Here is a 72,089-nt window from a genome sequence, read left to right as displayed (position 1 = left end):
CACAGAAATTAGCTTGTTTGCTTGTCTTTTTTGTGTGTATGGGGAAGGGGGGGTCGCGCATGTGCATTATGCTGCACGCTGTCTTTCATGGCAAGGCACATGGTGGTCATTGCACGAAAGCTATTACTGAAAACATTGGATTTTTAAGGTATTACTATTGTACTTAATTCTTGTCAGCGATAATATCTAATGTTATATTTTTTTTCGCAGCAGACCCGATTTCAGCTATAAACAGTTGACTAATAAAAAAACACGTCTTCTTAAAGGTAAGTTTTCGGGTGGTCCCCCAGTGCCCTATGACCCTATTTTTTTTGGTTGCTATTCCCTCTTCCCAAAACATTCTCCCAGCTGTAATTTTTTGAAAAAACTGTGTCCCCTAACCTGTAGCTTTACTCATCTGTTTTTCTTTTATTGGCGGTTTCTTTGTTGAAATAGGCAACAACTTATCAAATACAGAGCGTATTAATTCTGTTGATGACGTCATGATGTAATTATGTAATTTGTTTCTTTTATGTCATATATGATCTGTGCAATTCTTTTGGTTACTATACCCTCTTCCCAAGCCCTAAAGATTAAAAAAAAATGTTTTGTACCCTGACCTATAGACTTTAGTGTTATGTTTTTTCTTTTATTCATGGTTTCTTTGCCGGAATAGGCAACTGCCTATAAAATATAGGGTGTATTTTTGTTGCGAATATTAAATTCTGCTGACAATAAATATGAAGTCGCATTCAGTTTAGCGTGATTCTGTAAACTGCAAAAAAAAAAAAAAAATCGAATATATAATATTCTTTCATTTGCTCGTTTGAATGTGTCCACAATTTTTTTCTGCTATTCTATTACATCTTGAATAATAAACTGGCGTCGCCACATGCTCAATTGACAAAGATTCGCAGAATTCCTTAAATTCTTTCCCGTGAACTGGATTCCATTGTCGCTAACTAAAGTTTTCAGGATTCCAAAACAACTAAAAATATTGTTAAGTGCGTTTATCGTATCTGTTCCCGTCGGATGACTGCACTTTGTAAAACTGTCCACAATGACCAAGTAATACGATCCAGTTATAGGCCTTGCGTAGTCGATATGCAATTGAGTTCATGCGGCGTTGATTTTTAGTTATTGAATCTTTACCAGTGGATCCTTTGCTCAGTTTGCATCCTCTACATTGTTTCACTGAATTTTCTTCGTCTTGATCGAGCCTAGGCCAATTTGTGTAACTTCTCATTAACAATTTCATTCGTGAAATTCCTAGATGGCCAGATTTTTGAAATTCTTTGAGTACTCTCTTCTGGTCGCATAAAGAAAAGGATGACACATTATTTCTCTTTTTATTTTTCTCGTTCAGATTTGCTTTTTCATTTCCCTTATGAAATCATCCTTCTCCGTTGCTTTTTTTTCAATTTTGTGCCGTAACGAAAAGTTCTCTAATCATCGAATTTGTGGAGCAGTACAGCATCCAGTTCCAGTTAGCATCAGTTTCTACAATGATTTTCCTCTACGAGTCAAAATTTGCTCACGAGAGGTCAGCTAACAAACAGCATTTTATTTTTAAGCCTGTTCGCATTCGTCTGACCATATCAACTTTGTGCCCTTTTTTACCAAATTGTTCTCATATCATATACTTTTTGCAAGAAATCCTGGAGCTTTGCAATGTTATCTGTCAATCTATTTATCCATCTATTCAATGATACTCTTAAAATAGTTTATATTGGGAATTATTTATTGTTTATAGAATAAAGTGTAGCAATGGGTTTTAGCTGAGGATGTTTACATAAATTAGCTAGGTTAAATATAAACAGAATAACATTGAGCAGGCGTACGTGACGAGGAGGTCACGTTAAGGCTACGTGTCTTTTAATTAGTTACGTCACCGGAACTGAGGTCAAGAGGTCGGGAGTTTTAGTCAGTTGAAGAGTCGAAGAGTTGGAGTCTAGTCATGCAGGTAAATAGACGGACTTCAAGCCAGGAAGCGGGCTGTAAGAACAAGCATGTAGACACGTAAGCAGACTCTTTGTGAAGACCATATGAGACAACTGAAATAAATTTATATTTTAAAAATATAAAGTGTTGTTCTGTTGTTTCACAAACGAAGGAAGAACAGATGTCTCAATTGGTTGGTGTTGGTCATTTCATGGTTCGTCACAGAGTTCAGCAACAGATGGAAGAACTCTTCAAGAAAAAAAGGTATGAAGCATATATTATTCTTCTTATATATGAATTGTAAAATATACCCGTGTGATAACTCTCTGCTACGACATGACTCAGTTGACACATCGATATCATATCCTCCTGGCTAAACAACCATACAATTTTATGCGTTTATATCGAATCCTATTATAAGAACGATATCTTCCCACCTCACTATATAATATAACTGTTTTAATATCTCACCCAATATATAACATATGACACGTTTTATCACTGACTATACAACATTTCTTCCAGACTATTCAGTTTTAAATTTCCTTCGTGTGTATTTCGAACATTTTTCATTGACTTTCGCTAACCTGAAGATAAGCTTCAGATAAATCCAACTTTGAAAACATTCTACCATCGTTTAATTTAGTGAATGTATTTTCTAAATATGGTAAGCGGTATGCATGGTCTTTTCAACAGTCATTGAAACCCTTAAGAAATCAGCGCATACTCAATCTGAGTAAGCGACTTTTGAAATAATGCCATTTAATTTATTTTTAATTTCTCATTTATTGTGTCGAAAATTGTACTTTTCTCTTAGGTTTAAGAATGAGTTTAACATTTTCTTTTAATTCGAAATCAATTCTGTTTTGCGCACGGACAGAGTCCTTCTGAAAAAAAACAAACAAAAAAACAAAAAACAAAAGCAAAAACAAAGCAAAAAAAAAAAAAAAAACGCGAAGGAATTCGCTTTTCAAATCCGTAATGAATTTTTCCGTTTGCTTGGACTTAGTTTCTCTACCTTTGTTACAAAAAGAATTAGTTAGCAATCCCTATAAGTTAAACAGTACAATACAGTCTGGACTAAAACCATTTTCTGACCAAGAAATGTTACAAGTTAGGTCTCCTTTAAACTTTAATTTTGTACCTGATACATCTCTACCAATATTTTATGCATTTGTTAATTGTGGAAAACCTAGTTTTCCAAGTTTGTTCGTTTATTTATTTATTTTCACCTCGTGAATATAGTCTGCAAATTTATTTTTATAGTGAGATACTTTCTTCTTTGATCCTTCTTCATTTTGTTTTTAGACAAAACTATGTTCACTTTCAATTGCGATTTTATTTTTATTGTTTTGTCAGACAATGGGAACTTTTATGGCCTACACGTCCATAAATTAAATCATATTTTGTTCTTAAAGAAACGACCCTTTTTTATATGCTTTCCACCACACGCATTTCGACTTTTGTCTTACAGAATCTGTGATCTGTTTTTTCTTTCAATCCGATTATCTTTTTGAATATTTCTAAAACGCTGACATTATTCCGTTACCTTTTGCAGTGTAATCTTTGGATTTTGTCCCATAATACTAAGAATTCGTGATCTAATTTCTTTTTCCTTCGATGTTGTTAGACCTTGGACAAACATGAAACATTTGAACATGTCGCTCGATAATTATGTTAAATTGATTGTCACACACTGTGCGTTAAACATACTTGCATAGTGACAAAATCATCGCCCTCGTGAGTTAATAGATTTAAACGCTTATATCGTGTATAAACAGACTATCGTTTTTATCGAATATTTTCGACGAAATTTCTATTGTTTCCCTAAATAATATGGACTCTGTGTTTTGGATTATTTTCTTCTGTTGCCAACCTTTGTAGCAATAGCGTGATTCTTTTCTATATCAGACTATTGTTTGCATCTTGTCTTAAATATAGTTTCAAACTTACGAAAATGGAAACGTTGGACTAATATCCGAGTTGTATTTAAATTCATTGAGTGAATTTGAGATTCCTTCAGCTGAGAAAATCCAGAAACTTGATGATTGTGTGGTTTTAGACAATACGTTTTGCAAAAGTGATTTATTTTCTTTTTGTTTGAATCTTAAACGTCTCTTGTTGTTGTTGTTGTTGTTGTTGTTGTTGTTGTTTCAATTGCCGTTAGAATTAATTTATTTATTGCGGACCATTATCCTAATCTTTCTTAGATGTTATTTCACGACGTTTCGGCCAACTATTCCTCTGGCCTTCGTCAGGTGGTAACCGCGACGGGATAGGAACTCCGAATCTCCTAACTGCATTCTTAGCAATTACTGCCATTCATAGTTGTTGTCGTCTTACCATGTTTTGGCCAAGTAAGCCTCTGGCCAGCTTTAGGTAGGATTGAAATCGCTATCTTCAGACAATTCTCACCTGGAATCGTAGAGATTCAACGTCTCTATCCACTGCGCCACGGGCCCTGTTAGAATTGTCTTTCTTGTTCCAATTCTGTTGTTAGGATTGTTTTTGTAGTTTTTATTGTTGAAATTGACTGAATTATCGTTGTTATTCCAATTACTGTGGTTTGAATCGTTTTTTGTAGCGGAATTGGCAATAACCGAAATGGGGGGAAATAAAGAACTTACCTCGGATACGTCTGTTGTTTTGTTGCAGGCCGAGCGGAAGAGAGTTCCAAGATGGCGTCCATGGGTTTTTATTGGCTTTGACCCCATGCAATTCTCGCAGAATCTCGTGTGCTCTCGCGCGATTATGCAAATATATAATTCCCGGTCGCTATAAAGGCAGGACGCTTGGAAGCAGTCAGGGAGTGTTTTACAGATTGTGTGTAGGTGGTTCTGGCGGTTGGATTGTTTTTTGTGACGAACCACGAATCTTCGAGAAGCGAGTTTTCTTCTGCCTTTTTTTCTGTCTTCTTCTTCTTCTTCTTCTTCTTCTTCTTCTTCTTCTTCTTCTTCTTCTTCTTCTTCTTCTTCTTCTTCTTCTTCTTCTACGGCCATTACAGCCTAGAAATCCCTCTCTTCTAGACATGGGCGGTGCAGGGCGAAACTGACTATTTCCTATCTTTGTTCCTGATTTTTGCCTACTACATTTGTTGATCCATTTGTTGTTGTTGTTGTTGTTTTTGTTGTTGTTGTTGTTGTTGTTGTTGTTGTTGTTGTTGTTGTAAAGTGACTTAATTCCAAAATCTTTTCCATTTTTATCCGCAAGAAAAAAAGTATTTCTCCAATTTGGGCAGACAATCACTTTTCTAAGTACAACAAGAGGCAAGTTCTTACTTTCTGTAAGAATTGAATAAAAATCTTTTTATACGTTCATCGCTAAAAACAAAACTGGATAGACAACAAAAATCACTTTCTTTAAGTAATGATAAGTTTTCTAAAATTCTTTATTATTTTTTTTCAATTGATGTCTAATATATTTTGTTAAAATTTGAAAAAATTGGAAATATTTGAATTTTCACAAAGGGTTCCAGCAACTTTTGCTCCTTTTGCATAAGACTAAATAATATAACCCACATTTGGTTACCTTACGCCTATCAGCTGTATTCTAAATAATGATCGCTTAATTAGTTTAAGAATGAATCATGCAAATGCATAAACATATATAAATATACCTATCTTCATATAGAGATAATTTACCACCTTCTCTTTCTTTCAACATAAAATTCGGAAATCTAAAAAAACGTTTGCTTATGACAATGACATTTAAAGAAAAACATTTTTTAAATTATATGACGTCATAATGACGCCATAATGGCATTTTTTAATCGATCATTTTTATTGGCAAAACATAACAAAATGCAGCAAGTCATGTAAAAAGATGAACGATATTACATTTGTATACCTGTACAGGTAATACCTATTATGGGATTAGTCATGGGCGAACTATGCCGTTTTCTTCCAAAGGAGGAAGTTCACATGGAATATGAAATTCTCAGCCGCATATATATTCCGGTCATAGGAAGATGACATACATTTCCTAGCATTTCTATATGGTCACCCGTCTGGTACTGGCCACCCTCCATGTCGCTTACCTTTGGTAATCTAACGAGAACTGGTGTTTCAACATAAGTATGCCGTATATCATCTGAATGTTTGTTCAAGGCGATTTTAAGCGAGATAAGCATCATCACGACCTTCTCTGACAGGTTGTTCCAGGGAACACGGAGAGAGAATTGTTATATTTGTGACTTTTGATATCGGTTGTTTGTTGTAAACTTCTAGCACCAATTGTTATATTTGGTGTTATAAGGTATTGTATCTCAATACCCGATAATGACCGCCACAGTAACAACATTAGCGTATGGTAGCGAGAAAGTCAGACAAAATATGTAATTAAACATTTATTGAAGAAACGCAATGGATGAAATATCTGCGTGTTGATAAGAAGTTTCCGATAAGATGTAAAGTCCTGGTCACCAAGGTTAATTAGAGTGAAACTAATTAGAATTGTCTCTTGTTGATAAAAAATTTCCGAGAAGAAGAAATAACAAATAACATTAAGATGTTTTGTTGCCAACATTAAGCGAACGGCTTCTGCTGCTATGAGAAAGAAAGGGTAAAGACGTTCGTGTTAGTTATTACTGCCGCTATTAGATATAGAAAGGGCGAAGACGTTCCTTATCCTCGAGTGATCTCTGGCCTTGATAAGTGGTTATGCCTATGTAAAAAAGAAAACGTCCGTGTTAGTTGTTACTGCTGCTGTTAAAGAAAGAAAAGGGCGAAGACGTTCATGCTAGCTGCTGCTGTTGTCAGGAAAGAGAGAGTAATCCATGTGAGTCGTTTCGGACAACCTCCGCCGGTGACAGCTGATGACGCAAACCAGCTGTAGATCATATTGATTGCATCTGTCTCCTGAAGAACTACTTCAACATCTTTAGGAATCATGGCTGGTTAGCACAGAAAGAACACAGAAACTAACAAGGAAATCTCTCCCTCTCTCTCTGTCTGTCTCTCTCTCTCTCACACACACACACACACACACACACACACACACACACACATTATATATATATATATATATATATATATATATATATATATATATATATATATATAAGCGAGATAAGACACTGATAGAATTCAGATAAAAAATCCTGATAGATATTACTTGAAGTAATACTTTCAAGGTGATCCTAGCTAAAAAGGAAAAGCTCAATATTTAAGAATAGAGCAATATATAAGTTTCGTGGTTAAATTTTAAATTCTGAAAAAACAAGATTTAGAGACATATATTCGATTTAAGTTTACTGTTCATAAAGCGCTTAAGCGTCACCAGTTCTCGCAGGGGAAATAACCGCTGACAAACCTTAGACAACCCAAAGCACTTTTTACTTTACTTTCCTCACTCGAATATTGCCTAACTTCAATATCAAATGTGTTGATAACTTTATTTCGTTTTTGTTCTAAAAAATGGTTTCATTTTCCCTTTCATGCCATGATTTTAGCTACATTTTATTAATATATGAGAAGTGACACCTTATTTCTATGACGTCACAATCAATGTCAAGGGAAATGTGTGTGTTAAGCTTATATTCATTTTTTTTTTTTTTTTTTTTTTTACACAGTGATCACCACTTATCAAGGCCCGGAAGCCACTCAGAGATAAGGGTTATTGCAAGTACATTAAGTTAGTGAGGAGATTTGATGAAGTGTTTACTTAAGGGGGCGGTTCATTAGGAATTTGTTAACATTGGACTTGAAGACATCCAAGTTATAGTCCGGAGGGAAGCAGGCAGACGGAACAGAGTTCCACAGGCGTGCAGTTCTAAGAAAGAAGCTTTGTTCATGGAATCCGCGTTTTGATTTAGGCACAGATATAGAGTGGGGGAAATTTTTCACAGTGGATTCAGCTAGACGGGTGTTTTTCGTGAAAGATTGGCGAGGGGGGACCAGAGATTGGAGTTCAGACGAGCATCTGCCATGGAAATAACGATAAAGCAAGGACAGGCTCGCAACGTCTCTTCTGTGGGAGAGAGGTTGCAGGGTAGAGAAAAGGGCATCCCCCACTAAGCCACAAAGTCTATTTTGTACTTTGTCAAGGCAGGATAGGTTGTTTTTAGCAGCTCCTGCCCAGATATGGCAACAGTATTCCATCCTTGGACGTACTTGGCTTTTATATAGATAGAGAATTGCATCAGTAGTGAGATATCTTCTCGAGCGGTAGAAGGATCCCACCATCTTTCCAGCGACCTTGGCAACAGACTTGATGTACGTGTTCCATTTCAGATCAGGAGTAAAGGTCAAACCCAGAAGCTTGTCAAAACACGGAGCCTCACCCAGACAAGAGCCATCCATCACAATTGATGCCAGCTGGGGATCAGAGCGTTGATGATGTAAGGATAGGAGTTTGGTTTTGGATGCATTAAAGGTAACCAGCCACATCTTCCCCCACTGAACCACGCGCTCGAGATCAGAGGAGAGAGAATCAGAGAGAGCTTTGTCATTTACAGCCTTTGATGTGTTGCCGTAGATGGTTGTGTCATCAGCATAGATGTCAACAAATGATTTAAGTATGTGTTTAGGGAGATCATTGATGTAGATCAGGAAGAGAGTTGGGCCAAGGATTGACCCCTGGGGGACTCCAGCATTTATATTGCAGGCCTCCGATTTTTGTCCATCGACCACTACTCTTATGAGCCTATCGGAGAGAAATGATTTAATGATTGAGAAAACATTTCCCGTTATACCGTAGCTGGAAATCTTGTGAAGTAGACCCTTATGCCATACCTTGTCAAAGGCCTTTGATATGTCAAGAGCAATTGCCCTAGAAAGGAAGCCTTTGTCAAGAGATTCACTTATCCTGTGGGATATAACCGTCACCACATCTGCGGTAGATCTTGCAGAGCGGAAACCATATTGTGTGTCACTAAGAAGGTTATTCCTGCTGAGGTGGTTGACTATTTCTCTATTTAATATGGATTCCAGCAACTTACTCATAGCACACAGGAGACTTATAGGTCTGTACTGAGAGGGAGATGACTTATCACCTGAATTCTTAAATATAGGGCAAACTGAAGAGGTCTTCCAGGGAGTCGGAAAGCACTTCTCCTTAAGGCAGCGCTTAAATAGTTTCGTAAGTATGGGAGCAAGTTCTGGTTGAAGCTTTTTTAACACTATAATTGGGATGCCATCAGGGCCAGTTGCTTTACTGGAATCTAGGTTCTTTATTAGTTTGGCGACCTCCTGCACGGATATTTGTATGTTACCTAGCTTGTTCTGTGTTATAGGAGGAAATATGGGGAGTTGATGGCCTTCGTCGCATAGGGTAGAATTAGCTGCAAAGTTCTTTGCAAATAGTTTGGCCTTGTCTGACGCTGACGAGATGACCTCTGGTCCATTGATAATGGTTGGTATAGAACGCACACTTCTGTTCAGGATCCTATTTGTTATTTGCCAAAACTGGTGGGATCCAAGCCGCTGATCAGCTACCTTGGATTTAACAGACTGGGCATATAGTTCTCTTGCATTTTTAATGATGTCATGTTAACTTTTTGATTTTCGAAATGCATTGGCGATAACTCTGTTTGATTGACTAAATGTTAGGTCGATAATTATTTGATTAATGAAAAAACGTTTTCTATTTTGAAAGACGACATATTTGTTTTTAAAATGTATAGGCGATAACTCTATTCAATTTACGAAAAATCTAAGCGATAACAGTGATTGACGAAATGTACGAACGATAACTTTAATCGACAATAACTTTGATTAATGAAAATCATAATTTCAATTTTGAAAGATGACATATTTATTTTGAATGTATAGGCGATAACTCTATTAGATTTACGTAATATATGGGCGATAACTGTAATTAATGAAAAACGTATATTTACGACATTTATTTTTTAATTAAATTAGGGAAACGTTATTATTATTAGTAGTAGTATTAGTATTAGCAGTAGTAGTAGTAGTAGTAGTAGTAGTTTCTTCCCTCGAACAGCTAAACTTTGGAATTCCCTTCCTGCTACCTGATTTGAAAGTTTTATTTTTTTAATCATAGCAGCTATCAACCAGTGCCTGGAGGCAGAGTGGGGTTCGGTCCTATTTTGCCTTTGTTAAGTAAATGCCTACACTTCTTGGCCTACTGTGACTGGTATCATCATCATCATCATCATCATCATCATCATCATCATCATCACTTTCCAGCAGTCACTTCCTCTGGCCCTGTTAGGAGCGGGTGGAGGGTGAGGGAGGAAGGGCCTTTGCCTGTTTTTATCAGTTTTCGAGTTTTGCTGGTCTGTGAAGGATGTGCTGACCATAACTCCGACAAGAAAAAAGTTTTTGCCATTAACTATTATGCACTGTATTTTTTCCTTTGGGGGAAAACGTTTACAATTTTATTCGCAGTAATTAAAAAACAACAAGGTTTTATTAACTGGGAAATTATTAGCCTCAAAGAACTAACAGATAAACTGTTCGGTTTTTGAGATATTTTTCTGTAAGCAACAGAAATTTATTTTGTTGGCCAGTGAGATAAGACAGGCAGTTTATCAGCACATCATCTTGGAAGTTATTTCTACCGAAATTCCCTTCTAATCTGGACATTTTTATTTTAAAAGAAAATAAAACATTAGAACCAGAAAGTTCTAGAAGATTGTGAGAGTGCCTCTCAAGAAAAGGACTAAGAAAAAAGGGGAAAACATTTCTAAAGACTATTTTCGCATGCTTCTTTTCTTTCAGGTTTTACAAATCAAGTAAAACTATTTTTGTGTGATTATTTTAAAAGGGGCAAAGTATATTTTCTCGTTTTATTTGTCAGTATCGTTTGGACGATAAATTTAATTTTGTTCCATTGGATAGAATTAATTCTAGAATACTCTCTTCACTAGAGACCCCCTTTTTTATGTTCTATTTTCTTTTTAACCTTTATAATCGATACTTGAAGCTGGCTTTGGGAAGTAAAAGCAATTTAGCATTTTATTTCTTTTACTAAAACTTGACTAAATTAATGTACTTTTTGGGTCTGGTTTTCATTTGTTCCTTTTTTTATATTTTGCCTCCATTTTGTTTATTGACGCTTTGTCTTTATTTACAAGACTTTGCTTAAATCCTCCAGCATTTTGTTTTATTTATTTTTTCTTTCCACATTTTATTTTTTAATATTTGTTACACATAAAAAAAAACGTGTTTTGATAATGACAACGACAAAACACGTCACTGCTTCTCTGGCTGTCCTGATATGCAGAAGTTTAAATGTAACGTAAACTAACATCTTGTTAATTTTTCCTAGGCATGGTCCCAAATAGTATCCTCTTACGTCCAAGTGGCGATATGCTTTAGGGGTGAACGTGAGTAAAAAAAAATATTATTATTAGCTCCTTGAAAACAGCCTGTAGTGTTCCCTGGAAGCTGGGTGCCAACAAGTCTCCCCAAGTTTCCAGTACTCTCCACCTCTTCTGATAGCATATGCAAATTAATTTGCATTATCGCAACATCAGCTTACCATTGATTTCTCACTAGCAGCGGCCATTGGTCTCCATTGGAATTTGAGTGACAATAAGCTTCTTCAAGGTCCCAGTTCTCTTCACACTTGTCCGGCGGAGGTCTGGTTAGCGCTCTCTTCTTGGTCTTTCCATTCTCCTTGACCCTTCTCGGCTATTTGGCATCATTCTTTTGGAGGGGGGGTAATGGGAGGGGATACGAGACGGAATAGAGAACTTATAGATATGCAGCTTAAATGTGTAACGTTTTATGTTTTGTCTCTGCAGTAGCTCGTCTGGCCCATGTATGTAGTTCATGTATTCATCTCCGCGGTTCAGAGGTTTCCTTAATATTTCAGCTGTTTTCATTATTGTAATTCGTTGTATCTTTCAAGCCATTCCTTTGATTTCGATTTCTCCCATTCTCTTCTCAAAGTTTTTTGGGATTGTTCCTAGTGCTCCTACTATTATAAGTACTATCTTGATTTTTTCATAATCCATATCCCTTTCATCTCTCTGGCTTTGCTCTGTGTATTTGCTCCGTTTCTCCTTTTCTTTGATATTCACCTGTGGTCAACTGAAACAACAAAGTCTACGATTTGACAGGAGTTTTCTTTCTTGTTAATAATTACGACATCCGGTCTTCTTGCTTGGATGAGTTTATCCGTTTGTATGTCCATGTCCCATAGGTTTTGTGATTCTCGTTTTCAAGTACTTTTGCTGGCTTATGTTTGTATCATTTGTCTGTGCATTCGAGGTGCAGTTGTTTGCATAATCCAATGTGTACTGCCCTTCTCACTTGATTGTGCCTGTTCTTGTATTCTTTTTGAGCTAATTTCATCATCATCATCATTATTATTATTGTTATTAATATTATTATTATTATTATTATTATTATTATTATTATTATTATTAAATTAGGAAAGCAAGAACAACTTCTTTATCGGCTCCATGAGAAAAATTGTTATTTATGTAAATTAGATAAACAACTTTTTCATTGGTTATTGAGATTGTAAAGTTGTATGATAGATCTATTCTTGTTCATGTGTATGCACAATAATTTGACGAATTGCAGTTCAATTTGCATATTGATACACAGGTGATGAGCACATCATTCACAAGCGCACTGGAAGATAATTTCTGCTCACAGGAATGACTGAGGAACAGGAATAAATTTACGATCTGAAACTATATTGTATGCAGAAGAGACAGAAGGATTCCACGAGGACAGAATGAGAAATATGCTTGGTAATTAATGTGGAGAAAATCCATCTCCCAAAACAAGTATTCTGCATTGGGATAAAAATAAGAATTGCCTCAGTCTTTAAAGATTTTTTCGTTACCGACCGAGAACAGTAAAAACAATTGTAATATCAGAATAGATACTATATTTTGAATTATTTATTTGCAAAAAATATAAAAACGCAGTTTATATTTGAAACAAATTAGACACAAGGCCATCAAATGCAGATATCTATTTTAGGTTTAGCTAACTCATTATAATCACCACAATGCATCATAGCCAAACTGTGTGTTAAAATTGTTAATTTTATCTATAAACACAAACTTTCATTGGAAGTGAAAAGTTGGATGACAAAAGACAAATAAAAATTGTTTGTTAAACATCAGAAATAAACATATTGTGGGAGTGGAATTTAAGTGGGATGGTGTACTTCGACCCTAATCAAAGGCTCATGGAATAGCAGTTATGAACGTAGAGAACAAACAGTTAAATAAACAATTAACAAATTAAAAAACAAACAATAATAATGAAAAAAACTGTTTGAACTTGAAAACAACATAAGCAAAAGCATCAGTTTTTTTTTTTTTAATACAAAACAATTATTGGATCAAAGATTTTTTGACATTCTTTTATGCCCCCCAAACAAGGCGTAATGCCACTTGGATGTGAGGGGCTACTGATTAGGATCTTATTTACAGGGGATTATGTGGGGATTTGAGCAGCAAAATATCTATTCACATTACATTTCATTTAAACTTCAGCAGGTTAATACAGTCAGGGAAGCAGGAAACAGGAAGGTAATTCCAAAGTCTAGCATTCATAGGGAAGAAACTACTAGAGCAAAAGACTTTCCGGCATATAGGAGCATTCAGTTCATTCACCCTACAAGAACTGTGACACCAGCGTCGGAAAGTGGGATTAAGAAATCAGCACTCCCCAAGGAGGGGCATCCTGACCTGCAAAATGTGCCAGGGCGGCCTCATCGGCATTCTCTGATAAGGGTGCTTCAATAAACCAACCCCTTCTCAAAAAAAGAAGGCAAAGCCTGGGAGGGTGGACCTCCTAGAACTGCACAGAACCAGCATTACACCGCAATCAACAGGGACCAGGTTATTACAGGAATAATTTAATCTCTGTTGATTTTGGGGACCGAGGATAAAAATTCCTTGCCAGCATGGACCTCAACAATGAAGCGGTTGTATTTTACTGTTTGTTAAGTATGGATGTTGAGGGGCATAAGTGCTATGAGTTCATCAGAGCACATTGCAGTGATGGGAGCTTGGTCGACAATGCGGGACCTATTAGATTTGAAGCTTTTTTTTTTTTATCTTGTCTAAGAAAGAGTGACTAATGGTAGATGCACCAGCTCATATGTGGCAGCCATACTCCGTGCATGGGCGAAGAGATATAGAATACTCTCAGGTGTGAGTAATTTTATAAAAAATATCATATTCCGAAAATCATATAAAAAAATCATATTCCGAAAATCACATAAATTGATCAAATAGTTTCATTTTTATAAAGATCGTTATTTTCATGGAAAGTGTTCAACTGAGCTTCAATCTATGGTCCCCCCTCGCCAAACTTTCACAAGAAACACTCGTCTAGCTGTGAACACTATCAATAATTTCCCCCACTCTTTATCTGTGCCTAAACCTAAACGTAGATTCCATGAACAAAGCTTCTTTCTTAGAACTGCACGCCTGTGGAATTGTCTTCCGTTTTCCTGCTTTCCGGCTGACTACAATATGGTTGTGTTCAAGTCTCAAGTAAATAAGTTCTTGATGAGCCGTTCCATATAAGTTATTAAATTTACCAAATTTTCATTACTAATGATTACTATATTGACCAATTTCTACTGTACACTCTTTAACCCTTATCCTTGAGTGGCCTCTGGGCCTTGATAATGTGGTGATGCCTTTGTAAAAAAAAAAAAAAAAAAAAAAAAATCATTTTTAAGTGATTAATAGAAATTCGTAGGCATTACAACATAAATCTAATAAAAATTATTTTGAGTTATCTCCCTTGTTTTTAAACAGTCATTCATTGAATTCTCATAAAACTTGATTTTTTTAATTTTTAAATTAAAAAAATCAAGTTTTATGAGAATTAAAACTATATGATTTTTGGAATATGATATTTTTGTTTCATCACGGTCACGTACAATATACAGAATTTTCTTTATTTTTGTTTTTTTAATGTAGAAAGAATTCTGGACAAGAACCAAAACGAAACTATCAATCTTTCAGCTTATGTAAGTACTTTGTTATCGATGAAAATGATAATTTTCGATAAGTTATGTTATGATTTTATCCTTTTTGTCGATATTCTTTGATGGTAAAAATAAGCGATATTAAAATCAAAATTACAAAAATTCGTACCCAATCATTTGAACTCGTTTACGATACAATTTTTGGAGATCAAAAGTATTTAATGATTGACCAATTCTTTATAGGAGAGGAGTTATACTCTGTATCATTTTATAAAAAATAAAATAGTTTCTTTCAATTTGGATGTACATTTTGATGGGAGAGTTCTCAAGTCAACTAAAATAACAAAGATTAACTCATCTCCCTCAGTAAATCTACGAACAACTTTTCAAGTTTTCAGTTTACCATTTTTTCCGGTTGATTTTGGACATGCCAGCCATTAATTTGCTTTGTAATCTATTGCTTCTCCTATAACATTATAACCTCTGCATGATCTAACCTGAATTCTGAGATCACTGAAATTATTTTGATATAATTCATAATCCAACCCCCACTCTTTATCTGTGCCTAAACCTAAACGTAGATTCCATGAACAAAGCTTTTTTATTAGAACTGCACGCCTGTGGAATTGTCTTCCGTTTTCCTGCTTTCCGGCTGACTACAATATGGTTGTCTTCAAGTCTAACGTAAATAAGTTCTTGATGAGCCGTTCCATATAAGTTATCAAATTTAACAAATTTTCATTACTAATGATTATTATATTGTCCAATTTCTACTGTACACTCTTTAACCCTTATCCTTGAGTGGCCTCTTGGCCTTGATAATGTGTTGATACCTATGAAAAAAAAAAAAAAGAAAAAGTCCAATGTGAACAAGTTCTAATTGAATCGTCCCCCTAAGTAATCCAAGTTACAAAATTCCCACTGTTTACTATGCTAAAATCACAATGACTAATGTATACCTATTAACCCTTATCCTCGAGTGGCCTCTGGGCCTTGATAAGTGGTGACACCCATGTAAAAAACAAAAACAAAAAAAAAACTTTTATTTCGTGATGTTTGACATGAAAAACAACTGTGTTCATCCATTTCCTGCTTCTTCCGAATTGCACTGACTGTTCTTAAACTGAAATGAAAATGTTCATATTATTTGGATTATCCTGACTTCTGTTCTCATCTGTTATTTGCATACTTCGGTTGATGTAATCTCCAACCTTCTTCAGGTGTATCTTGTTGAACTCGGGAATCTGTAGAGAATTTTAAATGGGACTGATTTAATGGACAGGGGTAACGTTCTCGTTCCATCAGCCATGACTGGGTCAGAATCCATTTCATCTAACACTTATCATTGCTAAGTTTTTGACCTTGAAGTAGTATTTCTATTTTTAGTTCCTTACCTCAAGTGACTTCATGCCTTGTCTGGAGCGATTTCCATTTAAAAAAAATTAAAAAAAGGAATTCACAATTGTATTTTTGAGTGTCACTTAACTTCTAGAAGAGTGTAATTTGCAACTGAATTTTATTTACTACAACTATCTACTATGCAATGTGTCTTTGCAGACGTTAAGAACAGTAGTCCAAATCATACTAATACTCAATCCTCATCTAAAAAATTCAGAAGCTGAAACATTGATTTTATCTAGGAATAGAATGTAAGTTTCATTCAATATTTATTTAAAATCGAAAAACGTGTGTTGCCAATAAGCCAATAAGCCTTCAACATTTTAATTTATCAGATAAATCTGAAGTTTTAATTTTTTGTTGGTTAATTTATTAGTTCATTAATAACCTTTGAAAGTTAATTATGAATTAAATAAAAAACATACCTTGTTTGTTTCAAGTAAAAATCACATGGGAAGTCATATTGACAGCTGACAAAAAAATAAATTAACACGCAGCCATTTTAGTTTTAACACAGACACAGAGAGAACTGTCTGATGTATTTACATGATGAGACAAAGAGAGAAAAATGCATGTGAAACACCCGTTTATATACAAAGAGAAGATAACCCCAAGTTGCTCAAAAACTTAAATGACATGTCATCATAAACCCAGACAATGGGGAGGCAACCTTTCACATGGTTCAAGAGAGATAATTGTTGCAGTTTTCACAGCATCAACACCTGACATTGAAAAATTTCCAATATTTTTTACATTCTTAATTTAACAATACCAACTGAAGTGATAAAATTGTTAGTCCTTTTTTTCTTAGTAAGTTTAAACATTATCAATATAAGAGTTTTGTTTTCTGGAAAAGTTGAGACGTTATTAAAACTGTTTTTCAAAATCATTTTTTCTGGTTTCTGTAGTATCAAATTGCAAGATTTAACCTGTTATAAAGATAGACTTTTTTTTCTTTTTCTTTTAACAAGGAAATCACTGTTTATGAAGGTATGAAAGCCATTTGAGGATAAGGGTTAACGAGTGCTAGGTTAGTGAGACATCATAATAATCATTAGTAGTGAAAATTGGGTGGAATTTGATTAAAGAGGATAGCTCAACAAGAGTTTGTTACATTGGACTTGAAACTGACCATGTTGTAGTCAGCTGGAAAGCAGTACCATGACAGATTTCTATAATCAGGCAGTTCTAAGAAAGAAACTTTGTTCATGGAGTTTGCGTTTAGTTTAAGGCATACAAAGAGAGTAGGAGAATTCTAGACAAGTGTTTGTTGTGAATGTTTTGGAGAGGAAACCATTGAAGCTCAGTCGAGTGTATAAAACAAATTTTTCTTTCATCCAACCTGAAAACTCATCTTTAAAATAAAGCCCAAAATATTGTTCAAAAACTTACGTCTTCTTCAAAATTATAATTCTAGTCACAAATGACATTTGCTACTGTGTTTGGTCAAAAACTATCATTAGAGGTTAGTTTGTTCTGTGTTAAAAGTTTTACAATATTTTTTTTGTATTTTAAACTGTTGTTATATTAATTCATTAATTCTTTGTAACTTAATTGAATATGGAATTGTCATTGTGTATTACTATAGACTATCCCTTTCCCATTCCCAAGCCAAGATCCCCATATTGATCATGTGGCACAATGGGAAAAAGAGTGGGTGTTTAATTTTAATGGATCTAAAACCAAGCTTCTATCTTACCATCATTAATGCTCTGATTTCCCGTCTATCATAAATTGAAATAAATGGCTCTCATTTTAGAGGGCTCCATGTTTTGACAAGTTTCTCAGTCTGGCCTTTACTCCTGATCTGAAATGGAACATGTACATCAAATCTGTTGACAAGGTTGCTAGAAAAATAGTTGGATCATTTCACCACTCCAGTACATATGTTACTGCTGATACAATTCTCTACCTCTATAAGAACCAAGTACGTCCAAGGATGGAATAATGTTGCCACAGCTGGGTAGGAGCTGCTCAAACCTCCTATCCTGCCTTGACAGAGTTCAAAAAAGACTTTGCAGTGTAGTAGGGGATGCCCTTTTCTCTTCCCTGCAATCTTTTCCCCACAGCCTGTTTTTGCTCTATTGTTATTTGCATGGAAAGTGCTCACTTGAGCTCCAATCTATGGTCTCCCTTGCTGAACACTTGTCCAGCTGAAACCTCTAAATAATTCCCCCAGTATTTATCTGTGTCTAAACCTAAACGTGAATTCCATGAACAAAGTTTCTTTCTTAGAACTGCTCACCTGTAAAACTGTTTTGTTTACCTGCTTTCCAGCTGATTACAATATGGTCATTTTCAAGTCCAACATAAACAAATTCTTGATGAGCCATTCTCCTTAAGTAATCCAATTTACCACTACTAATCGTGCTATTCTTCCAATGACTACCTGACACTGATTAACACTCATTAACACTCATTAACACTCATCTTCGAATGGCCTCCAGGCCTTGATAAGGTGATTCCTTTGTTAAAATAAAAAAAAAAAAACTTAATTTATAAAAAAATACAAAACATTCATGTTGATTTGGAAGATAACTGATCGGAAATGTGATAAGTGAACAGGCAAGACAGATCTTTTGAATTCTCTTGACATGATGGTGCCTAAATTGTCGATAGTTTCCACATAATCAGCCAAGAAAAGAGGTGGAAATAATCATTTTCGATGACCATTTGGTGACAAATGAGGATGTCTGAGACAAACATTGTACATTTAGGAATTCCTGTTGAAACTAGATATACATCTATGCATTTCTGGGTACGTTTAACGACGTTTGCAGATACTGCCTATAGATATTCTCTGGTGATTCTCTTCATAGCGTTGGTAATGTTCATCTTTAGTTGGTCTAGATTGTGAGGATTATTTGCATAAACTTTTTGTTTTAAAGTCTCCCGAAAATAAAAATCACACGATGACAAGTCTGCAGTCCATAACCCTTTGCTTATTGTTCTCTCTTCCGTAAACATGTCACAAACACGTGTCAGTGATCTGTGAGACATGTGGTATGTAGCGCCATCTTGTTTGAAAAAGAATTGCATTTTGTCTTGTGGTTTCGGTTGGTCGTTAAACTGTTCCAAGATGTGTAGATAAACGTTCACAGTTGATTTAAAAAATAAAATTGGGGCGACTATTTTAGTTCCTAAAACTGCACACCAAACACCAATTTTCAAGCTATGCAGTGGATTATGTGCAGATTTTCAGAAGACTAATAGCACGTGTTCTGGGAATTTACATATTCTGATATGTGAAACTATGCTTCAGCTGACGAAGTACAGCAGAGGCCAACAGTATTAATGTTGGAGTCCCCCAGGGGTCTATCCTGGGCCCAACTCTCTTCCTGATCTACATCAATGATCTCCCAAAACACATACTTAAATCATTTGTTGATATCTATGCTGATGATACGACCATCTATGGCAACACATCAAAGGCCGTAAATGACAAAGTTCTCTCTGATCTTGAGTGTGTGGTACAGTGGAGGAAGAGGTGGCTGGTTACCTTTAATGCATCTAAAACCAAACTCCTATCTTTACATCATCAACACTCTGATCCCCATCTGGCATCAATTGAAATGGATGGCTCTCGTCTTGGGGAGGCTCCATGTTTTGACAAGCTTCTGGGTTTGACCTTTACTCCTGATCTGAAATGGAACACGTACATCAAATCTGTTGCCAGGGACGCTGGGAAAATGGTAGGATCCTTCTACCGCTGCAGAAGATATCTCACTACTGCTGCAATTCTTTATCTGTATAAAAGCAAAGTACGTCCAAGGATGGAGTACTGCTACCACATCTGGGCAGGAGCTGCTAAAAACAGCCTATCCTGCCTTGACACAGTACAAAATAGACTTCGTGGTTTAGTGGGGGATGCCTCTCCCACAGAAGAGACGTTGCGAGCTTGTCTTTGTTTTATCGTTATTTCCATGGTAGCTGCTCGTCTGAGCTCCAATCCCTCGTGCCCCCCCCCTCGCCAATCTTTCACGAGAAACACCCGTCTGGCTGAAACTACTGTCAATAATTTTCCCCACTCTCTATCTGTGCCTAAATCCAAATGTAGATTCCATGAGCAAAGCTTCTTTCTTAGAACTGCATGCCAGTGGAACTCTCTGCCGCTTGCCTGTTTCCCACCTGACTACAACTTGGACATCTTCAAGTCCAACATAAACAAACTCCTGACAAACCGCCCCCTTAAGTAAGACACTCTATCAAAACCCCCAATACCAATGATTACTACAATACTATCTCATTGATTACTGTACACGCAATAACCCTTATCCCTGAGTGGCCTTCGGGCCTTGATAAGTGGTGACCCCCCCCCCCCCCCAAAAAAAAACGCCCTTCAACAATACTCAGCAGCCATCTACGATACCGAAGACATTTATCTTTGTCAGGCAACTTCAGCTCCTGAACACGTTATTCTGTATGCTCTCATGCTCAAAGATTTCAGTACACGCTGACATGCTGTTCGTGATAAACCTATTTGCTTTGATAATCTTCTAGTGGACTTTTTAAAATCCACTGTTGGATATCACCGACAACTTCTGACGTCCGAACAAATTTAGGTCTTTGCTTTTTCACGTTTTTGACAGAGCCTGTTTCACGCCATTTCTCTACCAAGCTCTGAACGGAATGTTTTGCTGGTATTTTTCCAGGAATGCCTGTTGTGTTTCCTTAATTGTTCGAGTGTGCAAATAGGCTTCCACAATCACTATACTCTGCTGCAGCGAAAACACCATACTTAAAAAATTTTAAATGTTGATTTTAAGAAATTAGGAAGCTCAATATGAAAAAAAATTGATTAGAAAAATATTATTGGTCGGGCTACTTTAAAGTGGGCCATCCTGCATTTAGCAGAGTTTGATTGGGAGTAGATCTGGGCAGACACGGGGAGCAAAATCTTTGCAGAGATTTAGAACAGGTTGAGCAGACAAGATCATACAGTAGTTAACTTGGGTGAACAATGACTTGCTTTGACAAGAAAATGATCTTAGTTGCTTTGATTCCGTATTTGAAAGATTGGGATGAAAACATTAGTGTTAGAGAGCCCTTTTCATAATATCAAGCATACATCCAGAGTACAACTAACTTGTACAAAATCTATCAGATTTGGTGGTTTTTCTTATGAGTCTGCATTACGTTTGTTTTTTTTGTATACTTGTAAATGCATGCTAGCTCAGTAGTTGCTAACGAAAGAGACGACACAGCATATGAACGTCGGTGGGGGGGGGGTCAGTGATCATCAAGTCTTACAATTGTTGTGCAAATTTTAAAAATGTGTTCATGCATGAGTTTATTCTAGACCTCATGAACTGTTTCTCATAATATACAAGAAACGACCAAAATTTCATTACCAATTGTTATGCCCTCATTCCTGAATTTGAGATAGCATTCATCTGAGGGGGTTGTATCTTTCAACAGAATTCTTTTCACCAAACCACAGCCAGTTATCACGGAAGATGGAAATTGTAGTCAGCTCGCACATCTTTCAAGTAAACTTTGACCCCCCCCTCTCCCAATAATGGGACTAACACTATTACGTTGTCAAAAGGAAAAGAACATTCAAGAGAAATGCCATATTTATAGAATCCTTCCTAACATCGAAGCAATAACCACTTATGCTACTTGGGAGAATATTATTTATCAAATAAACTTTTTAACCTGTTAAAAACGAGCAAACGTTATAACCTGTTGATTAGAATGTTTTATGTCAAACTTCCAGAGTATATGTGGTGAATAATCCATCATGTGCACCAAACGGATACCATAATACCTAGTTCACTGCACCTTATTAAAACAAAGGTCCATACAGAATTTCAGCCAGATCGGTTCAGTAGTTTCAGAGAGAAAGTGGTCCAGACAAATAGAAATATTATATAGGTGAGTGTAACTGATACAGCAATAAATGATGTAAAATCTAAAAAAATAAATAAATAATGAATTAAAAAAAAAAAATAAATAAAAATAAATAAATAAAAAACATTTGCCATCATGTAGACATTAAAAAAAATCTTTGGCATCACTGCTGTTTGATTTAGCAATTTCAATTAATCATGTCTCATTCTAAATAAACGATTATACAATTGTCTTCGTTTTAGTGTAGGATATGATGAAGTTACAAGACATAAGCATTAAGGTCGGTGAATCCTTAAAACATTTTTTTGAGTTTATTCACAATGGAAAAACATGGATTAAAATGTTGCAACTATAGTTGGTAGTCTCTCCACTCAATACAATCATTTTTTTTTTTTTAATAGCTAAAGATATATAAGGAATACCAATAACATTCACAAATGTCACCATTTTCAAAAAAGAATAGCAAAAAAGGTTGCATATGCTACAAAAGGGCAAAGATGTGGCATGTAAACACTAAAATAACCATTAAAATTTGTCACCATTTTAAACGTTACATCATAAACTCAAGATTGTTACGTCAATGTCCAAACCCATCGGTGTTCCGACACTTTCTTAATTATATTCAGAAGCAAAACTTTTAAAATACGATTGTCAATGCAAGAAAAATAATACTTTTGGTTTACTTTAAAACCAAGGTGGAAGATGACTTCTTACAGCGCTACATGTTGAATATATTGATAGAAAAAGGAAACGTTGCATTCTCTGCCATTTAATAGAAAAGTACAGAAGTCTCTAACTTCCAATAATTAAGTCACTCAATTACACATTTGTATATGACCAAAAGTTAAAAATTGAAAACACAAAATTAAAAAAAAAAAAACTGTGAAAGAAAAAAAATTCATTGAATATTAACAAATAGAAAATAAAAGATGAAGAAGTAAAAAAATCAAATTGAGACAATTTTGTTTTTGTTTCATTTTATATAAAAAAAGGGTTACAATGAGAAGATTGTTTGCCAAAGAAATTCTAACATATCTTTCCATGCAATTCTTAGTAAAGTAGAAACAGAATTAAATTCAAAATTCATTAAAAAAATTTATTTAAAGTTTTTTCGGTTCATCTAAAGTGACAAAGAAAAAAATATGAAGATGAGTTTTCGATAAAAAAAAGAAAAGAAAGTTTAATGTATTTTTATGGCCTGTTTTTTTTTTTCACTATTTAACTCTAAAGCAACACATCAAACAATTCATGGAAAGTACTTTTTATTTGAATTAGAGAATATATGAGAATAGATCCAATGAGATTTGAACTGAACATAGCAGATTTCATCATCTGCAATAGTATACTTTAGCTCCCTCTTTCTCTGTTGTAAAAAATGTCATCTAGTTTTCATAGTGAATTACCTCCCTTTAAAAATTATTGTAAACGTTTTGGCATAAAAAGTTAACCCATATTCATTAAAAGTCAATGCCCTCATTTAACCTGGGTGAGAGATCATAACTAATCGTATACCTTTATATAGGCCCACTAAAACAAATTTTTCCTTGTATAAAAATAAACAACCCTATAAAGTTATAAAAAAAAAAGAGAGAGAAAATTAAAAGGATTATGAAATTTGAAGTAATTCTTTCAAAGACTATTGCTGATTTATGGAGAGCAAATAAATGCTTCGAGTTATCTCCCTTAGAAAATTGGCAACAAAAATGAAAAAAGTAAACATACAATCAGCTAATATAACATCGACGGTTTTGAATATCAAAGTTCAGAGTTTGATTTAATGATAGAATAGTGGTTTAGTAGAAAAATAGTTCAAGAACAAAAAAAAAAAAAAACAAAAACCATAATACTTGATTTTTAATTCTAGCCAAAAATTCCTTTCTTGAAATCTCAATATTTGTCAATTATTACAAAATTGATTCAATGAAATGTTTTTCAATAACATTTCATACAGAATATTGTATTCAATCCTAAACAGTAACTTGGCATCAGAATACAATATTAAAATGGAAAGTGTACAAAAAAAAAAAAAAAAAAAAAAAATTGACTAAATTAATAGAAAAAAAAGGATCTCAATGAAATACAGGTTTAAATAATTTGATCAAATATTTTGTTAAAAAAAAAAAAAGAATGACTAGTAACTTAATTGAATTAAATTTCTAAATATGGAAACTATTTTTCATATGATTTGCATTATCATCTTGAGTGTTATTTTCACATTTTGAGCAATGTAACCTCGGACTTCTTCAGGTGTATCTTGTCAATTGTCTTTTGAAGTGTCAACTGCACTAAGGATTGAACCTACAACTTCCAGAAGAGTATAACTTCACAACTATCAAGTACGTTATGCACTGCACCACAGGTGTGAATTACTTCTACTCAGTCATGGCTTCTGTTTGAAATTCTGTGCAGATTCACCAAGTCTGAACTGAACAACGTTGAATATTGATCGAAATGTCATGAAAATAACTCAAGATGAGAACAGTAGTTTGAATAATGCAAATAATCAGAATAATTAATCCTTATCTCAAAAATTTAGAAAATGAAAACATTTTTGTTTTAATATCGTTTCTCAAACTGTTAATTCATTAAAAAGATTTCAAAAATAAAATCTGCCACACATTTTTTCTTAGTATTTTGAGAAATAAAAAATTGCGTGATAAAGTTTAAAATCATCCTTCATCAAAAAGAAATATGAATGTGTATTCATGCATGGTTAAAATAAATATCTGTCCCATAACACAAATTTTATGAAGTAAAAAAAAAATAAATCTAGATGAAACCATTTCAAGTGTTATGGGGGAAGACAAGCCCACCTCTCTATCTACTAAATAATTTGGGAAAATAAATTTGTCACTATTTTAATGAGACTTTTTCCTTACTACTATACCAATTGATAACCTTTTTCTTAAAACTTTCGAGTTTGAGACATTTTTTTACTTCAATTTAGATGGGAGGTGAACATGTTTCAAGAATAAACTAAATGAATTCAGAAATAGTAAAAACTTAATTTACAATGAGTACACGAGACAGCTATCCGATGTAATAATTAGAATTTTATTTGTATATTTGTGTTTTTTTTTATGAGACTGACACAAGATTATTGATGAAAAAGGAGTGGGGTGGGGGAACCAGAATTCCTTTACATTAAAAAAACAAAAATAAAGTGAAATTTGTATCATATACCCATTAAAAACAAAAATCATATACACTGATAAAGTCGTTTTATTTTTATAAAGAAAATGATTTTTAAGTGAGAATTTGTAGGCAATACAACATAAACCTTTATGGTTTAAATTATTGATGAGTTATCTCCCTTTGTTTCTTAACCATTTTAAAATGGCAAGCAAGACAGTCTCTTTTCAATTACTCATAAGTTTTATTTTCTGCTTTAAAAATAAAACTACTTGATCACTTTATGTGACTTTTGGAATATATTTTCGTTTCATCCTGGGTGCATACATAATACAGCTTTTTGTTTATTTTTGCTTCTTTTTTAATGTATGAGGAATTCTGGATAAGAACCCCAAAAAAGTTTACAAACATGTAAATTATTTATGAATTTGACAAATCAGATATTTTTTCATCATAAAGAACACAATAAAAAATAATGGCTATATGAAATGTAAAAAAAAAATAAAATAAAAAATAATAACTATATGAAATGTAAAAAAAAAAAAAAAAAAAAATTCATTGTTCAACTGTCAATTAGAAAGCAATTCAACTAGAACTTACTTGTAATACAAATCAAATTTTATTTTTTCCTCAAATCAAAAGATGAACAGTATTTTTTTTTTATTACACCACTTGCATAACATTAAGCAAATATTTCAATCATTTTATCAAATGCCTACAATCTTTTTTTAAAGAATAATTATCAGAATAAAAAATTGTTTTTATCACAAAGAAATTTATCAGCTTAATATAAAACAAAATGTAGTTGTGCTTATATAAATTTCTGGTTTAAAATATTTCATAGGTCGTTTTAATGGGGAGGGGAGAGGTATTGAACTTGGAAAGAACAAACATAATTATGATGCCAGACCTGCGGGAGATATTCTTTCTTTCTGCAAAACAACATGTAGAGGGTTTTTTCCAAAGTCACTTCAACTGAAGATCAAGAGTTCAGAGGAAATAAACATCTGAAACCCTCAAACCTCTTTATTTTCTCCCCAGAAAAGCAGACCTCATCAAAGACACAAACAATGCCATAGAAAAACTAGAACTTAAAAGAAAAAAAAAATGGGTACTTATATAGAATATGAAGTGTGCTTTTTTTGTTTTTTAATACGATTTTCATGATTTTTTTTCAAGCAACTGACCCGACGACATTTCAATCATAGTGCTCAAAAAACTTCCACTAGAACTAGCTCCCATACTTAGAAAGCTGTTTAAACGTTGCCTTAAGGAGAAATGTTTTCCAGCACCTCCAAAAATTTCATCAGTCTGCCCAGTATTAAAAAATTCCATAGATCGGTCATCGACCTTTTAGTGCAGACTAATTAGTCGTCCATGTGTCGTGAATAAGTTGCTGGACTCTGTGATAAACAGAGTGGTCAACCACCTCAACAGAAATAACTTTGTGACGTGTAATATGGTTTCCATTTTGCTAGATCTACAGCTGATATGCTAACAGCAATATGACACAGGACTAGTGAATCTCATGACAACAGCTTTGTTTTTAGGGTAATAGCTTTTGATAGGGTATGGCATAAAGGTCTATTTCACAAAATTTCAGGCTATGGAATAGCTGGAAATGTCCTCTCAATTATTAAATCCTTTCTTTCTGATAGGCTTATAAGAGTAGTGGTTGATGGGCAGAAATCAGAAGCTCAGTATCAACACTGGTCCCCCTCAGGTTCCATTCTGGGCCCAACTCTTCTTGATCTTCATCAATAATCTCCCAAATCACATTTTTCGATCATTCGTAAACATTTATGCAGACAACATCACAATCTATAGCAACGCTTCAAAGGCCGGCAATGACCAAAATCTTTCTGATTCTCTTTTGAACTTGAGAACACAGTGGCAATGGGGAAAAAAATGGCTGGTTAATTTTAATGCATCAAAAACGAACCTTCTCTCTTTTCATCATAATCGCTCTGTCCCCATCTGGCACAATTGAAATGAATGGCTTTCGTTGTGGGAAAGTACCATGTCTTGACAAGCTTATGGAGCTGACCTTCACTCCAAGAACGAAATACGTCCTAAAATGGAAAACTTGTCACATCTGGGTAGGAGCTGCTTCGTGTTCCATATCTTGCCTTAATAGATTTTAAAACCGACTTCGAAACCTAGTAAGTGATGCTCTTTTCTCTTCACTGCAACCTCTTGATTACAAAGTGAGCCAGTCTATGCTCTATCATTATTTTCATGGCAAGTGCTCATCTGAGCGTCAATCTATGGCCTCCCTCGCTAAACTTTCACAAAACACTCGACTAGCTACAACCACTATCAACAATTTTTTATCTACTCTCTGTGTCTAAATCTAAACACAGATTCCATGAACAAAGCTTCTTTCCTAGAACTGCCCACATGTGGATCACTGTTCCATTGGACTGCTTCCCAGCTGATTACAATATACAATAAGGTAGCCTTCAAGTCCAATGTAAACAAGTTCTTGTTGAGCTGCTCCCTTTAATAATCCAAATTCTACCCAATCTACACGAATTACAATTACTTAACTACCACCTTACATTCACTAACCCTTATCCTTGAGTGGCCTTTGGGCTGCGATAAGTGGTGACTTCGTTGTCAACTTTTGCTTATGAAATTGTTCAGTTAAAGTACAGAATAGTTAACAAAATGCCCTCCTTTCCTCATGCCAAGAATGGGTTTCTAAATAACATTATTTCAGCACGGTTCATATTCTGCATAAGTACCAACAAAATTATACCTGTACACAGGAAAGTGAATAAAAATAAACTTAAAAATCTATCTATCCATATATATATATATATATATATATATATATATATGCAAATTTCCTCTGAATAGTTTATATACAAATCCGAAATACAGTATGCATTCATGTCAATTTAGTAGATGTGATGTTTTTTTTCTTTTATTCTGGGCTACTTATAATGGCAGGACATTTTACATTTCAAAAAGACACAAGTCAACTGTGTATGTCCTCTGCACCAGAAAATGGTACTTCAAACAGAAAAACCATACTTCAAACAGAAAAACCATACTTCAAACAAAAAACCATACTTGAAACAGAAAAAACATACTTGAAACAGAAAAAACATACTTGAAACAGAATGCTAAGATAAAAAGCAAAAGCAAACAAAATGAATTGTGTTTGAAGTATTACTTATGGCTTTAACGTAGGACAGATGTTTTTGAAAGAAAAACTAAAATTTTTTTTTTTTTTTTCATTACAATTCTATTTTATGTATAATTTTTACATATTTAAAGCAAAATTAGTTTTTACACTCTGAAATACAAAAAAGAAAATGACCAAGTGAGAGCAATATGAGGACAATAAAATAAATTAAAAATTATTTTTTTCTTTTTTAGATTTAAGATTACACCAGATCCGGAGTCCCCTCTCCCAAAAAAGAGAAACAGGAATACAAATTTAAAAAATAAAATAAATAAAATAAAAATTTTAAATTGGACACCAGAATTAGTTGAATAATTTTCTTCCTAGGGCACAAATATTTCTGGAGGAAAAAAATAATTCTTTATAATCACCCCTGCAATTATTTGAAAAAAAAAAAAAAAAAAAAAGTGTGGAAGGGGAGAGAATTCGTTCAAAATTTATGAAAAAGGAAACAAAAAAGTCTCATGTATGTACTCATGACAGAAAGAAAATATTCACCAAAAATCATATAAATTGATGGAGTAGTTTTCTTGTCATAAAGAAAACCATTTTTAAAGAATGGCTTTGTAAAATCTTGATTTGGAGTTATCTCCCTTGTTCTTTCAGTATATTTCCAAAATCGTGTTGCGAGATTAGTAATAAAAATTTATTTATTTGAAAACAGAACTTTTTGATAAATTTATGTATTTTTTGGAATATATTTTTGTTTTGTCATGAGTATGTACATCACACAGATTTTGATTTTTATATATTCATGGGGGAAGGTTGCGATTCTGGTGAAGCACCAAAAAAAAGTAATGAATAAACATCAGCTCGTTTGCATGAATGGCCATTTTTACAGGAAAAAAAAGAAAAAAAAAAAAAGAAAAAATAAAAAAAAAGAAAAAAGAAAAAAAAGAAAAAAAAAAAAAGACACACACTTGGTTCAATGTGATCTTCACCAGAAAATGAGAAATCTAAATTTCATGTTTGCTTAGAATAAAAATTCAGCAAAACAAATTCGCTTTTCTTTTTTTATCCGCCACACATACATGTCAGCATGACAGTTTTTATAGCCAATATAGCAATGGGAAATTAGAAAGACAAAGGAAAATGATGATGATTCTGAAGATGAAATGGAAGTAATGATGATGACAACAAGAATGGTGAGTCATCACCTCCTGCTGTTGCCACTGTTGGTCTGCCGCAAAGTTTTTTCTATTTCAAATTGTCGATGGTCAGTACGGTCAAGAAATGCCATACGATCCAAATATCTGTAAAGATATAAAATGAAATCATTTATTCACAAGCAAAAAGTTTTGTTGCAACTTGACAATAGTGAGTCGTTTGACTCAATTGTGTATTTTCAAAGTAAAGGTATTTCAGGGGAAAACATTATGTACTTATGTGTCATGTCGAAATTGATATAAATACAAAAATTACAACACTGGTCCAATAAAAGATGGAAAAAAGCAGGCAATCTATATATAAAAAAAGCATGCAATCTATATATATAAAAAGCAACATGGCCAGTCCAAAAGATAGTGTCATTGGATTCTATGCAAAGCAACTTAAACGGTAGAATGCAGTTATCTTCCCCTGATTTTGGACTTCTAAAAAGTTAATTTACAGTTAAAAACGGCAACTTTGAAAAATTCTATTTTTCTGAAAATTATTTTTTACTGGACCATGTTTCGTAACTTTTGGAATTTATACTAATTTTGGTATGCACAAAGTATATAAGGTTTTTCTCTGAAATGCATTTTTTCAAAGACACACTACAGTAAAGTTACAACAAATGTTTAAATTCATATAGAAAAAAAATAACATTGGTTTTTCACAAATGTCTAATCATCTAATTAAGAGGTTCTGTCTGTTTACCCAAGTACAATCTATATATATATAAAATTCAAATGACCTTGTAACGGGTGTTGTAATCCAACATCCGGTTTAAGACTTCCGGTTGCGCATGCATACATAAACAAATAATCAATGCGACAATAAAACATTGTTTTACTATGTACGTTTCGTGTTTAAATTATCCAAATAAACAATTGTTAATAACTTTCTGCATTTTATTTACATCGTTCATTTCCGTATTATGTTTGTTATTTTAACGCAATTTTCTTACAAATAAATCTATTTTAACCCGTTGACAACCATAAAAGCATTTTACAATGGCGATTTATCCATCACTTTCCTTTTTTTTTTTTTTAAACACCTTTCTTAAAAACATTCATACATTTTCTTCTACACTACCAACATAAATAAATAACCCGAAAATGCTATTTTTTTTATTTGCGTTACAAATAAATAATCAACGCATTGTTTTACTGTGTATGTTTTTAGCATCCCAGTTGTTTCTTTTCACGTTTAAATTAAAAGATATATCAAAATTTGAATTTAACTTTAAGTATTATAGTATTTGTTCAGTGCACATTTACCTATAAGTATGGCAAACCACTTATAATATAATGGCTGTAAGTTTGTTTTTTTTCAAAAATAAACAATTATAAACAGAATGATTCATAGAAATCTATCGATATTCCTTTTTTTCATTTTAACTAGCATTTCAGCCTGGCATTGCCCAGGTGTTTGGAATTTTATGTTGAGCAAAAGAGAGGTTAATTTTTTTTTAACTTTGACCCCTATTATGACCCCTTAACATTTATTGTTTTGGGCTCCAATCAAGTTATTAAGTTAGATCCATGTCCAAGGAACCTATATCTAAAATTTCAAGTGTTTAGACCCAAAATTGGCAGAGGAGTTTGGTAGAGTTCTCAAAGGTTAAATCGTTGAACTTTGACCCCTTAACAGACAAATGTTTGGGCGAAAACGGATTACAAAGATTTTTCCAAATCTCAGTACCCTGTATATCAAATTTTGAGTCTGTAGACTAAAAATTGACAGTTATTGCGTTGGAAAATGCACACACACACGTTCACTTTTATATATATATATATATATATATATATATATATATATAATGGATATACTTTCATAGAAATGTTTCTGTTATGTCACAAAAAACTATTTTCTATACGTCACAGGTGCCACGCTCATACATTAATTCCATAGCTAATATAACATACTGACCCAATGGAGATGCTTTGTTTATCTGTTATTTTAAACTAATTTAGGGGGCGATAATTTAAGCTGGTTTTAAGCGAATTTGTTGCTGTGGACTTTCTTTTTGCCTCCTCAATTTGAAGTTGTTTTTTTTAAATTGACGTGAACACTAGAATATTTTAATTAAAAGTCAAATATGAACAGGTAAAATTATAGAAGAATAAAAGGACAATCAAATGAGGTATAGGTTGTTTAAACAGTTACATTAAATTTAGCTAAATTTAGTTTTTAAAAAAAAATTACAAGTGTGGACTTTCTTTTTGCTGGCACTGTATATCTTGATAGGTGTTTGTTAAAATAATGTGTACTTGTGCATTATAATTGGATATCAAAATATGCATGTTAAAAAAAAATATCACATAATTACATGCCATGCTGAAATTAGATAAAAATTCCAAAAAATGATCGAGTAGAAAATTATCAGAAAAATTAAAATTTATCAAATAATGTGGTTCTTATTTACTTGCCTCTCCATGAAGACAGAGTTAGACACAAGGTCAATTTTTAATGTGCGAAAAATCCAGCTCCTCAAAACGAGGCATTCTGGATAGGAACAAAAATAAAAATCGTCTCCATCATGAAAGATTTCCCCTCCACTGTCAAGAGGGCAGAAAAGGTGAAGTGTAGCATCAGAACAAATACTGTGATCTTGGCCCGAAGAACGTGCGGTTTTAACGGTTTGCAACCAATTCTTTACGACAAACTGATTTATCCCTCTTGTTTTCACCTAACTTTTACTGTTTCAAAATCGATTTTTTTTTTGTAAAAAATAATTCTAGCAGATCTACTCAATCATTTTCGTAATTTATAGAATTTTTACTAATTTCAACATCACGCATAATTACGCAATTTGATATGCAATTTTAAAATGCACAAGCACCAAATAAAAAAAAGTTCAATTTTTCAGAATTGAAAGCATTTTATTATTGCTAAAATATTCAAAAAGTTTACTCACGAGTGTTTACTTCGATTGTGCTGGGCCAATTCGGACTCAATGCCTTCAGATTGTTTAAAAGAATCCCAATCCAATTTTGATTTGTCCTGAAATCAAAATAAAGACAACTTTTTGCTGAGAATCTTTCTCAATTGTTAAACGTTATGCATTACAGGATTTTAATTCACTATTTATATTAATTTAACTATAATAATATAGTTTTGGAACATTTCAAAGTTAAAAATTTTTTTAATTGTTTATGAAAAGAGGACAGTCATTTTTTTAAAAGAAATTTTTTGTTATTGAGAAAATAAAATGAAAGAAACATGTAAAAATAAAGAATATAATCTGCCTATTACGAAAAAAAAAAAGAAGTTATTTTTATCACATTAGTTTAACAATAGCCCCAAATAAACATTTATGTAAAACTGATGAGAAATTTAAATGTGTTAATCTTGCCTTTTCAAGAATATCAATTTCAAAAACCTTTACTTGATAAAGACGAGTTGTCTTCATCCAAATTGTTAATTTTAAAATAAGATGTGCAAATTTATTCAAAACACTCACAGGTAAGTTTATACATCAAGTTTCTCAATTTCGGAACCAATCTAAACGAGAAGCAAGTACATTCAGTGACTAAGATTTGATAGATATGTACCTATCTTTTTGGGCATTACAAAAAGCATTTGCATCCACTTTTGGGCACACATCATCATTAGAATTAGGTTTTGCTTTTTTTCTTTAATTCAAAATCTGTCTGAAAATCAAGCTTTCCTTAAAACATATATATTTCCCCAAAACCTCTGGATTTGATGGAGGGAAGACTATAAAATTTGCTGCTATGGTTTCACGTGATCCGAAATAACAGCAAGGGGAGACTTGATTCCAAATATTTCTTATATGTTATATCTCCTTTCTTTTGGAAATAGGGTACAATTATGAATATCTCCAGTATCAAATAATCCTTATACACTGAAATTTACTTTATGTATGAAAACCAAAGAGGGGAGAAATATTTGGAATCAAGTCTCCACTTGCTGTCATTTCAGATCATTTGAAACCAGAGCAGTAAGTCTCCCCCTCCATCAAGGCCAGAAGTTTTGGGGAAATATCAAATATTTTCTAATTCATATGCAAAATTAGGAAAACAAATGACTATGATTGAAACATTTTATGGCTGTAAAAAAAATACCAAAAATAGGATCTAGATGATGGATGATCCTCTTAAGGGCAAATATCACATAGCCCACTACACAATTCAAGTCATTAGCTTTCCAACAAGCCTGCATTTATTAAATTATGATCAGTAGATGCTAAGATTTTGAACTTATAAAATTACAAAAGAAGGTGGTCTATATATATATATCTATATAATTATAAAACTAAAATGACCTTGTAACGAGTGTTGTAACCCAACATCCGGTTTACGACTTCCTGTTGCGCATGTGTACATAAACATAAACCCATAACAGCGTAAACAAATAAACACAAATCGCTACTTTTGCAGAATTTGATCTGTGCACTGAAATATTAACATTATTATTTAGAAATTATTATTGAACATGGGAAGGATGTTTTGCAACTATTCTGTATTACAATTATACTGCTGCAATTTTCTTACAAATAAATCTACTTTAACCCGTTGACAGACATAACAATTTACAACGGCGATTTCTCCACCGCCTTCCTTTTTTTTTTAAAAATTTATTCTTCATTTTTTAATACACCTTTCTTAAAAACATTCATATATTTTCTTCTACACTACCAACATAAATAAATAACCTCGAAAATGTTATTTTAATTTGCGTTACAAACAAATAATCAACATAAGAAAACGTATTGTTTTACTGTGTACGTTTTCAGCGTCCCAATTGTTTTTTTTTTTCACGTTTAAATTATCCAAATAAACAATTGTTAATACTTTCTGCTTTTTTTACATCGTTTATTTCCGCATTGTCTTAATTAGTTTTATTGACCTTATTAACACATAAATTAAATATTTGACCCAATGAGTCATGAACGTTTGTTTAAAATAAATGAAAAAAAAGTTACATTTTATTTTCATTTTCTATTTAAAAAACCATTCTTAACATAGGGAGAGTGTTTTTAACTATTCTATACTTTCAACTAACAATTTCATTTAAAAAAAGATATATCAAAATTTGAATTTAACTTTAAGTATTATAGTATCTGTTCAGTACGCATTTACTTATAAGTATGGAAAACCACTTATAATTCAATGACTTATAATTCACGTGAAATCACCTTCTTCACCATATTCCCTCTGCTTCACTTTTTGTTATCAAGTAAGATCTTTGACTTCTTTCATCAAATACTTTTGTATACAAAATCCGATCCCGCATTTTGCTAATTCCTACCCTCTGATGAGAAGGAAAGTATTTCTTCGAAACTCCGCGGATTAAGGACTATCCACTTATTAAATGTTTCCTTTTCAGATTAAATATGTTTTTAACTCTTTTTCAAAGGGTTTTTTTAACATGTTTTATTAACTATTTGCTCTTATATATAAGTAGAAAAACTCAAGATATTGTAGAATTAAATTTACAATATTTTATTTAAAACAAGGAATACGAAATAAAGATGAAACGTTCCTTATTCCATGGAGTTTCAAAGGAACACTCCTCTCCTTAGAGGAAAAAAGTTAACGGTGAGTATAAATAAGTATCTATTTTTGTTCAATTTTTTAAAACAGTTAAGAAAATTGAAGAAAAGTAAAAGTTTAGATAAAATGAAACGGGGATACTCAGCAAAATCCAAATATATATAGATGTAAATATCCAGTGATATCCAAAAGTTCACAATAGTGGAGCGATTAGTGAATCCAAAAAGAGTTTTGTAAGATATTCTTTGAAATCTCTTAAAAATTATCCGGAATTAAAAAACCCTGTAATGAAATGTGGGAGTAAAATCCAATCCATGGAATCAATAGTCTTGTATAGAAAGGTACATGAAGTCTTCTTTTAAAAAAAAAAATTAGGGTTCAAATAGAAAAGAATAAATAAAGTAAAGATTTAGATTTGAAGCGGGACACTTGGCAAAACAATCTTCCATGGACAATGTTAAATGGAAAAGCGCGAATGAGTGAAATTCAAAAAGTACACATATATAAAAAAAAATTTTTTTAAATTAAAAAAAAAAAAAAGAAGCAAAACCTAATTTGTATGAATCACTGAATTAAACGGAAGAACATATTTTCATCTTAATATCAAAACCTGTACACACGTGTATATGTATTTTTTACTTACTGTAAAGTATTAGCTCCCACCTGGTGAGGAGAGAAAGAGTGTTAAGGAAAAAAAAAAGTCTGCTTCACTTTGCAGACAAAACCTAATTTTTTTCTTTGGATATCACTATTATCACCTATACCAACACACTTTTGTAACACTAGACAATCATCTACATACTAGTTCTATCATTATTACTGTCTTCACAAACTCTTTACACAAAGAGAGATATTAAAAAAAATTCATTCATTAGGAAATAGATTTAGTTACAGGGCTCATACAGATTTTCAATATCCATTTTCAAGACTTCAACGCCTTCTCTAGACAAAATAAAATTTTCAAAAAATTTGACATAAATCCACACACACATATATTTTGTATTTTGTGTGATGAGTATTGGCTGAAGAGAGCTTGATATGGATATCTAAAACGGTCCTAATTATCAGACTTTAAACCGACGGTACCAATAACTTGTCTCATCTAACAACTTTCTGTACACAAAATACAAATACGCTCTTATATTTCAGATTTTCCTTTTAATTGAGCACTCTGCTGGATTTCTTTTTCCAAAACACTAATCATATATATATACCATATACATATATAAACCCACATACATATATATACCCACATACACACTAAATGATTTAAACCTACAAACTTTGTAATTGACAATGGAAAAAGCCACTTTGATTTATCTTTATTTTACAAAATCGTTTTTAAAAATCAGTTAGTTACAGTTCTCTACAGTAACGCACAACAAAACTGGTCAACTGTTAACAGCTTAAGCTCATCACTACACTATTGTCTACTTTGTCATTCAACAATTTTTTAAACAATTTTCAGTTCATATTTACATTCCTGACCCACTTATATTTGGCCAACCAAGCACGATTAAATAGTGTTGTTTTTCCAATTATGGATTGGTTTACACTATGTTCGTTTTACTTTTGAATTTCACTTCAGCTACATCTGTAGAGCGTATGGATAACATCGGGTAATTTTATGATAAAGGAATGTAACTCTTGTATCAACAATGCTGCAAATAATATGCAATTTCGGAACAATCTATTTAGATTTATTTTTAATATCTAAAAATATTTTAATAGTTTTTTTTTTTATTTCTATTTTATTTTTAATATTCTTATAAATTTTTACTGGACATAAAGAATATGATTTTCAAGACATTTTCCATATTTTCAAAGCCTTTTCAAGGTAATAGAAATACCCTCAAAATTCAAAGCTTTTTTAAGCCCGTGCAAGCCCCGAGTTATGCAATAGCTTCAAACAAGAAACATCCAATTAAATATTTCTTGATCCAACGTAGAAGTGAATTGATTTTGACGCATATTTCTGGACAGTTTTTTGAGACTTTTTAAAATTACCCTGTTTGATGATATTCAAGGACTTTCACTTCTGCTAATTTTCTTGCAAGTCAAAGAATATTACTTACCAAAGTACTGATTTTTTGTTTTTTTCCAAGTTTATTAAGGAGATTCCCAAGACCAGAGACACCTCCTCCACCAGGTCGCTTGTTCCTGAAAATATACAAAATGAGAGAAACATTGAGAAACAGAGGTTATTGGCCCACACGTGCGGCGATGTGCAGAAGATTCCAGAATGTTGCTGAAATAGTTGGCATGAAGACTTTTGCTTAAAATCTAACAATTCGATTGTAGTCTTTGTTGGTATGACTTTTTGTCATTTGGTCCATTTCCGCGAGTTATTGTTTGGAATCTCAAAAATAGACCAATAAAAGATAAGCGTGTTCTATTACCTTGCTTTTCCAACTGACAGAGGTTCACAAGGCAATTGAAATTAACTTGCTCAGCAAAAACTCAGTTTATACATTTACTCTAGTATAAACTGATTTATCTAAACAATTTGCAGGATCTATAAAAATTATATTTCCCTTAAAATTTTTTTTTTTTTTGAAAGGTTCAAATATTATGAAATATAAGAATTTATGATGATAGTTTCATTTCCGAAGATATTTTTCTTCTATAAAGTTTGCTTAACTTTCTTAAAACTTATCAAATTAAATTCAAAATAAAAATATAAATAAAAAAATCAGTTATCTACTCCATGCTTACCTATATAAAGATCTCTGTGATTTAACACGTGTACATTTGCATGAACTAAGGAATAAATAAGATAAAAATAATATTCGAGAACTATTGGTACAATAAACATATGCAGCCATTTTGTTTTTAGATTATGTGAAATCCATAAGGAAGTCTGTTAACAAAAAAGTTCAGGAAGTCCTGTCCTTTTCTATAGTTTTCTGTTTAGAATCAATGTGTAGTATCTGCTCTGTTCTCAGTCAAGTGAGGAAAACTCATACACTAGGAATATTTTAAAATGTGTTTCCAGTTCAGAATTTAATTTAGGTGATTTCTACATTAAAAACCAACCCAATGTCTAATTTTGGCCTATTGAGCGTTTTGTCATTAATGACCACTGGTCTACTCAAAATTATGTCCTTCAGCCAAATCACAACAAACTGATTCTGGTCAGATTACCAACGTTAAGGTCTAATTGGAATACTGGATACTGTAAGAAAATACCCTACTCATGTGGATAACTGGGTGCCAACTTTACCAGGTGGGTAATCAACAACAGATGACCATTCTTTTGTCAAAGTGGTTCAAGGCCATTAGTTCCACTTGATGGATATATGCTAAATTCAGTCATTTTGGATAAAAAAAAAAAAAAAACTTATCGCAGAATGCAAAGTTTGCACAAAACAAAATTCCAAAATTTGGCCCAATATCCTTTTTTAAAAATGTCTTATCGATCACATGTTCACAAGCAGGGTAAAAAGTTTACGGAATTATGAACACGAGAAAACTTATTTGTTATTTCTAACAAATGCAATTTTAAAAGTTAATAATTTTAAATAATATGTTTAAAAAATGTTTCATCTGATCAGATAAAACAAAAAACAAAAAATGTAAAAGTACAAAAAGCAACTTCGATGGGTGATAAGTCAGGCTATGACAACAGACTATTATCTTTGTTTTAACTCAAGTATATATCTGACACAGTTAATCAACAAAAAAACCACATCACTATGTAAAAGCATATAAGATATTAATGGATAAACACTCGAGAGTCAAAACAATGAAAAGAATATGCTGTTGTCCTAGCCCTAGTGATAGAATAGCAGTTAATAGTAAGGCAAACAAAACCCTCAAGCCTTGGTAGAACAACGAGTTCAGAAAAATTATAAAATAACATTAATTATAACAATTCTAGGGACTTAACACTATCAGCCTTTTTGTAAAGAAAAAAAAACTGCTTGGAGAAGGATTGTTGTCAAGAGTGAAGAATGCACTAAAAGATTGCTTCATAAATATATGAGCAAAAAGATTGCTTCATAAATATATGAGCAAAAAGATTGCTTCATAGATATATGAGCAAAAAGATTGCTTCATAAATATATGAGCAAAAAGAAAGAAATAAAAGAAAATTTGATGTGCATATGTTCAGAGATAGCAGCCATATTGGATTTAGACTGAATTGGAGATTATATTCAAAATAATTTTGCAGAAAGAAAAAATGTAGAAGAAATGTGTGCATGAACATCATCCTAAATAAAGAATCTTCCCAAAAACGTACCTACTCGCTAAGGGTGGTTCGTGTGAACTCAACCCAGATTGTTTGCTAGTGAGTCCGCACGATTCCAGTTTTTGCAGACACTGCCTATAACTTTTTTGAAAAAAAAAAAAAGAAAAAAATGAAGGAAATTTAAAAAAAAAATCAAATTTGCAAAGATGACAAATTTAAAGTAGATTGAATTAATTCTTGCTTCAAACCTACATTAAATGTAAATTTTTATCTTTTCCTCCACTTTGTCATTAAGAATAGCAAGGGTAGTCTTTCTTTTTAAGCAATTTTATTTATTTTTAATTATAGTTTAAAGAGTTGAAATCAAAATGTAATACTTAACTCTTCATTAGTCCCATAGGGTGTTTTGTCACCCAAATTTTACTTGAGTGCTCATAATTCCTAGTTGGCAACTTTTTTTTAAAATTCAATTTTCACCCTAAAAAGGCACAGTGCCAGTTTGAAGCAGGGGGCTACTATCGGGGACATAAGTTGCAGAGGTATTATGAAGGGAGATGAGTGGCAAGATGTCTGTTCACATTACACTTGAACTTCTGCATATCAGTACAGTTGGGAAAGCAGGATCCCAGAAGGGAGTTCCAAAGTCTAGCAGTTCTGGAGAAGAAACTACCAGAGTAGAATGCTTTCTTACACCTAGGGATCTCTACTGTGAAGGGGTGGGATTTCATGGTTTATCTGGTTTGTCGGGGGTATTTACGTCGAGGGGGTACAAGTGCTTATAGTTCGTCAGAGCATTCACCATTAAAATACTTGTAGAACAGGCAGAGGGATGCAACATTTCATCGATGGAACAGAGGCTGAAGCCTAAATGACAGTTCAGGATCTATCAGGTTGGCAACTCTTTTTTGAACCCTGTCAAGGAGTGAGAAACAAGTAGCAGATGCACCAGCCCAAATGTGACAACAATACTCCATACATAGGCAAATGGTGGTCTTATAGAGGTACAGGATACTTTCAGGCATAAGTAGTTTTCTAGCATGGTAGAGAGAGCCCACATTCTTCACAGCAGCCTTGGCAATGCTCTCAATGTATCTATTCCAGTTCATAACTTAGTTCTTTTCCTCTTTCCAAATACTTTCCTGACTCGGTGAAAGTATAGCACACATGGTATGGCACAGTTGTATCTCAGTTTTCCCTGGAGGTTGACGTCGCTTTGTCCAGTCACCTCAGCTGACTAACGTAGGTATTATTTTATGATTTATATATTTTTGTATTTTTCCATTAGGAATGAAAATTTGTAGACATAAGCACATATTATGTATCATTAGGCTACTCTAATATTTAATATGGAATTAATATGTTTTAGTATTTTCTTTATCACAAGTTTTGATGTGATTATTTTATTTGCAATTTATTACTCTTTCAATCTTGTAACTATGAACTTAGCTAATGTAATATCTTAATTTTTGCTTAGTTTTATAATTTATTTTATTGTATTATTTTATATTGATATCAACAAGATACAAGTAATTCAAAAGGAACTATAGATATATCCTGAACCAGTATGATAACTATATTTTACAAAATAAAAACACTATAAACATTTTTGTATTGGGGTATATAAACACGCCATGGGATTAATCATGTTTGGAACACCCAGATGATTAACACAGGGTTAAATAAGATATAGCGTATAAACAAGGAATCATAAATGTTTATAATCTCTCAACAATTCTAGCAAATGCACGTAATCTTGCATATCAAATACGTTGAAGATAATATTTGGCAAAAGTATGAACCCTTCCTTTCACCCATTTTGTCAATTGTTGTTGTCGTGTGGAATGTTTCACGAAAACAAAGAGTGTTAGAATATGAATTTACGGGAATATAAGTTAAATGAGGAAAATTATTTCAAATAGATTTTAAGTCATAATGAAAGAGTTTAGAATTTAATTTCATAAACAATAATATTCAAGCCAGATAAACATTTAAAACAATAAAATGGTACAGGGTTTATTTTATTTATATAATGAAAGATTGGAATTTTGGTTTTAGCAAATTTTGGTTTTCTCAAATTTACTGTGCACAATATTGTATCCTTGTACTTAAAATTAGTCCTATCTTTAAGAAAAACGTTCTCTTGTCAAGGGAAGAAGGGGGGGGGGCTTAACATAGGATTTTAAGTTGTTAAAAAAAAAAAAAAAAAAAAAAAAATGAAATAATCATATGATTACATCTAATAAGACATGATAAACCATGTACAGAACTCCAAAGAGTTGTTAGTAAATAAAGATATATTTAATTGAATGTCCTAAGTCGGACATGTTCACATGTATGCATTTTTGATCTCATCTATGAATTAAAAATAAATAAAATATTTTAAGTTTAATGGCTCATATTATTGCTTAATCCCATGGTTATGGGAAACAGATAACCTGAAATATCTGCGTACCAGGACTAGTTTGTTGTTGATACTTCTCAGCAAGATCGAGACAGATTTGGATGATTTTGGTTGGTTGTTTTTGTTTTACGGCATATCAACCCTTTTCAGGTCATATCCAGGGCCCCCATTGAGGGACTTTTACCATCTGCAGGGGGGCAGTCGGCGTATTCTAATGCCCCACCGACAGGGCCACAGAGTTGAATGAAAGGTTATTTGCAACACCCATTTCCAAACAGTCACCAATCTAAGTTCTAATCAGGCTAAGTATTGCTTAACTTTGGTGATCTGAAGAAAACTAGTAACAATCTGATCTAGCTGGAACCAGATTGAGTAGAAACATGGGTTCTTGTCCAGAATTTCCTACATTAAAATAAGGAAAATCTGTATAATATACGTAACCATGACCAAACGAAAATATCATATTCCAAAAATCATGTAAATTGATCAAGTAGTTTTATTTTTAAATAAGAAAATCCTTTTTAAACGATTAATAGGAATTTATAGGCATTACAACATAAATCAAGTAACTAAATTATTGCTGAGTTACCTCCATTTGTTTCTTGAAATTTTTTTTTCAAAATGACGAGTGAAACAGTTACTCCTTGGATATTAATAAAATTTGATTTTCTTATTTGAAAATAAAACTCCATTGATTTGAGTGATTTTTGGAATACGATATTTTCATTTTGTCACAAGTATGTACACCATACAGATTTTTCTTTAGTTTTTTCAATAAACGAGATATCTAGACACTCAACAAAATACTTTGGAAACACCTTGAAATCGTAAACTAAATTAGATCCTTATTCTTCCACATGCGATGAATAGTGAAGAAAATAAGACTCAAATTACGTACGAAAATAACAAGCGGCTTGATGACGATGATGTAATGGAGGAGGCGGCTGCAGTGTTTGAATTGTAGGCTCTTCCGAGAGCAGGAAGTGTTTCTGGTGGAGAGGAACCATCTGAGGGAGCTGGTCGAATTGATGTGTTTTGGGCTTCTTTGGCTTCTTTTGAATTGGCATCAACTTGCTTGGAGATTCTGCAGAACGAAGTGGAAACAGATTTTAAAATCAACATTTGACATTGAAAACTTACAAAGCCTTTTAGATGCATTTTAAGTCTCCGTATGGATAAGTAATTAATAATAATATTGGAAAAATATTATTTGACTCTTTTTGATGAGCATTATTTAACGCATTTGCAGATATTTAAAAGCAAAGATTTGAATGCAGACACATAAGAGAAATTGATAAAAGTCAGATAAAAAAAAGCCGAGCATGCTGGGTCCCCCCTCCATCAAAGTGAAAAATTTACTTTCACCATAAGTAATATTTGTACAAAATTTCAAAAAATTCAAGGAATGATTGAGAAAAGTGCGAACAGACAAACAATTTGTGGGCAATTTACCCCTGGGATGGGGAGGAGGGGGGGGGGCAGATTTACCTAGGAAAATCTGTTTTGGCAAAATTTTACTTTAACCAGGACTAACGTTTGTGCAAAATTACAAAAAAATCAAAGGCATGGTTATTTGGAAAAATGGGAACAAATAAGAGTGAATTACTAGGTTCACTCCCTCCTTTGTCAGGGGATCAATAAAAAAGACTGGGAGAGAAACGAGAAAGAAAGATACGAGAAAGAGCGAGAGATAAGTGAGAATCCCACAATGTCAGCTTCAAAATTTGAAGATATTTGTACATTAATAAAATGTTGGGTGCGTACAGTATGTAATGAAACTAAATTTTGTTTTCATCAATAATAATTAAAACATTTTATTCACATTTTCTCATGATATATATATATATACATGTCATTCATAAAAAAAAAAAAAATGACAATTTGTGACCTCCATTTTGACTCTTCATCGAGAGACACATATTTCCAAACATGTAACAAAAAGATACTTGCTTGACTTCTTCTCCAGCAAAATCATACACTTTAGTGACTGTGACTTTCTGCGGAGTAGTGCCCTTGATAGGCGAGTTGGCATCAGAACCATTTGTTTGCATTGGGGATGAAGAAGCACCATCACCTGGACTTCGGTTACCCACAGGCTGAAATACACAACACAGAAACTAATTTAAACATCAATATTTCAAGACTCAAAACATTGTTTTTTTTTATATTCTTCAGAATTTCAAAATAGCAAATTCCCAATTGCAAAAGTTGAAACGAGGATTTCAAAATCTTCAGATGTTAATTATTAAAAACGACAAATGCACGGAAGACATTTTTAAATGATTATTAAACCTGTATTAGTCGATAATATTTTTTAAATGATTATTAAACCTGTATTAGTCGATAATATTTTTTAAATGATTATTAAACCTGTATTAGTCGATAATATTTTTTAAATGATTATTAAACCTGTATTAGTGATAATAATTTTTAAATGATTATTAAACCTGTATTAGTGATAATAATTTTTAAATGATTATTAAACCTGTATTAGTTGATAATAATTTTTAAATGATTATTAAACCTGTATTAGTTGATAATAATTTTTAAATGATTATTAAACCTGTATTAGTGATAATAATTTTTAAATGATTATTAAACCTGTATTAGTTGATAATAATTTTTAAATGATTATTAAACCTGTATTAGTGATAATAATTTTTAAATGATTATTAAACCTGTATTAGTGATAATAATTTTTAAATGATTATTAAACCTGTATTAGTTGATAATAATTTTTAAATGATTATTAAACCTGTATTAGTTGATAATAATTTTTAAATGATTATTAAACCTGTATTAGTTGATAATAATTTTTAAATGATTATTAAACCTGTATTAGTGATAATAATTTTTAAATGATTATTAAACCTGTATTAGTTGATAATAATTTTTAAATGATTATTAAACCTGTATTAGTGATAATAATTTTTAAATGATTATTAAACCTGTATTAGTTGATAATAATTTTTAAATGATTATTAAACCTGTATTAGTTGATAATAATTTTTAAATGATTATTAAACCTGTATTAGTGATAATAATTTTTAAATGATTATTAAACCTGTATTAGTCGATAATAATTTTTAAATGATTATTAAACCTGTATTAGTTGATAATAATTTTTAAATGATTATTAAACCTGTATTAGTCGATAATATTTTTTAAATGATTATTAAACCTGTATTAGTGATAATAATTTTTAAATGATTATTAAACCTGTATTAGTCGATAATATTTTTTAAATGATTATTAAACCTGTATTAGTTGATAATAATTTTTAAATGATTATTAAACCTGTATTAGTTGATAATAATTTTTAAATGATTATTAAACCTGTATTAGTCGATAATAATTTTTAAATGATTATTAAACCTGTATTAGTCGATAATAATTTTTAAATGATTATTAAACCTGTATTAGTCGATAATAATTTTTAAATGATTATTAAACCTGCATTAGTCGATAATAATTTTTAAATGATTATTAAACCTGTATTAGTCGATAATAATTTTTAAATGATTATTAAACCTGCATTAGTTGATAATAATTTTTAAATGATTATTAAACCTGTATTAGTCGATAATAATTTTTAAATGATTATTAAACCTGTATTAGTCGATAATATTTTTTAAATGATTATTAAACCTGTATTAGTCGATAATAATTTTTAAATGATTATTAAACCTGTATTAGTTGATAATAATTTTTAAATGATTATTAAACCTGTATTAGTTGATAATAATTTTTAAAAGATTATTAAACCTGTATTAGTTGATAATAATTTTTAAATGATTATTAAACCTGTATTAGTTGATAATAATTTTTAAATGATTATTAAACCTGTATTAGTCGATAATAATTTTTAAATGATTATTAAACCTGTATTAGTTGATAATAATTTTTAAATGATTATTAAACCTGTATTAGTTGATAATAATTTTTAAATGATTATTAAACCTGTATTAGTTGATAATAATTTTTAAATGATTATTAAACCTGTATTAGTTGATAATAATTTTTAAATGATTACTAAACCTGTATTAGTCGATAATAATTTTTAAATGATTATTAAACCTGTATTAGTTGATAATAATTTTTAAATGATTATTAAACCTGTATTAGTCGATAATAATTTTTAAATGATTATTAAACCTGTATTAGTTGATAATAATTTTTAAATGATTATTAAACCTGTATTAGTTGATAATAATTTTTAAATGATTATTAAACCTGTATTAGTTGATAATAATTTTTAAATGATTATTAAACCTGTATTAGTTGATAATAATTTTTAAATGATTACTAAACCTGTATTAGTCGATAATAATTTTTAAATGATTATTAAACCTGTATTAGTTGATAATAATTTTTAAATGATTATTAAACCTGTATTAGTTGATAATAATTTTTAAATGATTATTAAACCTGTATTAGTTGATAATTTTTAAATGATTATTAAACCTGTATTAGTTGATAATAATTTTTAAATGATTATTAAACCTGTATTAGTTGATAATAATTTTTAAATGATTATTAAACCTGTATTAGTCGATAATAATTTTTAAATGATTATTAAACCTGTATTAGTTGATAATAATTTTTAAATGATTATTAAACCTGTATTAGTTGATAATAATTTTTAAATGATTATTAAACCTGTATTAGTTGATAATAATTTTTAAATGATTATTAAACCTGTATTAGTTGATAATAATTTTTAAATGATTATTAAACCTGTATTAGTTGATAATAATTTTTAAATGATTATTAAACCTGTATTAGTCGATAATAATTTTTAAATGATTATTAAACCTGTATTAGTTGATAATTTTTAAATGATTATTAAACCTGTATTAGTTGATAATAATTTTTAAATGATTATTAAACCTGTATTAGTTGATAATAATTTTTAAATGATTATTAAACCTGTATTAGTTGATAATTTTTAAATGATTATTAAACCTGTATTAGTTGATAATAATTTTTAAATGATTATTAAACCTGTATTAGTTGATAATAATTTTTAAATGATTATTAAACCTGTATTAGTCGATAATAATTTTTAAATGATTATTAAACCTGTATTAGTTGATAATAATTTTTAAATGATTATTAAACCTGTATTAGTTGATAATAATTTTTAAATGATTATTAAACCTGTATTAGTTGATAATAATTTTTAAATGATTATTAAACCTGTATTAGTTGATAATAATTTTTAAATGATTATTAAACCTGTATTAGTTGATAATAATTTTTAAATGATTATTAAACCTGTATTAGTTGATAATAATTTTTAAATGATTATTAAACCTGTATTAGTTGATAATAATTTTTAAATGATTATTAAACCTGTATTAGTCGATAATAATTTTTAAATGATTATTAAACCTGTATTAGTCGATAATAATTTTTAAATGATTATTAAACCTGTATTAGTCGATAATAATTTTTAAATGATTATTAAACCTGTATTAGTCGATAATAATTTTTAAATGATTATTAAACCTGTATTAGTTGATAATAATTTTTAAATGATTATTAAACCTGTATTAGTTGATAATAATTTTTAAATGATTATTAAACCTGTATTAGTCGATAATAATTTTTAAATGATTATTAAACCTGTATTAGTTGATAATAATTTTTAAATGATTATTAAACCTGTATTAGTTGATAATAATTTTTAAATGATTACTAAACCTGTATTAGTCGATAATAATTTTTAAATGATTATTAAACCTGTATTAGTCGATAATAATTTTTAAATGATTATTAAACCTGTATTAGTTGATAATAATTTTTAAATGATTATTAAACCTGTATTAGTTGATAATAATTTTTAAATGATTATTAAACCTGTATTAGTTGATAATAATTTTTAAATGATTACTAAACCTGTATTAGTCGATAATAATTTTTAAATGATTATTAAACCTGTATTAGTTGATAATAATTTTTAAATGATTATTAAACCTGTATTAGTTGATAATAATTTTTAAATGATTATTAAACCTGTATTAGTTGATAATTTTTAAATGATTATTAAACCTGTATTAGTTGATAATAATTTTTAAATGATTATTAAACCTGTATTAGTTGATAATAATTTTTAAATGATTATTAAACCTGTATTAGTTGACAATTTTTAAATGATTATTAAACCTGTATTAGTTGACAATAATTTTTAAATGATTATTAAACCTGTATTAGTTAATAATAATTCAGTTGAAAATAAAATTTTTATCTATAAACACATTAAATGTCCACAGCTAAATACCTGGTTTTATTTTATAAAATAAGAGAAAAAATCTGTTTGGTTCTTGTTCAGAATCCCCCCCCCCCAAAAAAAAAAAGAACAAAGAAAAATCTGTATGATGTATGTAACTGTGAAAAACAAAAATATCATATTCCAAAAATCATAAATTAATCAATATTTAAAAAAAAAAAAAAAAAAAAAATGAAAATTTTATGAGAATCCAAGGAGTCTAGTCCACCATTTAAAAAAAAAAAAAAAAAAAAAAAGTGGGGTAAATCATTAATAATTCATAGTTAATATATTTATGTTGTAATTCCTACAAATTTCCATTAATCACTTAAAAATGTTTTTCTTTATAAAATAAAATTACTGGATCAATTTATGTAATTTTTAAAATATATTTGTTTTGTCATGGGTACATACAGAGAATTTTTTTAATTTTTGCTTTTTTAATGTAAAGGAATTCTAAACAACTCTTTTCGGATTATTTAATGCCGAATCCAATGATTTTGGGAAAAAAAATTTATGATTCAAGTTCTTTATATCTTAGAATATTTATTCATGATGTTTGGTTCGATTGTTTTGTTGAAGAAAATAATTGTTTTTGAGTTTGCAGAACATGATTGAATTTTGTTAAATGCAATTTTGGTCAGGAAGTCAGCATTTTCAGATAGCCTGATCTGCTAGTATCAAATAAATCTGTTTTGGATGAATAGCAAGTTGCATGACCAGAGTCGATGATAGGAACATTTTTAGCATTATCATACAATCTTCAAACATAACTGAAACATTAATATTCTGAAACGTTCAAAGCCGTCATTATTACAATAATAAAGTAATATTTGGAATTTACTTTTTAATTAAAATTGATTTGGTGCGTTTTTGAAGAATTACATTTACTGTATATTTCAGCATCTAAGGCAACCATCAGATAAGACGAGGTACAAAAATTGGAGCAAATTTTAATAAATTTATTATATATCGGTTGTATAAGACGACGGCTAAATCACAAAACCATGTTTGTTTAGCCTAAGCTAGAGATTGCAAAACCCGATATCTTATGAAATATTGGTTTTTAAAGATGATTTTTTAACTTTAAAGGTCGTCTTATATGCCGAAATATATAATAATTAAAAAATACAAAATACAGAAAAATTTTATTAAGTCCAATTCTAAACAAGAACCATTAATTTTAATGAAATCGAAAGAATGTCTTTTACTCATGTTTGAAGCCATTTTGTACCTATTTACAATGCCTCCCCACGGGACAGAGTTAGACATCAGAGTCGTTTAACGTGGAGAAAAGGTACAAAAATAAAAAATTGTCTCAGTCATGAAGGACTGCTCCTCCACCGAAAGAGAACAAGAAATGGAAGTGCAGCATCTGAAGAACAGATACTACACTTTGATCTTGACCAATTTTGTAAAGCATTACAAATTTATGCTTTACTAATTCAAGATATTTTATCGAGAAACAAAATCTGATTTTTACTTACGCTGCTGAGGGAGGTCAATGATCCAGTACTTGACCTGCCACTGGCCCCAGATCTGTTAGTTGGTCGAGATCCAACATCAGAAAGAAAACTCTGCCAAAGAGAATCGGATCTTCGTTTTTCCTTTTCTTCATGTTGCCTTAACGTCTCCTCCATTTGTTCTTTGGCTTTTTGCCGCCGTTCCTCTTCCAAACGAAGCGTCTCAGGATCAGCTTCACATCCATCAGGGAGGTCATCGTCTAATCTGATACCACCACGCCGTTTCCTACAGAAAAAAAAAAAAATTACGAAAAATTTTGTATTCAAATCAAAATAAAGAGTTGCATTGGCAATAGACACATTATAACTAAATGCAAGGTCATATTGTAATTATCCTTGACATTGCTAACGGACCATCATGGTTAGATATATTATAGCATTGGCCAACATATGTTAAAATGAAAAACAATGCCTTCTTACCTTGCAGGAAGAGCAGGTTTTACCTTTCTCTTTCGTTTCAAAGATTTGTTTAAGACAGAGTCATCCAAACACTCATCCAAATTCTCTTCATCACCGGAATTTTCTTCTACACTCACATCCTCAGCATCTGAAAATCAAGGAACACGCATGGATTAACAGTCTGGTTCAGTAGAAAAATGCATCATTAAAAAAATTTCTAAAAATTTAAATTCAACTAAAACAATTCGAATATTTTTAAAAATTTTTTGGCAAGAGAATTAATAAATTGAATTATTCAATCTCCTGTTCTCATCTTGAGTTTTATTTTCACACCATTTCCACTGATGTCACTTCCAATCTTCTTCAGGTATATGCTGTCGAAATCTGGAATCTTTCCATTGAACTTAAGAATCTGCATGGAATTTTGAATAAGGTACTTTATTTAATCGTCAGGGATAGCATGCTCTCATTCAGTCAGCCATGACTGAGTAGAAGTCCTAAGTAATTCATAATTGTATTTTGAGTGTCGTTTGCACTGAGGATTGAACCTTTAATCTCCAGAAAAGTATAACTTACAATTGAATTTTATCAAGTATTTTATGCCACAGGTTGAAAGTTCAACTGTGAAAACAACACTCAAGATGAGAACAGTAATCCAAATAACATGAATAAAAAGATAATCAGGTTGGTGCAAAAATGGTTTTTTGATGTTCAACTTTAAGTCAAAAAACATTATTTTTGCACCAACCTAATAGAAACACATTCGGCCATAGTTATCAGTCATAAATATAATTAAAACTAAAACATTGTTGCACCTGACAACATAAAGATGGGCCAGATTTTCAGTTGGATCTTATTAAAGTTAAAGAAAAAATAATCAAGCTGAAATGTTGCATGGTGATTAGTTACCCAAAATATCAAATTCATAAATCAGACTTGGAGAAAAAAAATGGAAATTGAAATTCCATCAATTTTAACTGATGAAATTTTTCAAGGTAAAAAATTATATAAGAGTGTCTGCAATACACACAACTGAAGTCATTAACAAAAGTGAAACTTTCACTTTTTCCATGACCAATATTCCAAAATTAAATCGGTTCTAAGTTAGATCCCAACTAATATTTTGACCAAATTTGGTTACAATTGGTCAAGCATATGAATGCTAGACTGTACACAAGCAGCTACAAACTAAAAACATCACCTACTTAAAAGAATATATTTGCAAACATTTTATGATCATAAAAGTCATCTTATTTAATGCCAGTAGTGTTAAAGGAAATAGAAACCATTTTTAAAAACAAACGTGTTTTTGTTTTGTTTTTTTTTAGTTAAATACCCTGATTGTTTTGTTAAATTTTCAAAAGCAACTAAATTTAAGATGAGAAGTGGTGAGGAGAAGAGGGGATTGTATTAATACAAAATTCTCTTAACTTGAATGCTAGGAGTTCAATCCTTAAGTTTTTCATTTTATTATCAATCATGTACATGAATAAATTTTAGTATTATACAAATAAAGTTGGGTTTTTTTAATCATTACATTTTCACCCCAAACAAGGCACATTGGCACTTTGGTGTAGGGGGCTACTATCAGGGACATAAGCTACTGAGGTACTATGTAGGGAATTCCAAAGTCTAGCGGTTCTGGGGAAGAAACTATTGGAGTAGAAAGCTCTAGGGATCTCTACTGCGTAGGGGTGGGATTTAGCTGTTTGTCGAGGGTATTTACGACATGGGGTACAAGTGCTTGCAGTTCGTCAGAGCATACAACATTAAAATACTGGCAGACGGATGCAATATTTCGTTGGTGGGACAGAGGCTGAAGCTTTAGATAGTTCAGGACCTATCAGGTTGGCGACTCTCTTTTGAACCTTGTCTAGGAGCGAAAGATTAGTAGCAGATGCAGCAGTCCAAATATGACAACAATACTCCATACATGGGCGAATAGTGGCCTTCTGGAGGTACAAGATACTTTCGGGCGTTAGTAGCCTTCTAGCACCGTAGAGAAAGCCTACCTTCTTCGTAGCGGTCCTGGTAATGCTCTCAATGTAATCATTCCAGCTCATGTTTCCTGTGAACTGGCCGAGGAGTTTAAAAGATGTACTTTTAGATAAAGAGTCTTTGGCCATTGCTATTGGTTGTAAAGAAGGTTTCTTGTAGTTATTGAAGGAAACAAGTTTAGTCTTGGAAGCATTGAATTTGACCATCCATTCTTGTTCCCATTCCATCACCGATTGGAGGTCATCCTCTAGCGTTTCTGCCATTTCCTTAGATATGTGTTCATTTGTTTTCGTGTCATTGAAACATTAACGTTAATAGAAAACATAAAAAATTGTAAATTAGAATGTTTTGTAAATAGTCATACAATTTTATAATCTACCAATAAATAGTTTTAAAGGGTCTATATTTACCTTCACAATGAGGGTATACATTAATGAACAAATGTTTCACCCAATGGATTACAGGTAATCGTCTAGTTTTATACTGAACTAATAGTCTGTATCTGGTATTGCTTTCATAGCAATACACACGGATGATAAAACACTTTGGATAATTACGAATTTCAAGGGGGTTCAGCTAAAATCATCATATTTTAAAAACCAAAGCATCTTAAGTCCTCAAAATACCACCGTTTTGTTTGAAAATGAATATACTTTCAAATAAATTAATAAATAATAATGTACATTGTATATTTTAAGAGTTTTAAGCAAATAAAGTGATAAAAATGTTAGCATCATAAAACGGCGTTTTCGGTAAGATTTTGTAATGACCCTACTGATTTGCAAATGGTTGTACCGCGTTTCTCTTAAGAATTTTGTCATGATATTACTTTTAATAGACTCGGTTGTCCGAAATTCTTTCGACGACTCATTTTTTTGTTATGTTAAAAAAAAAAGACTTCAATATGACAAGTTTGGAAAATTTTGAAAAAAATTTCTTCGGACACCCACTGTTAAATAAATCAATCTTTTTACTACATTTATTCGTTAAAAATAAAAACGTAACCGGCTTTCTCTTGTGGTACCGAGCAATTTAAAATCATGATACCTGGAAAAAAATCGTTCTATTTTTAAAAAGTATCTAAAAACGATCTGTAGAAGCAGCAGCTACTATCGCTGATATTAATTTACTGTAAACAAACTTTTTTTTGTTTTGTTTTTTATTCCAGAACGAATTAAAAATTAAAAAAAAAAATGAAAATATGAATATTAAAAAAATGTACTTACATATTTAGTTGGAGCTCATATTATCAGATCATAATTAGCTTAACTAGAGCTATTCGGTTATCAGAATATATAATTTTAAAGCAATCTGGCGTTATTTTTGGTCAAATTTAAAAAATATAATTGAAAAATAAATATGTAACATGTGCACTTTTATCCATTACATTCGTTTTTAACGGTGAATTCAACAGTGATTTGTTTTTTAAAAAAAAAAATAAATAAAATAATAATGTGATTATTTTGCTTCACGTGTGCGAACAGTACCCCCTCCCCCCACTCCCAATATATTTTTTTCGTCTTTTTTTCACAATTTTTTTCAGCGGATGAATTTATTTTTGTTTTTTATGAAGATAAAGCATTTTATATTGTAATAAAAAAAAAAATTTTTTTCAGGAACATTATGAAAAAAGCCCCTAAAGTCCGTATTAATGAATTTGATTCTAAGAAAAATCAATTTTTCAAACTATCGATATTGTCATTGAATTAAGCATTGTTTATTTAATATTTTCATGCAAAAAAATAATATATAATTGCAAAATAAATTTCTACTTTTTTTAGATTACTTGTTTCACAAAATTTTTATATGTAAGATTCTAATAGTTTCCTTGCTTGAAATGCAAACTTTTGGCATAACAATTTTTATATAATCTTGAAAAATAAAAAAAATGTTTAATTTAAAAGCAGAACGTAGAAAAATAATTAAATTAAAAAATGGTAAAAATTATACGATATGAATGTACAGATGCACAGCTGGGAAAAAGAAAACAGCATCCCTTCCTCCATCTAACTACCTGACATCATTTTCAGACAGCCTTTTGACGATGACATTTTGGGCTTCTGTAGAATCAACATTTAGACTAATTCTTTACATCAACACTCTGATCCCCATCTGGCATCAATTGAAATGAATGGGTCTTGTCTTCAGGAGGCCTCAAGTTTTGACAAGCTTCTGGGCTTGATCGTTACTCCTGATCTTAAATGGAACACGTACATCAAAGTTTACCACAAATGCTTCAAGCAAACTACCTTTCTTATATATGAGAGAGAGAGAATGTGAGGAATGGAACACATATATTAAATCCATTGCCAAGGCCGCTGGAAAAATGGTGGGATCTTTCTATCGATCCAGTAGATATCTCACTGCTGATGCAATTCTCTATCTATATAAGAGCCAGGTACGTCCAAGGATGAAATACTGTTGCCACATCTGGGCAGGAGCTGCTAGAAAGGACTTGTCCTGCCTTGATAGAGTTCAAAATAGACTTCGTAGCCTGATAGTAGATGTCCTTTTCTCTTCCCTGCAACTTCTATCTCACAGAAGAGATGTTGCGAGTTTGTCTCTGATGTATCGTTACTTTCATGGAAAGTGTTCAACTGAGCTTAAGTCTATGCCCCCCCCCCTCGTCAAACTTTCACAAGAAACACTCGTCTAGCTGAAAACACTATCAATAATTCACCCTACTCTTTATCTGTGCCTAAACCTAAATGTAGATTCCATGAACAAAGCTTCTTTCTTAGAATTGCATGCCTGTGGAATTGTCTTCCGTTTTCCTGCTTTCCGGCTGACTACAATATGGTTGTCTTCAAGTCTAACGTAAACAAGTTCTTGATGAGTCGTTCCATATAAGTTAACAAATTTATCAAATTGATTACTATATTGTCCAATTTCTACTCTACACTCTTTAACCCTTATCCTCGAGTGGCCTCTTAGCTTTGATAATGTGGTGATGCCTGTGTAATAAAAAAAAATTTTTTAAATCGTTTTGGTCTGGTTTGTTACAGAACTAGATTTTCTTGCTTTTGGGGGCGCTAAGTTATTTTTTTGTACAAACAAGGTGTTTTTTTTTATTCAATATCTTAGGCTTTTTACTTTACTAATATTAGTCTTTGAAATAGACCCAGGAAAACAAATTATCTTTCAAATGATTTTTTACAATGAACGTATTTAACTTCAAAATTTAGCTGAATTTGTTAGCTCGCCGTGTTGTTGTGGAAACATTTTTCATTACAACTTTTTTTTTTTCACGTGTACAAATATTGCTTTTCCCTTTTGGAAATTAACTTTAGGCTTTCTTCTTTCAAATACAATCAAAAAGTAGTCGGAAACGTACAAAATATTATGATAAACCGACTTTCAAAACTATGTCTCATTTTTTTTCCCCCCATTTTTGCCTGTAACTAGATTTTATCATGAAACAATAATAAACTTATTTTTTAATATTTCTATATTTGTCATTCCGGCATATTTCTTGATACATTTCATTCTTGCATTATTTACCTTGTTTTCTAGACAGTGATAGCTGATTTGGCATCCCCGACGAAACATCTTCCAACAGATATTTTAACTGAAGAAATTTATCACATTTTTAGATGAATTATTATTAGTAGTAATAGTAGCATTTGTATCATTATAAGTAATTTGGCGCAAGAATGATACTTTTCTGTAAAACAAATGCGTTTATTTACTTTTATAGACACTGCTAAAATGAAACGAAGTATTTTTGGATGGAGTTTCTTTAAATATCTACCAAAAATCAAGTAATTATTCAATCAATACGAAATTTTCACCAATCATTAAGTGAAGAATTATAATTGTGTACTTTTTTTCTCATAATCGATATTTATATATATCTTTTTTTTGCCTATAAAACACCCCCTTCTTTATTTGTGAGTACAAATATGCTTAAAATAATTAGCCGAAACTGAGCAAAATATATTGTATTGTGGAGAGGGTGAGGAGTGCAGATAAATAAAAAAAAAATTTTAAAAAAACAACTGTGCACGCATCAGATTTTTAGGTTGAAAATCCAAATTTTGAATGTGTTTTTATTTTTCATCTTTTGTGATTTGTATTGTGAAATTTGTTGAATATGTTAATAATTATCTTTCAAATTAGCAAAAAAATTTATATTTTCATTATTTTTACAAAAAACACTACTTTTAAATTTTTGAAAAATAAATAAATTTTCTTTTATCAAGCCCAATATTGCTAATATACCATTAAATAGCAAATGCTTTGAAAAATCGATACCAAAAAGAAAAAAAAACATTGATTTTGCTAAAAATTCGATAATTTCTATCAGCAATTTCTTGTTTATTCACCTATGGTGGCCCAACCGTGATAGAAGATGCAAGAGTTGTTTTCAACATATGACACGTAGCATTCCCAAAATTGGTCACCCATCTGATACTGGCCAGCCTCATCATTGTTTAACTTCAGGGCATATGTAGGTAGCTTGTTGCCTACATTACCCCGAAGTTAAGCAACAATGTATTTTTATGTTTGATTTGACGATTAAGTGAAGGGTTTAATTCTTTTCTCATAAGCGATATATATATATCTCACTTATGAAAAAGAATAAAACCTACACTTAATCGTCAAATCAAACGTTAACAATACATGACTAAATATAGTTTATTTAATCCCTTATAGGCCTCCATACTTAAATTTAAACTATCATTAAATTTTGTTTTTTATTAATTTTGCTACGCAATTCTCTAGTGATATAAAAATTTGTAATTATTTGAAATTCAGGTACTTACAATATTTTTGCATATTCTTATAGCAAATCATCCTAAATCTTACTTAAATGAAAAAAAAAAAATTTGATTCAAAACTTTTCAAAAAAATATTTTTATGTTTTAGCGATCGAAACAAAAATGATAGTGAATAGTGTGGTTTTTGAAAAACTTTTAAATTCTATTAAAAATAGAAAGTTTTATATTATTCTGCTTTACATATGATCAAATTCAGACTTTTATCTTTCTGGGAAAAAAAATTGTTTTTCTTTCAATTTTTGGCTGTGCCTATACTTTTAAGAATGTTTGAAATGAAAAATAAAGTTAACATTTACCAGAAATAAATATTACAAATTTATTAAATAAAACTAAGAATTGTTCACATTGTTCCACTTATTTTCATATAAAATATTAAAAAAATAATAATATTGCATATTATATAAAATACATAATATCTGTTGTCAGATGTTTCGTCGGGGACGCCAAATCATCTATCACCGACTAGAAAAAAGGGGAGGTGATGCACCACTATTGTTTTATTTCTTATTGTAAAGTGATTATCGAGTCTTCAAAGACATCACAGCCATCTTTTCATGTTCTCCTGCAATGTTCAACATTACTCGTTTTTTGAACCGAATAAGCATTTTACATTAAATAAAAACACTAAAAACTTATCCAGTTAGGTAGAAAAGTAACTAACTTTGCCTTTGGTAACATTTATTTGTTATATATTTTTTGGACAACTTTTTTTCGTACTGCTGTGTAAATTTTTCATAATACAAGTGTTAAAAAAAAAATCTATTTATAGAAAATTTTTAAAAATTAAGTTTTCTTTATTGTTTCATGATAGCACAAGAAGTGTTAATATTTTCTTTTACATTTCCTTTAAAATGTAAACTTTGACAGGTTTTCGACTATGCTGAATAAGAAAATCTCGTTTAAATTTTGCAGAGACAAGTAGTTTTCGAGATATAAAGACCTGCCTTATGCATTGTAATTCACTGGCTGCCATGTCTGTACATGAGCACGATAACATCCTCAACCACCTCATGTTAAGAACGGCTTTCGGAATAAACACCCCCCAACCTCCCCATGTTAACGGCTTTCGAGGTTGGAGGGGGGGTTATAGCAGATTTACCGTTGTACAAATATTCTCGAACCAGGTAATCACTAAAAGGGACTCTTAAAGGTCGACACCAGTATCTTAGCAGAAGCTTTTTTCCCATGTTTCACAAACTTTAAAATTGAAAATGTAATCATGCGATTAAATTTAATTAAAATTGACCACGTTGTTTAACAAATTAAAAACAATGAGAGATGGAGTTTTAAAATGATTAAATATATTTTATTTTATAATTTAAAATTAAAACCATTGAACAATAAAAATAAAATTTTGGGTACTTATGTATTTTTGGTGCCATGCTGAAACAATAACATTATCATTTTAAAAACATTCTTAGTGAGGAGGTGACAGTGTTTTATAACTATTCTGTACTTCCACCTTACAATTAAAAAAAAAAAAAAAGGTATCCTGAAACTTGAATTTAAACTGGAAAGAAAAAAATAAATAAATAAATAAAAAACAATTATACAAAAATAGCGCGGTACCATCTGCCATTGTATGCATCCGAGAACAATATCTACTGTAAAATTAAACCAATATTTGGTGCTTATGCATTTTTGGTACCACGCTATTTTTAAATATTTTTTTCAGGTGAAATTAAAGTTTCACAATATTTTTTTTTAATTGTTAAGGTGGAAGCACAAAATAGTTACAAAAACCTCCCCCATGTTAAGAATGGCTTTCAAAAAAATAACATTATTATTTTAGCACAGTACCAAAAAATACATAAGTTGTTAAACAACGTATTTAATTTTAATAATTATGCGATTATATTTTACCCGTAACATGTAAAAAAAAAAAAAAAAAAGCTTCTGCTAAGATACTGGTGTCAACCTTTAAGTGTCCCTTTTAGTGATTACCTGGTTTGAGGATATTTGTACAACTAAACAGCAAATCTGCTGGGTTTATTCCGAAAGCCGTTCTTAATATGGGAAAATTGGGGTGTTTATAATACGCTGGGGTACGTCATAAGAATTTACCAAAATTTCCTTATTCAGCATAGTCAAAAACCTTTAAAAGTCATTATTTTAAAGAAAATTGTGGAGGTGAACCTCATGTAAAAATTTACCAAAGTGTTAAACTAAAATAAATTATTTCCATTTCATGTTTACTAACTTCCATATTTAGGTAAACAGAGTTCACTACCAGCATCTTAACTTTGCGTGCTGAATTTTTGGACATAACCCAAAGACAGCATGCGTACTGCAGATTTAACCGCCATAAGTCCAGTTCAAACAGACAGAAGTATATAGAAGCCAGAAATAACTGTAAGAAAGAAATAGCGACAGCTAAGAGAGAATTTATTGAAACCACCAAAAACCGCATCGAAGCACAGAAATTAGGAACCCGTAACTTCTGGAAAATCTACAACAGTGTAGTAAATAATGGGCAATCAACAATTCCCCCACTATCCAACAATCATGAGGTTGTTTGCTCAGCAACCGAGCAATCTAACAAGTTTGCCACCAACTCCACACTGGACCCTGCTAATCACCCCCTCCCTGACTTTCCTTTGCGGACAGACGCCATACTAAACGATCTGAAAGTCACCCCTTCTCAGGTGCATGCTATCTAGGGTTGGATCAAATACTGACTTTTAACAATTGAAATACAAATATTTTCGTTTAGGTTACCAGAAATACAAATACTTTTATTCCTCAATCTCAAAATACAAATAAAAATACAATAACTGATTTAAACAAAAACAAATATAAGTACTTTTTTTTTCAAAGTAATAAAGAAATCTGAAAATATGCAAAAAAAAAGAAATATTTCCTTCCAAATTTGACATCTACATTACATTCTATATCATGTCTGCATTGCATTTTATTATCATTAGAGCTCTGAAAGTTTCCTTCTCTCTCTCTCTCAAATATAAATACAAATTACTTTTTCTTGTGATGTTAAAATACAAATACAATTACATTAAAATTGTATTTAAATACAATTGAAATATAAATACAATTGTATTTGATCCAACCCTAATGCTATCATAAAAAATCTTGACACTTCAAAAGCATGTGGACCTGATCTACTCCTGGCTCTGCTATTAAAAAAGTGCTCTGCCGAAATAGCTCCAATTCTCTCCAAACTTTTCAACAAATGCCTTAATGAATCTTGCTTTCCTGCCTGCTGGAAAACTGCTTCTGTGGTACCAGTTTTCAAAAATTCTGACGAAAGAACTGACCCAGTAAATTACCGCCCCATTAGCCTCCTCCCATTTTTTGCCAAAATATTTGAGTCCATAATTAACCAAGCTCTAGTCCATCACCTTACAGATGCTAAACTTCTGACCGACCAAGAATATGGATTTAGGCAAGCCCGTTCTACGGCAGACATCCTAACTGTAATCTCTGAACGTATATACCATTCACTTGACAAAGCAGGGGAGAGTAGAGCGGTAGCTCTAGATATATCTAAGGCTTTTGACAGGGTATGACATGAAGGTCTTCTCAGGAAAATCAAATCATACCGTATCACTGGAAGAACACTTAACATAATTAAATCCTTCTTAGATAAGAGAAAAATCCAGGTTGTCATCGATGGTCATACATCCAAACAATATGATATAAATGCGGGAGTGCGTCAGGGGTCTATCCTTGGACCTCTATTACTCCTGATATTCATAAATGACCTCCCTGACAAAATTGTCTGTGAGATGGGTATATATGTTGATAACACCACACTATCTGACCGACAGGAAAACAAATGAACACATATCTAGAGAAGCGACAGAAACACTAGAGGATGACCTCCAATCTGTAGTGGAATGGGGACAAAAATGGTTGGTCACATTCAATGCTGCTAAGACTAAACTTGTTTCCTTCAATAACTACAAGAAACCTTCTCTACCACCAATAGTAATGGCCAAAGACTCTTTATCTGAAAGTACATCTTTTAAACTCCTCGGCCTAACACTCACAGGAAACATGAGTTGGGAAAATTACATTGAAAGCATTACCAGGATCGTTGTAAAAAAGGTAAGTTCTCTCTACCGTGCTAGAAAGCTACTAACGCCCGAAAGTATCCTGTACCTCTATAAGGCCACCATTCGCCCATGTATGGAGTATTGTTGTCACATTTGGGCTGGTGCATCTGCTACTAGTCTCTCACTCCTGGACAAGGTTCAAAAGAGAGTCGTCAACCTTATAGGTCCTGAACTGTCATCTAAGCTTCAGCCTCTGTCCCATCGACGAAATGTAGCATACCTCTGCTTGTTCTACAAGTGTTTTAATGGTGAATGCCCTAACGAACTGCAAGCACTTGTACCCCCTCTACATAAATACCCCCGACAAACTCGACATGCAGCAAAATCCCACCCTTCACAGTAGAGATCCCTAGCGTTGCCTTAAGGAAAAGTGCTTTCCAACATCCTGGAAAACCTCATCAGTATGCCCTGTATTTAAGAATTCAGGTGAAAAGTCATCTCCCTCTCAGTACAGACCAATAAGTCTCCTGTGTGTTGTTGAAATCCATATTAAATAAAGAAGTAGTCAACCACCTCAACAGAAACAACCTTCTCAGTGACATGCAATATGGTTTCTGCTCTGCAAGATCTACAGCAGATGTGCTAACGGTTATATCACATAGGATTAGTGAATCTCTTGACAAAGGTTTCCTTTCCAGGGCAATTGCTCTTGACATATTGAAGGCCTTCGATAAGGTATGGCATAAGGGCCTACTTCACAAGATTTCCAGCTACGGTATTACTGGAAATGTTTTCTCAATCATTAAATCATTTCTCTCTGATAGGTTCATAAGAGTAGTGGTTGATGGGCAGAAATAAGAGGGCCACAGTATTAATGCTGGAGTCTCTCAGGGGTCCATCCTGGGCCCAACTTTATTCCTGATCTACATCAATGATCTCCCAAAACACATACTTAAATCATTCGTTAAACAAACTCCTGACAAACCGCCCCCTTAAGTAAGACACTATCAAAACCCCCAATATTAATGATTACTACAATACTACCTCACTGATTACTGTACACGCAATAACCCTTATCCCTGAGTGACCTTCGGGCCTTGATAAGTGGTGACCCCCATGTAAAAAATAAATAAATAAAATGTAAGAGCCTTCTACTACAGTAGTTTCTTCCACAGAACCGCTAAACTTTGGAATTCCCTTCCTGGTTCCTGCTTCCCCAACTGTACTGACATGCAGAAGTTCAAGTGTAACGTGAACCGACATCTTGCTGCCCAACTCCCCACAAAGTACCCCTGTAACTTATGTCCCTGATAGTAGCCCCCTACATCAAAGTGGCAATGTGCCTTGTTTGGGGTGAAAATGTAAAAAAATTGTGTACAAACGTTTGATATTTTCTTTTATACCGATTTGTTTGTTTTACAATAAAAACAGAAGTTCGGTTTCTTTCGCCTGACACCGGTACGACCGGATCAAGAGTCGCTTATTCTTTTGTTACGCCAAGTAGTACTTGGCGTACTTACTTGGCCCAAGTACTTGTTTTTCGAACTGAATAAACGCTTTGAAATACGTAAAAACACTAAAAACTTACCCAGCTAGATAGGAGAGTAACTTATCTTGCCTTTGGTAACATTCCGTTTGTCTGCTTTCCAGCTGACTACAATATGGTAGTCTTCAAGTTCAACGTAAACAAGATCTTTCTGAGCCGTCCCTTTAAGTAAATTTACACTTTTCTTTCAATTTAACTAAATAAAAAATACTGTCTACTAACGATTACTACGTTAACCCTTATTCTCAAGTGGCCTCCGGGTCTTTGTAAAAAAAAAAAAAAAAAAAAAAAAATTGTTCTTTTATGCCTTTCTTTGTAAACCAAACCGAAAATGCTGACTCTCTACATAATAAAAATACAAGAATTTAAAATTCATGCTTTTCATTTATTTTTGTACAAATATATCATAAAAAGCAGTAGAATAGTTTTGCTAATAAAGCTAAAATGAAAAATAACTTGTTTACTAAAAAAAAAAAAATAAATAAAATAAACAATAACTTCGCACCTGTTGTTAAAAACGAATTTGGGTTTTTAAAAAGGACTTTGTTGATAAAAATCTTTTGTTTAATAATTTCAATGGCTTTGTCTCAAAAAGAAAAGATAGCATGATAAAACGACTTCAGAGAAGATGGTTTTTAAATATTCAGATAAAAGATATAACTAAATTTAAAAGCAATATTTTCATTGAATTGAAAGAAAGAAAAGGCGAGAGCGCCAATAAAATAAAGCGAAGAACCAACCACATGTCGAGGTTGTAACTAAAAAAAAAAAAAAAAAATATGTAATCTCATTGTAATCGGAAATTGCGCCAACGTTTAAAATAACTTGAAAGTCGCTGTAAATCACAAAAGCAGTGTTAAGAAAAAAGAAAGGTTAGTATATATTTCTTTTATTTGTTTTTATCTCACCTGACGGGATGTAATCAGCGTCACTAGCACTGCTGGACTCTTCGTCAGACATTTTTATTTGTGATGACAATAGCGTCAAAATAACAGACATAAAACAAAAAACCCGGTTGCGCACGTGATCGCATAACAATTTCCGGTTTTAGAGAGTTATTTCCCCTGGGTAAATCAACTTCCGGCTTTGAAGTGTTATTTAAGTGTTAATAATTTTTTTTTTATTTAATAACTTTGTTGCAAATAAAAACGAGTATGCTTCAGTTGCTATTTAGAGAAGAATAATTTAAGAAGAACAGCAATCAAAAAGAATGATCACTTTCCCGTATTAATTGATTCGTGTCTAATTGTATTGACTTGCAATAAATCAAATTCAATCAAAAAGTTTGGAACTTCTTTTTCTCAAAATTGGTTCATTAAATTTTTTCAACCATGAGTGCAGAAAAATTACACATTTACTTAAAAATAAAAGATATTTAAAAGTTGCTTAAATTATTTGCCATTCTAAAGTATAGAAGAAAAATTTATTCTACATAAGTAAAAAAAAAAATTTTAATTCTCATGAAATGTATGTGATGCAGCAAAGGATTTTGGCAAATTTATTTGTGTCACTTGCTCTCTCTCTCTCTCTCTCTCTCTCTCTCCATATAAATTCATAAAGATATGAACTAAACAAATTTACTGAAGTATCGTTGATTCGTTCCGTTTGACTCAATCTTAATTGCAAGGTCAAAGCTACTTAATAGTCTCTGTATGGACAACTGGACTTCCATATTGATTTTTTATTCATTGACTGTTTACACACTTAAACCATGAATTTCTCAAGTTTTGATGGGTAAAATAAATTAAATTTTTACACGTAATGATTTCTCAAATAATAATGTTTAAAATAAGAAACATTTTTAATTTTTCTCATATCATCCGCAAACCCTATTTAGCGATATTAGCCCCAAAAATTAGGATTATTCCTTATTAGAAAAACCTTAATTGGAAAATACAAAAAAAAAAGTAAGGATTATAAATAAGTGTAGCAACTGCTATGCCCGTTCGGAACAAATGCCAGGAACATTTCACAGTGATCATCGTTTTGATATGCCCATGTATATGAAGAACATGTAGGAACATAATGTTGTGATGCAACCACCACACACATTAAACAAAAGGAACCATGTTACGCTTCCTAATACAGTAAACAGGCTGGAATGTTCGAGAAGGCCTGTATATAAGGATTTACCCACCAAAATCCAATAATTTTCTCTTCAATTTCTCAAGTGTCAATAAACTCATCATGATTTTGTGCACGACAGACATGAAGTTATATACCCTCCTGGAAACTTACCACATTAAGCGAGGACTTAAATTTTCTTTTAAACAATTTTATTTCTTATGATACGAACACACACACACACACACACACACACACACACACACACACACACACATCCATGTTATTATTTGATTTATGGACTGTTCTTCTCTAAAATGGACTTAAAACCTGTGTGTGGCACAATTATTGTACAAAACTCAATAATTTCAAGCCTCGTGCAATTCTCGTGCAATTCTCGTGCAATTCTCGTGCAATTCTCACTTCATTAATCCTTCATTATGAACATTCCACACAAGAAAACACTTTTGGTGGAACAATTTTATTTTATTTTTTTTCATGTAAGGATGTGGATTGGTGAAACTTTTCTATTAATTAGCGATCCAGTTACATTTACCCTTAATGCTCCCACAGATACACTCCTACTTTTGACTTCAATAAAATTGTGACACACACAATCCTATAAATTGATAAATCCTGATTATAAGTTGGCGACCTCCTAACCTACATCCTACATAAGGAATAATCGTAACTTACTTGTGTATTTTCCAAGTATTGGTGACAACGTCAGGAAGACTCTTGTTCATCACAAAAATAACTTTCAACACTACATGGACAACTGTAGTTTGCTTTCTTTTGTGTCCCTTAAGGCTATTTGCGTTAACTCAAGAAAATAATCTGTTACACCTTAACATGGTATGTATACACTGCTTGCTTTATTGAAACGGACTCCCTTGTTCTTCAAACAGCTTGCTTTTTGCAGTTCCAAATCATCTAATTTGCATACAAATGGCAAGATTTCACATTACTTTCGTTTGACCGTAGAGCATAAAATCAGCTGTTTGTTGCAATCTTAGTTTTTCTGAAGTAACTTTAATTTACAAAACACTCAGATATGAGTAAGTCATTTTTGCAATAAATAAACTCCTCCTTCATCTCTTAATCACAAACAGGGTGTCTGTCTTCGTTGAGTAATTCCTCTTGTCTGCAGTTTAAGTTTTAATGAATATTGCATCAGCTTGAATGCTACTGATAGTGGAATCATTGGATTTGATATCCTCAGAATTACTTTTGTCACAATGATAGTTGCACCTGTATTACTGGTTGGATGTCTGTAATGTGATGCAGCACCCCCGTTAATTTCTACAGATTGCAGGCTGATCACTTTTGTAACATGTCCAGTGTCATAACTTATTGTGCGCTTACCATGTTGTGTTATGTTATACTTTTAAATTATTGTACTTCCCCCCCACCCCCACCCGCCCCTCAAATATTATCACTTCCAGTAACCACTAGCAGTAATAAAATACCGCAAATTATTCCCCTTGGCTAAGAGATGTAATTCCGCTATTATGACTCTCATCAAGAGTACGACATGTGTATTTTTTTAGTTAATTTTACTCACTTCAATTTTATTAACTGAAAGAAAAAAAATAACAGAAATAGACTACTGCACCTAAAAAGATTCGATATCGAACCTAGAACTCAGAGAAATTATATAAGTACTGGAAACTAACTTTTAGACATTATTTATCGACTATCAACAACAGCAAAATTGAAAACAATGGCCAAAACTTCTTTGCCTTAATTAACACCATTTTGGCCGCAGTCTAAGAGATAATGAGTGATGAGTGTGATAAAGGCCCTCGATGCTGTTTACATTAAACTGACTAACATTGTGTACAATAGACACCTATTACTCATGAAGAAACAGCTAACAGCACAATCTATTGACGCTTTCATGCAACAGTTGAGATGAATCGCAAAGTCATATGATTTTCAAGCTGTTGAAAAAAACAGTGGCATCTCTTCTGTGCAGGAAATGGCTTACTGTACAAACGTCCTCGTGTCTGTCTGTCCAGTGAGCCGCGCGTGTCGAGAAAGAAAGAAAGATTCCATCATGGCGGTCATGACGTTTTGTAGTGAACGAAGTCTCGCGAGATCACATGCGCGTGCCTTATAAAAACAGGTCACTTGTTGGTGGGAGAGGAGCGAGAAACGATTTGAGGTTTGAGAAGCGGCAAAATCAATTGGGAGAATTTGTGTGAGCAGTGATTTTTGCCTGTTGATCGACCACAAGCTATTTCGGCCCTCTTTTTTTTGCAATGGACAAGTGTGATCTGAGATTGATATCAGAGTTCGACGGCTCCTCTGCCGGACCCTCGGTAGTTGAGTGGTGGGAAAAAGCTGAGCTTGTCTGCCGGCTTTGCAAAATAAAGGATCCCATGCTTGTCATCCCATTGAGGCTTACCAAAGGGGTATACTCCATTTATCACTGGAGGAGGTTAAGGAGGCACTATACGCAGCCTATGCTACAGACCCTTTTATTGCCTGGAGGCAGTTCACTGAACGGCGGCTTGGGTTGGATGAGACGGTGGATGTCTACCTGGCGGATTTAAAGAGATTAGCTGTACCGTTTGGTGAAGTGACTGAACGCATATTAAGTTATGCCTTTCTTACAGGATTCCCGGACGACACCAGTTGACTGCTATGAGCATCGCCAAGGCTCAGCGAGATTGGACTTCATGAATTGTTGGCTAGAGCCCGCAATATTTTAAAAGAAAAAGATGTGAAGCCGGTGCTAACAGCTGCAGAAGCATCTACTCCATTAGAAGATGGCGTAAGCTGTTATAAATGTGGTGGGCCAAACCACTTTTCTAGGGACTGCCAAAGCCGAAGCCATGTAAAGGACATGTCTGCTCAGGAAACGCCAAGATGCATGTGTTACTACCGATGCAGCAACCTAGGTCATATAGCAAGGAGTTGTCCAGGAAATGGACAAGTGGAGTAAATTATAGCGCCAGTATTCTCCCCAGATCATTGACAAATAGGGCGCTACCCACAGTGAGAGTGCACGTGAACGGGTGTGAATACTTTGTGCTCATAGACACAGGGTGCACACAGACTCTTGTACACAAGGCATGCTGTGACGCATGGGATAAGAAGAGGATTCCAGTACTGACAGTCGGCGGGGGCACGCTAGCCTCTTGTGGAGTTAGTGTCACTCATACACGTGTCGGTGATAGGCCTACAATAACCGTACGAGCCATGGTTGTGAGCGGGGACCTTCTTGGTTATGACCTGCTGTTAGGAATGGATGTTATCAAAGAATTTGGTGGTTTCTGTATTGATGGTGAGGGTAGGGCACATTTCTCTAATGCCTGCCTTGCTCTGGGTGCATCCATGAAACTGGAACAGCCTGACTTTCATGCGGAATTCGACCAGCGTACGAGGTCCTGGACAACTTCCTGGAAATGGTTAGACGAGCAGCCACCCAGGAAGTTGTACAATAGGGTTCCGGAATATAAAATTTCCCCTGGAGCTCGTGGAGAATACTATAAGGAACTACAAACTTGGATAAAAAAATGGATGGCTAGTTCCCTATCCAGAGAAGGAATTGGGCCCCCCAAAGTGTCTGATCCCGTTAATGGCGGTTAGCCAGCATAATAAACAAAAGGTGAGGCCGGTACTCAACTATCGGGAACTAAATGAGCACGTAACTCCTTTTACAGTCCGCGTGGATGTATGTACCGACAAGTTGAGGGAATGGCGGCAAGCAGGATCTAATGTATCTGCTGGATCTTCGTAAAGCATACCTTCAAGTGTATGTACATCAGTCACTATGGTCCTATCAAATGGTGCTCATCATGGAATTTGGACTTCATGTGGCACCATCAATTATGCAAAGGATTGTTGACGCTATATTGACTAAGGATGAGTGCATTCAGTGAGCAACATCTGCATATATTGATGATGTGTATGTGGATGAAGAAATTGTGCCTGCAACATGTGTAAAAGAACATCTTCACAAATTTGGCCTTCTCAACAAGGAACCAGAAAGGCTACGGGCTTGCAGGTCTGAGAAGAAGATAATGTCTTGTGTTGGAAACGAGGCAATGAAATCCCAGGTATGTCCTGTGTTTTCACGCGATGGAATGTATTTTCATTGTGCAGAAAGTTGGTTGGTTGGTTGGACACCTTCCTGTGGGTCGCTGGCTTCGTATTGTAGTGGCATTCATCAAACGGAGAGCCTCTGACATCACCATCGGATGGGATGACAACATTTTTGATGCCCCTCTCAATATAATGTTCAGAGAGGTCCTCACCAGAGTGCACAAAGAAGATCCAGCACGGGGCAGTGTTGACAGCCAGGACCGTAGTGTGTGGGTTAACACAAGCTCTCTTGCCATTGGTGTGTCGTTAGCTCATGATGGAGTCGTAGTGGAAGACGCTAGCTGGTTACGCCCAGAAAAGGACTCCCAACCCATAAACTTGGCAGAACTCGATGCAGTGATCAAGGGAATGAACTTGGCAATCCTTTGGAAGACAACCACCCTGCACCTATTCACAGATTCTGCTTGCGTCCATAAGTGGATTTCAGACACTCTTACTGGATGGGCTAGAGTATGAACCAAAGCAACGAGCGAGATGCTTATCCGTTGGTGACTCGACACGATCATGAGCCTGGTGAACAAATATGATACAGTCACTATTGTCCATCAACTAAACAATATTTTCCTTGAACGTGGACCTCCAACAGAGATATTGCTTGACAATGGTGCTGTATTTAGCAGTGAGCAGTTTAGGAAGTTTACTGACAGCTGGGGAATACATCTGAGCATCTGAGGTTTTGATGCGCCCATGTACCTAGTGGAAATAGGATTATTGAACGGAATCATCAAATCATCAAATGGGAAAATCGCAGCTAGATCAGGCTGCACAGTTTTTGAGGCAGTTTATTTGTACAATGTAACCCCAAAGGATGATATTTCGCCATCTACAGCGCCGGCTGATACATTGCATAGGTATCATGTAAGGGTGAAGGGCATAGAGACGAACCCACTGCCTGAACTAGAAGTAGCGGAGAGGGGATGTCGTATGGATCAAGAACCCACAAGGCAAGTGCATGACAAGGTATGGAGTCGGGCGAGTCACTGAAATAATCAGCCCGCAAGCGGTGTGGGTGGATTGTGTTCCATCTCATGTTAAAGACATACGGTTAGTAACGCAACCATCACTAGACGACACGAGCGAATCAGAGTCAGAATTTAGCAAGGCATCACTCTGGATTGCAGCACCACCATCAGACAGTGGCTCGGAGATTAGTAGCCTCCCAGAAGACATAGAGATGAGTAGCCTCCCAGAAGACACAGAGATGCTTGACCCTCAGACCGATGAAAGCACAAGTGAAGATGAGGCGTGTGTTGTCCCCCTCGAAGAAGTACCCGGCAAAGACGATCACCACCCCCTTGTCATCTCTGTGATCATGAGATCAGGGGGGGAGTGTGGGGAAAATGGCTTACCATACAAACGTCCTCGTGTCTGTCTGTCCAGTGAGTCGCGCACATCGAGAAAGAAAGAAAGAGTCCATCATGGCGGCCGTGACGTTTTGTAATGAACGAAGTCTCGTGAGACCACGTGTGCATGCCTTTTAAAACAGGTCACTTGTCAGTGAGAGAGGAGCGATAAATCATTTGACGTTTGAGAAGTGGCAAAATCAGTTGGGAGAATTTGTGTGAGCAGTGATTTTTGCCTGTTGACCGACCACATCTTCCTCCTCAATTTGACAACACTTGCTCGAAAAACCCTTCCTCACACTCGAAGAAACCTACAGAATGGCCAGATCATTGGAACAGGTACGAAAACATTTGGAAATCTATGAAAACTACCTTAACATGCTGTAATTCCTTCAGAGGATGATATTTAGTAGAGTTTGCTTTTTCTGTGGAAATGCATGGCATCCACGACTATTATTCCCAACTCTGTTTAGAATAGAATGTTTCTGAATAGGAACGGAAGCTAAAAGCATTACATTCACTAAATGTGAAATATATGTGAAATATATGTGAAATATATGTGAAATAAATGTGAAATATATGTGAAATAAATGTGAAATATATGTGAAATAAATGTGAAATAAATGTGAAATAAATGTGCAATATATGTGAAATAAATGTGAAATAAATGTGAAATAAATGTTAAATATATGTGAAATATATGTGAAATATATGTGAAATAAATGTGAAATGAATGTTAAATAAATGTGAAATATATGTGAAATATATGTGAAATAAATGTGAAATAAATGTGAAATAAATGTGAAATATATGTGAAATAAATGTGAAATAAATGTGAAATATATGTGAAATAAATGTGAAATAAATGTGAAATATATGTGAAATATATGTGAAATATATGTGAAATAAATTTTAAATAAATGTGAAATAAATGTGAAATATATGTGAAATATATTTGAAATAAATATGAAATAAATGTGAAATATATGTGAAATAAATGTGAAATAAATGTGAAATATATGTGAAATAAATGTGAAATATATGTGAAATATATGTGAAATAAATGTGAAATATATGTGAAATATATGTGAAATATATGTGAAATAAATGTGAAATATATGTGAAATAAATGTGAAATAAATGTGAAATATATGTGAAATAAATGTGAAATATATGTGAAATAAATGTGAAATATATGTGAAATATATGTGAAATAAATGTGAAATATATGTGAAATAAATGTAAAATAAATGTAAAATATATGTGAAATAAATGTGAAATATATGTGAAATAAATGTGAAATAAATGTGACATATATGTGAAATAAATGTGAAATAAATGTGACATATATGTGAAATAAATGTGAAATATATGTGAAATAAATGTGAAATAAATGTGAAATATATGTGAAATATATGTGAAATAAATGTGAAATATAGGTGAAATATATGTGAAATATATGTGAAATAAATTTGAAATATAGGTGAAATATATGTGAAATATATGTGAAATATATGTGAAATAAATGTGAAATAAATGTGAAATATATGTGAAATATATGTGAAATAAATGTGAAATAAATGTGAAATAAATGTGAAATATATGTGAAATAAATGTGAAATATATGTGAAATATATGTGAAATAAATATGAAATATATGTGAAATATATGTGAAATAAATGTGAAATAAATGTGAAATAAATGTGAAATATATGTGGAATAAATGTGAAATAAATGTGAAATAAATGTGAAATAAATGTAAAATAAATGTAAAATATATATGTGAAATAAATGTGAAATATATGTGAAATGTATGTGAAATATATGTGAAATAAATGTGAAATAAATGTGAAATATATCTGGAATATATGTGAAATATATGTGAAATAAATGTGAAATAAATGTGAAATATATGTGAAATAAATGTGAAATAAATGTGAAATATATGTGAAATAAATGTGAAATATATGTGAAATAAATGTGAAATAAATGTGTAATGTATGTGAAATATATGTGAAATAAATGTGAAATATATGTGAAATATATGTGAAATAAATGTGAAATATATGTGAAATAAATGTGAAATAAATGTGAAATAAATGTTAAATAAATGTCAAATAAATGTGAAATATATGTGAAATAAATGTGAAATATATGTGAAATATATGTGAAATAAATGTGAAATATATGTAAAATATATGTTAAATAAATGTGAAATAAATGTGAAATAAATGTGACATATATGTGAAATAAATGTGAAATAAATGTGAAATATATGTGATATATGTGAAATAAATGTGAAATATATGTGAAATAAATGTGAAATATATGTGAAATAAATGTGAAATATATGTGAAATATATGTGAAATAAATGTGAAATAAATGTGAAATAAATGTGACATAT

General features: G+C 32.3%; 2 protein-coding genes across 8 annotated transcripts in view; both read right to left on the bottom strand.

Annotated features, from left to right (window-relative positions):
- The window catches only part of LOC145277489 (uncharacterized), a 119,722-nt gene extending 114,096 nt beyond the window's left edge, over nt 1–5,626 (bottom strand). For 4 of the 7 annotated variants that reach the window (XR_013868146.1, XM_080128873.1, XM_080128872.1 and 1 more), the window contains exon 1: nt 4,548–5,613. Coding sequence is in view for 5 of the 7 variants with exons in the window: in XM_080128873.1 (XP_079984999.1) it covers nt 4,548–4,919 (372 nt within the window). In the remaining 2 variants the exon portion in view is untranslated. The other 3 variants (XM_080128875.1, XM_080128874.1, XM_080128877.1) reach the window with 3 other exon arrangements.
- A 23,748-nt stretch (nt 5,627–29,374) lies between these two features.
- On the bottom strand, nt 29,375–63,202 carry LOC145277488 (heterochromatin-stabilizing protein CFDP1-like). Its single transcript, XM_080128870.1, has 8 exons — nt 63,073–63,202; nt 49,848–49,974; nt 49,392–49,653; nt 43,584–43,729; nt 42,532–42,717; nt 37,116–37,200; nt 32,439–32,524; nt 29,375–29,628 (listed from the first exon to the last, which is right to left on the bottom strand). The coding sequence occupies exons 1-8, from the start codon at nt 63,161–63,163 to the stop codon at nt 29,529–29,531; spliced, it is 1,083 nt and encodes a 360-aa protein (XP_079984996.1). The 5' UTR covers nt 63,164–63,202; the 3' UTR covers nt 29,375–29,528.
- Nucleotides 63,203–72,089: the final 8,887 nt, after the last annotated feature.

Source organism: Euprymna scolopes, chromosome 6 (genome assembly GCF_053919585.1).
Source record: "Euprymna scolopes isolate OS-2025 chromosome 6, ASM5391958v1, whole genome shotgun sequence".
Taxonomy (NCBI): Eukaryota; Metazoa; Mollusca; class Cephalopoda; order Sepiida; family Sepiolidae; genus Euprymna; species Euprymna scolopes.
This window is presented reverse-complemented; position numbering and strand designations above follow the sequence as displayed.

Coding starts and splice junctions, on each gene's coding strand:
- LOC145277488 (XM_080128870.1), bottom strand. CDS start 63,163: ATGTCTGTTATTTTGACGCTATTGTCATCACAAATAAAAATGTCTGAC. Junction 42,718..43,583: donor TTTGCTGGAGAAGAAGTCAA/GCAAGTATCTTT, acceptor TTCGTTCTGCAG/AATCTCCAAGCAAGTTGATG. Junction 32,525..37,115: donor AACAAAAAATCAGTACTTTG/GTAAGTAATATT, acceptor TTTTGATTTCAG/GACAAATCAAAATTGGATTG.